Below are 70607 nucleotides of genomic sequence, written 5' to 3' on the forward strand. Positions count from 1 at the left end.
GTGGAAATGGTTCCCTGAGAATGGAAAGGAAAATATGGCAATGGTCATTCCTTTTAACAACAGCAGACTATTGGGTGCATGGGTATAGCTATATACAACACGTACCTACTAACATGCAATATGGCAATCATAAACTAGGACCTGAAGCCCTCCAGATGTGTGGACTGCCACTCCCACCATCCCTAACCATTGGCTATGCTGGCTGGGCTGAAGTCCAGCAACATCTGGAGGACCAACAAGTCCCCATTTGCAGTATGAATAAATATAAACTTTAGAACTATAAAGAAGACCCAGTAGGAACATCCCCTTCTTTTAAAGAAGAAAGGGGGGAGCGCTTTCTACCGTCATCCTTCTCTCACCCGCCCAACAAGCCTTCCAAAAATTATTAACTGCACCATACTTTGGGCTAGATCTGATCTAATTTAGTTTAAGATGGATCCCACTGAAATCAATGGGTTGTGTAAGTCATGATGTAGATCTCATTTATTTAGATGAGAGCGAAGTGCAACACAGACTGGATTACAACCCATTGACTTGCCTATTGTGGCTTTCATGGTTAGTTCAACTACACAACCTAATTTTCATGAAACTTATTAAAGGTTATTGTTAGGTAATTCTCAGGGTGATGTTGTCCTGAAGACGTCTGCTGGGCTGTCTTAATTATGACTGGCTTTTAACTGGTGAGTCAGCTGTCTTTTAAAATGGCAATTTATCCCACATTGCATTTAATATCTCAAGAGGTTTTCAGTAACGAGATGGTATTATGCAAATTACTTCAGATGTGTTGCTCAGTCTGGTGTGTGTTTGTGTGTGTATAGTTGGACAGCCTTAGCAAAAGACAATTTAGGAAGTATAGTGAAAACAAATGTCAGTGTGCCTAATGTATATATTGGCATTAAGCAGCATATAAATTACTATAAATAGATGGACGGGTGGCCTGAATATAAATAGATGAATGAATGCATAAACAACCACCTTTTTAATATCTGTGCCCCATTGTGAGGCTGACATTTCTGGTATAGCCCTTGAATCTAATCCCATAATTTTTGGTATCTGTTCAGGCACCGTATCTCCCCCCCCCCCCATCTTAAGATTTTTATTAGATTTTCATAACTTTAACCAATTATTTTCTAGTTTGTTATACATTTCTCCTATGATTTGACTTCCCATCTTTCTTTCCATGCTATTTTTATACCCATCCCTTTTACATACTGCATAACATCACTCTTCTTCTTCTTCTTCTTCTTCTTCTTCTTCTTCTTCTTCTTCTTCTTCTTCTTCTTCTTCTTCTTCAGATTCACCATAACAACTTTGGACAAAACTAAAAATGAAAAAAGAAAAGCTCAACAACTTTTGTGTCCGGTTTTTCACTTTTTGAAATATGGCAGCCCTATCTAATACATATCACATATTTCATCTTTATCTATTTCATATCCTATCCTTTTCTTCTTGCTGCTCAAATTTCAAATCCTACCTGTGATTTCATTTGATTATGATATTTTTTCAAATAATCAAAAAAAGGCTTCCACTTTTCTGTAAACTGACTATCGTATTGATCTCTTATTTCCGCTGTTAACTTCGCTCATTTCAAATACAGTCGTACCTCAACTCCCAAATGCCTTGGGAGTCGAAAACTTGGGCTCCCAAACAATCAAAAACCGGGAGTGAGATTGAAAACCTGCAGCCAATCAGAAGCCACGCTTTGGAAGTCGGACGTTTCGGAAGTCGGATGGACTCCCGGAATGGATTCTGATTGACTTCTGAGGTACGACTGTAGTCCATATATTTTTGGATGAAATGGAGAGAGAGACACAGTCATTTAAACTTGATCTCATTTTATTCCCTGCACTATGGAGATGAAAGAGTTCGCTGGAAAGAGGGGCTGGTTATGAAACCCCTCTGAAAATTGTTTCTCTGTGGTTTGAAAAGGGTTCTGTATAGTTCTCAGGATTTTTTTAAGGGGAAACAGCAACTCATAAAGTGGCAGTTATGGGTAGGTAGCCGTGTTGGTCTGCCGTAGTCGAAACAAAATTTTAAAAAATCCTTCCAGTAGCACCTTAGAGACCAACTAAGTTTGTTATTGGGATGAGCTTTCGTGTGCATGCACACTTCTTCAGACTGATACTGGAAGGAATTTTTTATTTTGATTCTTAAAGTGGTGTAAGGGTGCTTCAAATGTATGGTGTTGATGTGGTCACAGTTACAGCTGCAAGCAGAGAACAACATTTTGTTTACGTTTTTATCTTGATCTGCTGATTGATTTAGGTGAGTATGGGCGTGGAACAGAGCACCTTGAGAAAGCTGTGTGACTCTCACAGCGCAGGTAACCTTGCCTACGAAGATGCCTACTCAGCTCCCCGAGAGGGATTTTCAGGGTTCCTCCCAGGTGGGGTCATGTTCAGGCTCAAAGCAGAGGGTACTCTTGAGCAATTGAGCCAAGTGAGTCATAGCAAGCTTATATTCCAAGATGGAATTGAGGGGTATGAGAGAGACCACAGACAATTATGCCTTCCTTCAAAACAAAGTGGGTAGCTAAATTCCTTTCTCTCCATTCAGCCTTGATCAACTCTCCAGGGACTGAGGAACTCACCTGCTCCCCCAGCCGAACCAATCCATGCAGATCAGCTTTCCTCAGGCTTGTGCTAGACCAAATAAATTAAACCCTTCTGCCCACTTTGGGGCTGTGTCTTCTTTAATTTGTCTGCCTTTTGCCACTGCTCCAAAAATCAGTGGGGTGGGGCAGAAGAATGTGCATAGGGGTCTGGGAACAGGTCCCCCACCTGGGCAGGGGGTTAGCCAATTCTAAACCAAAGGCATTCTCTGCCCCACACACAAAGGGCTACCTCTGGCAGAAGTATTCAGAGCAAAATGAAATTAAGATGAACCAACCACACTTGTTTCCCTGATCAGGCTGGGCGCCTTTTTCTTCCAGGTGTCTTCTGAGACAAATGTTTCATAGTTGCGCCCAACACAATAGCTGGTGTTACTAGGCTCCACATTTTATTGAGGCATAACATCCGTACAATACAAAAATTAAAACAGTTATTATAAATACAGCTCATAATAATAAGCAACACATAGCAATAAACAGTACAGGATGGTACACAATTCATAATAAGCCTAATGAATGCGTACTAAATTGCAGTATCAAATTATGCACAATCTCATCCCAGCAATAAACGCTGCCACCTCAGGAAAATACAGAGTCTCTGAACCTCAGTCTTGTTGCGTACTTTACTTGAATTCTGCATCCATGCATGGCCTGGCCTGACCTGCAGTAATTGTCTGTAGCAGTCCAACTCTTGTAAAGTAATAGCAGTAATAACAAGTTATAAAGTTAAATTGTGTTATAAAGGATAGCAGTAAAAAAAAATAATTGTGTCCAGAAGACAAAAAATGAAGCCCTACAGGTACAACTGTTTGCATTCAGAGTATTCATTTGCAAGTATGAAGCTCTGCATCCAGTGAAATAAGGTCATTACTCTTTTGTGAAAAAAGAAAATCAAGTTTCTAATCCTTCACGTAACAGCTTGAAAAGACGTGAGCAGTCTAAGGTTGCCATGTGTCCTCTTTTTCTAGACACATCCTCTTTTTCAGGGGTAAAATTTCTGTCTGAGTGGATTTTTTAAATTCGCCAAAATGTCTGTGGCTATACTTTCTGGATGAGAGATAGACATAACTGGTGGTTGAAGACTTGCTTTTCTCTTCTCTTCTCCTGCCCCCTCAGCAATATATCACAGCTTCTATAACCTACATATAATAAGAGTATTTAAAATGAGAGTCATCATAGTGTTCTCTTTTTTGCTCTTCAGAATATGCCAACCCTAGTAGAATCTGGTGTCTCAGGTGCTGAGAAATGGCTGGTCAGAGGGTGGGAATTCAATATCCCACCTTCCCTTGGATTATTTTCTTTACTCTGCACCAAGGTCCAGTTTCCCCTCCTTTCACTCCATAGTCCAGCCTTCCAAGTATTTTAGATTACATCTCCCATCAGCCTCAACCAGCATGGCCAATAGTCAGCAATGATGGGAGCTAACATCCCAAAACATTTCGAGGGCACCAGGTTGGGGAGGTCCTGGCTGAGTTCTTGCCAATGCTTTAAAAACCTTTAATTTTGGAGAGAGGGAGTTGACATTTACGCACATCCCTTAATACGTATTTGCTTATAGGATTGTTGTTTTGCACATGTCTGTAAATCTTGCTTCCTTTGGTTACTCTGCCATGCCAAAGGACAAGGACATAAGAACAGCCCCACTGGATCAAACTGTGGATTTGTCTAGTTGGGGGGGGGGGAGTGGCCCTCAAAGACTCACTGTGTGGCCCTTGGGACTCTCTTCAGGCGGTATCTCCTCTCTAGTCACACCCACTACCCCAAGTTCATGCCCCTCACCAGCCCTGCTTCCCACCTTTCTCGAATGTGCCCATGACATCTGAAAATGCCTCCAGCTTGCCTGTATGGAGAGCAGAAAGGGGTGTGGATGTGTAGAATATAATATAAATATAAATTATCGAGGTGCGGAGGAAGGGCAAAAATTTGTGCTCAGGCACTACACCCTACGTGAAAGGATCAAAGGAGCGCTTTGCTAACTGCAATCATAGTATAATAGATATTATGGGCGGCATGTAATCCTTTGAATATTCATGACAGTGCAGGTATAAAATTGCTGTGTATGTGTGTATCAATATGTGTGTGACAAAGAGGCCACAGATGTTGCAGATTCTTGCTCCAAAATTTCACAGCATGTGGTGGAGGCTGTGTGTTCTTCCATCCTTTCAGAATATCTCCAGTGGCAGGGCGGCAAGGGTCTTTTGCAAGCAACTTTGTCATCAGCTGGAAGCTTTATGCAAAGTAGGGGTGGTTTTAGTTCCCGATGTTTTTAACAAGTGTTGAAGACCTGAAGCAGGGAGACTGAAAGGATTAGCAACGTTTCATTTCAAAAGCATCCTCCTCCTGGATGGAGCCAGGAAGTGGGTGGGGTGGGGCAGGAACATCCCAATGAATCAGGCAGAAGCTAAGATTTGGTGGGTCCTGTGCAAAGCCAGGAAGAATCTCTTGGGTTCAAGGTGGAGATGGAAAGAATCTGAAGTTTGCTGGCTTTTCATATTCTAGCACTGGTTATCTAATTAAATGTGGTTTTATCAGTAATTGGTTGGCAACCTTTATTTAGACTAGGGGAAGTCAACGTAATGCTCTCCAGATGTTGTTGAGCTGCAACTTCCATAAACCCCAGCTAGCAAGATCTAGGGTCAGGGTTAGTAGGAGTCCAACATCTGGAGAGCATCAGTATAACCTCCAACATTTATCCAGTGAAATATAGGGACGTCCTATTCCATTATTATTATTATTATTATTATTATTATTATTATTATTATTTCTGTTGTTGTTGTTGTTAATACCCCTGCCACCTGACTGGATTGCCCCAGCCACTCTGGGTGGCTTCCAACACACACACACACACACACACACACACACACACATATATATATATATATAGACGCGGGTGGCGTTGTGGGTTAAACCACAGAGCCTAGGACTTGCTGGTCGGAAGGTCGGCGGTTCGAATCCCCACGATGGGGTGAGCTCCCGTTGCTCGGTCCCAGCTCCTGCCAACCTAGCAGTTCGAAAGCACCTCAAAGTGCAAGTAGATAAATAGGGACCGCTCTCTGGCGGGAAGGTAAATGGTGTTTCCGTGCGCTGCTCTGGTTCGCCAGAAGCGGCTTAGTCATGCTGGCCACATGACCCGGAAGCTGTCTGTGGACAAGTGCCGGCTCCCGGCCTCTTGAGTGAGATGAGCGTGCAACCCCAGAGTCGGTCACAACTGGACCTGATGGTCAGGGGTACCTTTACCTACACACACACACACACACACACACACACACATTAAAAAAAAACTTATCTATACAGGGCTGCCTTCAGATGTCTTCTACAGGTTGTATAGTTACTTATCTCCTTGTCTCAGGGATTGCATAACTCTATACCCTCCAACATTTATCCAATAAAAATAGGGACATCCTATCATACCATCCAACATTTCTCTGATGAAAATAGGGGTGTGCTAAAAAAAAGCTAAGGAAAGGGACGCGGGTGGTGCTATGGTCTAAACCACACAGCCTAGGGCTTGCCAATCGGAAGGTCGGTGGTTTGAATCCCTGCGACGGGGTGAGCTCCCATTGCTCAGTCCCTGCTCCTGCCAACCTAGCAGTTCGAAAGCATGTCAAAGTGCAAGTAGAGAAATAGGTACCGCTCTGGCGGGAAGGTAAACGGCATTTCCGTGCGCTGCTCTGGTTTGCCAGAAGCGGCTTAGTCCTGCTGGCCACATGACCCGGAAGCTGTACGCCGGCTCCCTCGGCCAATAAAGCGAGATGAGCGCTGCAACCCCAGAGTCGGTCACGACTGGACCTAACTGTCAGGGGTCCCTTTGCCTTTTTAAAGAAAAGCAGGACATTTGGGATCAAATCAGACACCAGGAAGGCTTCTGTAAATCCAGATCTGCCCCCTGTAAAATAGGGACACTTGGAGGGTCTGCATCAGGTTTACAACCTTTGCTCTAGATTGAAGGAGCTGGATGTTGCCTTGAAGCAGTGGGAGGTGAGATTTGAACAAACAGAAGCAGATTTTTTTTTCCTTCCTAAGCCAATGCTTAGGAAGAAACCTGTTCAGCCTCACAGGCACACTGGCTCAGCCTAGTTAGCTCAAAATCAAGCCTGTGATGGCCATAGGCAGGAGCTCTGGAATGTTGGAACCAGTCAGTCAGTTCACGTATGTGTTGTTTGCAACATAGCTTAGCCAGCTATTGTGGAATCCACACACGCTGGCCAAGCATGTAGGTCTTCCCACTCCTTGCCCCAACTTAAGGCAGGGGCAGCTGCAGGCATGATCCTTGGTGCTGCTCAGTGACAGGAGTGTTGCAGAACGTGTTGCGTTGAAGTTAAATGAAGTTGTTGGCCATGGTTAACCTTGTCATCGCAGGAGTAGAGAGAAACCACTAGAGAAGGACATACCTGGGCAAAAAAACCACACACCATCAAACCATGAAGCAAATGGTATCCTGAGTCGGCAGAGCAAAGCAGAGGCTGATGTTGATCATGAAGGCAGATAAAGGTGGAGTCAAAGGGATGGGCAAGGGAAGGATTCAGCAGACAGGGTGTGTGTCATTAGTGTTAATAAGATAAACTTAATTGCAAAATATGCGTCCTCATTCTCACTCTTTGTTCCTTTGTTTCTGCATTCTGGAGCATCCTCCAGAGTTTCTGCTCAGCCTGACCATTCTCCAGTCATAGAGGTGTGTTTGGAGGGAAGAACTGGAGGTGTTATCTGCCTTATAAAAGATCTGTTGGCATTCGAGCCCATAACTGGAGGGAGAGAAGCAGGAAGGCAGCTGGAAAATGTGGTTTGAACACTGGGTTTAAATTAGAATTAATGTGTGGCTAGGAAAGGATAGAGTGTATGAGCTCAAGACTTCCAGTCACAACAAACCTGGACGTAGGGTTGCAAGGTCAGGAGCACCCCAGACCCTGAAATTTCAGGGCCCAAACCTGAGACCTAGGGGCAGTTCCTGAAGGTGTCATGGAGGCATAGCTGTCAAGGTTTCCCTTTTTTTAAGGGAAATTCAAATATTCCGAATAGGATTCCTTGCAAGAAAAGGGAAAAGTTGACAGCTATGCGTGGAGGTGGGCCCTGGAGATGGGGGTTAATTGGGAGAAGGGAGTGGAGGAAGGCAGCTCCCAACAGAATGTCTGTGCTACAATTTGGAGCTAGCTGTTGGTAAGCTGAATCTTGCAAGTTGTATGCACAATCTTCTTAATTATTTTTAATTATTCTTAAAGGCACTCTCACCCACCTGGAGATTCAGGCCCTCCACCTGCCACCTGGAGTGGGACAGGTAAACCTGGAGACTTCAGGTCAGAGCTGGAGGTTTGGCAACACTACCTAGAGTCTGCGGCAACTGGCCCTAAGAGGCATTTTCCTAGGGAGATTCTGGGATTTCCTTCTGATGAAACAGAGATGATTTCAGTATAAAATGTCTGTGTTAGGCTCTGGGGGAAGGCTGTGGCTCAGTAGCAGAGCACATGCTTTGCATGCAGAAGGCATCGGGTTCAAACCCAGGTGTCTCCAGATGGGGCTGCAGAAGACACTTGCCCGAATCCCTAGGGTGTTTCTGCCTGTCAGCATCAAGAGTGCCAAGCTAGATGGAGCAGTGACCTGACTTGGTATAAGACAATTCCTTATGTTCCTAGGATATAGGTGATTTTAAGGTTATGTGGCATATTTGCAAGTGACATGACAAAATTATTTAGGGGACTCAAATCTCACTGGGGCAACCTCCCTGAACCCCTTTCAAAAAATTGGATCGCATTGCTAGATGGACTAGATGATCCTCTGGGTCTCTTTCAACTCTACAGTTCTCTGATTCTGTGTTTGGACACCTCTACCACAAGGCCTCTCCAACATCCATCTTAGTTTATGGGGGGCAGCAGCAAGGAAGGTTTGTGGCAACTGCAGTCTTCAAGCATACATGGCCATGCTGACTGGTGCATGGAACGCTGGGTGGAACGCTCATCACCTGCAACTTCATATAAGGACAACCCAGCAACGTGCTCCATCTCAAGTATCTCCAGATATGCATGATACCATTTTAATTTTGGGTGGGGCTATTGGTGGGGCTGCAAAAGAGATCAGGCTGCCAGTATTCATTGCACCATCAGAGGATTAAGCTACGTGACAATCACCAGTTTCATGACTCGGCAACTCCCACACTGCTTCACTCTAAAAAAGGGGGGGGGCAATGTTTCCTTGTTGCTGGTGGACCTTACAACTGGATCCTGGACACAATCCTTGGTCAGTTAAGAAAGTATTGGAAAGGTTCAAAGGAATTATGTGCCTGCTCCTTCTTTTGCTGCTGTGATGTAGGCAACCCTCCCCCTTTCCCTTAGGGCTAGTCTGTGCTCCTCACACATGACAATTATGAGTGGGGCCAGTGCCAGACTTAGGTATAAGCTAAACAAGCTTATAGCTTAGGGTCCCACTCTCTTGGGGGCCCCAAAAAAATTTAAAGGAAAAAAACACCTGGATGTACATTTCCAAAATATAAGATAAAAAACAAATAAAATAAAACCTACATACAGCATCAGTGTTCTGTGTTGTGTAGGCTCCTATGATGTAAATAATGGACCCCACCTGCTAGCCTGCTCCCTAAAATACCACTGGTTTGCTCATTTCTATATATAGGGTGCCTACATTCTGCATGGACTGGTTGCATGGCAACATGTGCAAATAGCTTTAGATACCTATTAGGTCCATAAATTACCATATAGCATATATTCAACACACACAAAAAGCAGCAACTTGTTGTTGACAAAGGACAGCTGGACATATAAAGGGCCCCATTACCTCCATTAGCTTAGGGCCTCATCAAACCTAAATCCGGCCCTGGGTGGGGCCGAAGCTAGTGATGGGTGGGGCCAGAGCCCAAAGTAGGAGGAGTCACTTCACTCTCTGCCACTCCCCCCCCCCCACTCTCAAGCTCTCTCTTTCTGACATGCCCTGCCAGTTCTGTCACCATTCCTAAGGATATATCCACCTGATAGGTTTCTGCACCAGTGATAGTGTCAGGGCCTGAGCGATCCCAGCTTCTGGTTGCCCAGGAGCCAAAGACCTGAAACCATTATTCTACCCCTATGTGGCTAGGCTGTTTGTCACAAGGGGGGTGTGTGTGAGAGAGAGAGAGAGAGAGAGAGATCAGCTTGGTGGCAATGCCTCCATTCCCAAATGCTGCGAGACTTTGAGAAGGAGCACACTTCTGAAACTTTTTAGAATGAACATTCAGCTGCCTTTCCAACTCTGTACCTCATGGTTGCAAAACAGCCAGGCAGCCAGAAGCAACATTTGTGAAACAGAATCACTTTGGAAACCCAGATTCCCGATTGCTTTATGCAGAAGTAAACTTTTATTAGAGGTGCAAGCACAGAGAAGATTGCAGAGAATGGGAAAAGCAGGTGTACATCAGTGGCAGGAAGGGAATCCATCATGTACACACCCTTTATGTCCTTGCCACCTACACGAGAGAGGTTAGACGATGTGGGACTCCAATTTGTTTATGAAAATCCAAATGTATATTCACCTAAGTTTTCTGAGCTTTCTTGATCACATATGCTGTGATGGCAGATATAGGTTGGGGCAAGTTAATCTACTTAAGGGTTTAGTTTCTTTCTTTTTAAGTGAAATTTCAAAAGTATAATAAATTTTTGAAATGTAAGAAGATTCTAATTCAAAACCTCTGCTTAATTCCGAAGGCGTGTGCCATTTCATTTCAGGTATGTTAAAGCGCACATTTTGTTATGCATATTGGCTTCCGTTGCAGCACTATTTTGGACAATATTTGGACATAGCCTTGTATATGCCGATTTAACATGTAGAATGTCCCTTTTCTTGCTTTGCAGCTCAGTCTAAAGATGGTACCCAACAAGGCTGCAGCAACTAAGTACATCTGGAAAATGTTATAGAATCATATAGTTTTGGAAGGGACACCAAAGGCTGCGGGGGGAGAGGCATGCATTTGGGACCGGCCCCACTGACTTCATGCTATCAGCAGTATCGGTCAAATGGAAGAAGAATTGTTTCTTGCTCTTTGCTCTTGCTTCAATCCGTTCTTTTATTTGGAAGAGGGAGATGTCGTCATGCCTTAATACGTCGGTGAATAGTCTATTGAAAGAGAGAGGAACATGTTTCTGCATTTTAAAGGCTCAGTGGTCACCAATGAACCACTCAGGAACAAGACCGAGATAGAGTCGGAGAAACCACACATAGCCCGAAACCTTAGCACACTTTCTGGCCTTTCTGGCTTCTCCCATTTCTTCCATTGTTACTCCTCTTTCTAACATTCTGCCCCACTCAAGTAACTCTAGAAAACAAAGGATGGGAGATCAGGGCTCCCGAGGGTTGTGCAGAGCTTCCTGAAGCCTGGAGAGCGAGAGGGGTCGGTGCTCACCAACCCCTCTCGCTCTCCAGGCTTCAGCGAAAGCCTGTATTCTCCCCATACGACGCACCCAGATTTCCCCTTCATTTTTGGAGGGGGGAAAGTGCGTCCTATAGGGCGAAAAATATGGTATGTATACACACAGTTGTATACATCCTGTTACAGAAATGCATAGATTGAGAAAGGTTAAATCAATGTTTCCTAGACAAGAAAGACTGGTTACAGGAAGTTCAGAACCTTTAAACACCTTTAAACAAAAACTTTTCTTTCTGCAAAGATTATGCAGGCATGAGATTTTTAGTTGATGGTGTCTGATTTTTAATTTTTTAATTGTTTTTATTATATATAGTTACTATTGTAAACTGCTTTGATCATTTTTGTTTGTTTGTTTGTTTTAAAAAATAAAATAAATAAATAATAAACATGGTATGGTTCTTCTTACCTTGCTCTTCGTAAGAGCCAGACTGGGATTGGGTGGATGAATGGCTGTGACATAATGAAGGCCTGCTTTGAGATGAGGGAGAAGATTGATAATGGCCACCACTTCCTCCAGAACTTCCTCCTTGTGAAATTCCACCAGGTGATTGTCTTCCTCCACTTCCTCCTCCTCTAGAACTTCCTCCTTGTGAAATTCCACCAGGAGATTGCTGGCCTCCACTTCCTCCTCCTCTAGAACTTCCTCCATATGACATTCCACCAGGAGATTGCTGGCCTCCACTTCCTCCTCCTCTAGAACTTCCTCCTTGAGAAATTCCACCAGGAGATTGTCGACCTCCACTAGAGCTTCCTCCATATGACATTCCACCAGGAGATTGCTGGCCTCCACTTCCTCCTCCTCTAGAACTTCCTCCTTGTGAAATTCCACCAGGCGATTGTCCTCCTCCACTTCCTCCTCCTCTAGAACTTCCTCCTTGAGAAATTCCACCAGGAGATTGTCGTCCTCCACTAGAGCTTCCTCCATATGACATTCCACCAGGAGATTGCTGGCCTCCACTTCCTCCTCCTCTAGAACTTCCTCCTTGTGAAATTCCACCAGGCGATTGTCCTCCTCCACTTCCTCCTCCTCTAGAACTTCCTCCTTGAGAAATTCCACCAGGGGATTGTCCTCCTCCACTACCTCCTCCTCTAGAACTTCCTCCTTGTGAAATTCCACCAGGCGATTGTCCTCCTCCACTACCTCCTCCTCTAGAACTTCCTCCTTGTGAAATTCCACCAGACGATTGTCCTCCTCCACTTCCTCCTCCTCTAGAACTTCCTCCTTGTGAAATTCCACCAGGAGATTGCTGGCCTCCACTTCCTCCTCCTCTAGAGCTTCCTCCATATGACATTCCACCAGGAGATTGCTGGCCTCCACTTCCTCCTCCTCTAGAGCTTCCTCCATATGACATTCCACCAGGAGATTGCTGGCCTCCACTTCCTCCTCCTCTAGAACTTCCTCCATATGACATTCCACCAGGAGATTGCTGGCCTCCACTTCCTCCTCCTCTAGAACTTCCTCCATATGACATTCCACCAGATGATCGTCCTCCTCCTGAACTTCCACCAGATGATCCACCTCCTCCTTGCCCTATATCAGCCCTTTGATAAATAAAAAGAGGTGTTATTTTAGATGGGGGAAGAGGGATATCAGCTGCATGATTTGACAGAAGCTACTCTTTTGTATTTATATCATTTTTTTGCTCTATCATTGTGCCCCAGCCTGAATCAAATAACGTGGGTGATAAAGAGTACAGTGATATTTTGAGCAGATTGCCCAAGTTCATATTTGTTTGCCAAAATTTAAACACACTGGGATGGCTGCGACTAAGTACGTCAACTCCTTGATATCAATGTGAAAAGTTAGCCATGGCTTATTTTATTCAAAACATAACTATGCTTCATCAGAAGATTCCAGGGTAGTCCACAAAAGTGGGGAAACAATTCACACAATATATATACAACTATAAACAAAACAGCAACAAACTTAAGCTTCATTGATTTCGGTGGGATCTAAGCAGAACAGTCTGGATCGAAAGCAAATCTTCTAATTTAGAGTTCCCGCTACCCAACATCCCTCATTACGGATGCTGTTGAATGCCGAAGGTTTGTGGTGTGAGGGACGGGAAGTTTAAAAGTAAAATATTTGACAGGTTAATGATATTTAGTGCAGTTGCCTTCTATGACACCAAGAAAACGTACAATTTAACGTCTACCCCACAAAACATAATCCCTAGGCTACCTGTACTTTATGGCATCAATTTATCTCACCAGGCACGAAAGTGCAGGAAAGTCTCTTATTTGAGGAAGAAGTGTATATTTAGATATTCAAAAGGATTTCAGGAAGCAGCAGAGCAAAAATTGTTCAAGTTTGCGACTACAGATTCACTGGATCAAAATCTGGCATGGACCTGGGGTCAAAACTGGGATTGGGTAGAAATTATAGAACAGGAGATGTGCCCACCCTCCTCCCTGGCCCTAGAACCAGTAAAGGACATGTCTACTATGGCATGGCATTTTTAGCTGGATTTACCACTGAGTACCAACCAGTCTGGGACACGGGTGGCGCTGTGGTCTAAACCACAGAGCCTAGGGCTTGCCTATCAGAAGGTCGGCGGTTCGAATCCCCGCAACAGGGTGAGCTCCCATTGTTCGGTCCCTGCTCCTGCCAACCTAGCAGTTTGAAAGCACGTCAAAGGGCAAGTAGATAAATAGGTACCACTCCGGCGGGAAGGGAAACAGCGTTTCCGTGCAATGCTCTGGTTCGCCAGAAGTGGCTTAGTCATGCTGGCCAGATGACCCAGAAGCTGTACACCGTTTCCCTCGCCCAGTAAAGCGAGATGTGCGCCGCAACCCCAGAGTCGTTCGTGACTGGACCTGACGATCAGGGGCCCCTTTACTTTTACCAGCCAGTCTGGTCCAGTGAATAGGGTTGTAGAGTGGGGTCTGAAAATTTCAATTGTCAGTTGCAGTTCCTCAATCTATGATCCAGTTTCAAAGGTTTGTTGTGAAAGTGAATCAAGAGGTCATAAAGAGCCTTGCAGGAGAATAAGCGCTCAAGAGGTTTAATGCGTAAAAATTGCAAGTTTTCGGGAGAGATGTTCTCCAGGAGAAGCTTCTCAGGGGCCATTTCTCCCACAATCCTATAAATAGCAATGGGCGTATTATTTGACTCATTCCTGTGTGAATTCTACATACGCAAGGTGCTTCCCTTCCTCAAGCAGTTGACGGTACTGGTTGATCTCCCCCTCCAGATGGGTCTTGATGCCAAGGAGTGTCTGGTACTCCTGGCTTTGATTCTGGATCTCATACTTAATACTGGCCAGCTCGTGTTCCAGGGGCTCAACAAGGCTCACGATCTGCTGCAGCTGCATGTTGTAGCGTCCTTCTGTGTCGTTCAGGTTGTTTTGCAGAGACTGGAGCTGCAAAGCAAATACAAAGCCTTCAAGAGCAGGGGCAAAACATAGGCCTAGCTTTCTTCATTCATTCCTGCATATCAGGTGTGGGGACCATTTGACCCTTCAGATGTTGCTGAACAACTTCCATCAGCCCTAGCAAGCATGGCCAATGGCCAGGGCTGATGGAAGATTTAGAACAGCAACATGGGGGGGGGGCAAAGTGTCCCCACTCCTGTTCCACATTAGGTGTCAGGTCTAGTGTTATGTACTGAAGTTCTCACCCTGGGCCAGCAGGGGGATACTGTAGATATATTTTACTCAGGTCCACATATGCAAATAAGGGATCAAAAGTGGCGTTTAGTGATTGGATAGTTACAGAAAGTTGTTACAGTTACGTTGTACTGGAGCTCTATATAAGCAGGCTGGCTGAGCACTTCAGTTCAGTTCTGTTCTGGCCTGTGAATAAACAAGAGCTGTTTGAAGAATCGCGGTGTCGTCTGATATGTTCACCCACGACTTAACATCTAGCATAGCCTTCTTTCTGGTATGGTGTGAAGCTGCATTGCACCAAAAAATCCCAACGGCTTCAAGCAACTGAGACTAGTTCTACGGAACGATGATGCAGAATTGGAAGCTGTGACTCACTAAACTGATCTGTGACTGCAGCTCAATTTCCAGGGTTTGATATTGCTGACTGAGCTCCATCACTTCTTTGCTACCGGTCCCAATCTCCTGGTCGCTCGACTTTTCTTGCTGACGAGATTCCTCCATCTGGAAAACACAAACAGAGGGCCATGAATCGGGCCTTCTGCAAGTATACACATTCCAAAACAAAGTGGGCGCAAATGAGCAGAATGTGTTGTGCAAAACAGAGGAATGGCAACTTTGCTGGATTTTCATAGTTGTTCCTATGCAGACACTTGAAATAATGGACAATTTGTTTATTTCCCCCTGCCCAAACTTAATAAATATCGTTAATTTAAAAGATGGGAATATTTGTGTTTTTCACACTTCGGTAACGATGTATTTTTTTCAATAATATTTCTAAACATGCAATGCGTATGTTACTAACCTCGTCTCAAATCTTAATGCAGTGGTACCTTGGAAGTCAAACGTAATCCGTTTCGGAAGTCCATACAACTTCCAAAATGTTTGGAAACCAAGGTGCAGGCAATTTTTTAACATTTGATGAATTATTGTATTTTAATCTTTTGTTGGAAGCCACCCAGAGTGGCTGGGGAAACCCAGCCGGATGGGCGGGGTATAAACAATAAAGTGTTGTTGTTGTTGTTACGATTGGCTGCAGGAAGCTCCTGCAGCCAATCGGAAGCTGTGGAAGCCCCATCGGACATTTGGGTTCCAAAGAACATTCGCAAACCAGAACACTCACTTCCAGATTTGCGGTGTTCGGGAGCCAAAATGTTCAGGTTTCAAGGTATATAAGAAGGCTGCCAGGTCAGAACAGAGGCCCATCAAATTCAGGTTCCAATTTCTTACAGGGGCCAAACAGATCCCTATAGGAAGCCCACAAGTAAGCCATGAGCACAGTGGCACTCTCCCTTCCTGTGGTTTCAGAGTCATATAGTATTCAGAGTCACATGACCTCCAATAGAGGAAGTAGAACCTAGCCATCAGGGTTATTACCATTCCCCTCTTGCTGATAGCCTCGTCCTCTTTCAAAGCCACCCAAGCTGGTTTGCCATCCCTGCCTGCGGTGGGAGCCTGTTCCCTAGTTCAATTACACACTGGGTTTTCAACGGTTGAAGTGAGGGCACTTGGGGAAAGCACTGGGAAGGTATTATTTTATACGCGGAGTGCTAAAGGCATACTTACACTATAAAGCTACATCAATTTGATTCAGTTTCCTAAAGAACTTGGGAACTGTAGCTCAGCCAGGGCACTGAACATCTTCTGATAATGATCCCTAGTGTCAGATGGCTGTTGCGGTTGCTCAAGAGTAACCAGGCAGGACTCCAACTTGTGTTTTGCAGGCTTTATTTTGGTGCAAACTATTTACAGTGAAGAGCCCCACAGATCATGTCTGGCTCAATCGCTAGCAGAATCTGGGAGTGGTCTTTTATTGGACCTCCCCCAACATAACAGTTCCGTTACCCCCAACCCTCTCCTCCCCTCTTTGCCCCTTAGGCTACTGCACAGGATGGGCAATGGCAAGGGCGTGTTTCCCTCCTGTCTGGCTTACTCAGGCGCGGTGTTAAGGCTCCCACCAGCATTCTCTGGTCCTTGCACCTCTTCCCCACTGGAGGTGGGGCTTTCCTCCTGGATAGCTCAGTTGGTTAGACCATGGTGCTGATAACACCAAGGTTGCAGGTTCAATCCCTGTATGGACCAGCTGCATATTCCTGCATTACAGGGGGTTGGACTAGATGACCCTCAGGGTCCCTTCCAACTCTACAGTGCTATGATTCCTCCCTGGAAGAGGAACTGCTTTGCAAGATTTTCAGAGGCTCCCTGTAACGCAACTGCCCTTCTATTTCTCGCCTTTGAGCTGATCGCAGTTCCCTGACACCTAGCCTCCTGCATACAATTTGATTTCTCAAGACTTCCAGGGCGGCGAGCTGGGGAATGACGATTGAATCAATTTATGACTGTGCTACAGATTCCAGTGTTTGCTCCCCACACAGCTACCTACAAATAGGCAAGCAATTGGGTACCTTTTCCTTGTCTCTGACCCCTAATGATTTAAAATTCTTTCTTTCTTTTAGAGCTGGGGTAGGCTGCGAAGAAGCATCCTTTGACCCTGTTCACTGCACTCCCGGGGTTACTCACCTTCGCCTCATACCATTGTTCGACCTCTCTGCGGTTTTGCTGAATGATCTGTTCATATTCATGTCTCAGATCATCCAGTCTCTTTTTCAGATCCTCTCCAGGCTTGGAATCAACCTCAACAGTGACATCCCCACCGGACTGGTGTTGCATACTGTTCTTTACCTGCATGTCCAAAACAAATAAAACATTGAGACCCTCCCAGCACACACAGTGGGCACACTTCCTTAGGCACACTGATGTGCAAATGGTTTTCTGAGTCGGTGGATGGCGGGTGCTCATTATTGAGAGCATTTGTACCCCACGCTTCAGCCAAAAAGACTTCCAGAGTGACTCACATACAGTCAGTTAAAACAAGACAGTCCCTGTCCACAGGCTTGCAATAAATAAATAAAAGACACACGAGAAAATGGACAGGGAGGGAAGAGGGGGAAACAAAACTCAGGCACCAATTCTCAAACAGCTTTTCTTATCATGACCAGCTAGCACAGTTCTAAATATTAAAGAATATTTAGAAAACTATGGAATAAAAGGAAACAACTTGGCAGAATTAGACTGATCCCTGTATTGTATAAATATAAGTTCGTAGGGAGGTAAAAAGAAACTATATAAGAAATATGTAACTGTGATGTATAAAGTAATGGGTAGAGAAAGTACAGTGAGATTAATTGGAAGTCAGTTTTAAATTTCTTCTCTATAAGTTTTATAATTGTGTTCAGTATCAGGAGTATATATGATGATAATTATATTAATTTTCTTATATCTTATAGTGTGGTGGTTTGTTTGATTTTTCTGTTATTTGATTGATTGATTGATTGATTGATTGATTGTATGTTTGTTTACTTGTATGCACGTCTGTTTTCTCATAAATGTATTTATTTTAAATTAATAAAGATAGAAGAAACAGGTCAGGGGCAAGAGGGATGTGATGTAGCGGGGCTGTGATGGAGTAAATTCTGCTTCCCATCTCTCCCACTGACATAGTCACATTCAAAGTGATGGAGCGTATCTCATTCAAAGCAATGGAGTGTGGCCAGACTGCATCCTTCTTTGAGCTCATGTTTGACTGGGCATTGAAATGTGCAGCAATTTCACGCCCACAATTCCCAATTCTGCCAAAGCTATGCACACACTATGTGCAAAATTGATGGGTTTCTGGGGAGCCGGGGGGGGGGAATCCTTTGTGGGCAGGATCCTGAACCTTGCCTAGGAGTTAGCAGTTCGCTCCTCCGTTTTAAAGTTCCCAAGAGTTATCACCAGGCCAGAGCCGCTGTGTCCTTTATTCCCATACCTAGTGGGAAATAAGCTGCTGGTATATTCTGGGATTTCACAAAAATATTGGAAGATCCCAGCACAGGGAGGAAGAAGATGTAAACTTCCTTTCTGAAATTTAACACGTGTCTTCCAAAGGCCTTGGGTTTCGTTCCAGGCAAGAGGGGGGGTGGGCGGCTCTTACTTCACTGTGGTTTTTCTTAAGATGGCTCAGCTCTTCCTGCAGGGATTCATACTCCATCTCCAGGTCAGACTTTTCCAAAGTCAGCTTATCCAAAAGCGGACGTAAACCTTGCAGATCAGCCTCTACGCTTTGGAGAAGACCAGCCTCTGTATCATACCTAAGAAAGCCAAGGAAGTTAGTCTGAAAGGCAACAAAGGCACAATCTGCAGTGATCCATTCTGTTTGCGACAAAACTATTTGGTTGCTGTTGTTTCAAACGTCTCTCAGGGACCAATCCTAAATTCCAGGGATGCCAACAGGATTTCCAGAGGCTGGTACACTGGATGTGGATTGAGCTACCTGCATCTTCTTGCCCCCCAACCTCACTGCCATCAATTGATAGGAACTTCTGTTTCTATACATGTGTCCAGCTTAGCCTAGCCTACCTAACTGGGTTGTTGTAAAGAGAAAAGGGGGGAGGGAGCGTAATTTACACAACCTTGGGCCCCTGAGAGGAAAAGCAAGGCAGGAATGCAAGCTTCTTGTATTAATTTCCAAGGCCCTAAGTATTTAAGGTCCAGGATACCTCAAGCACTGCCTAATTCCTTACGTCTCTGCCCAATCACAGAGGTCTTTGGGAAAGTCACTTGAACGGCCGGGAGGAAAAATAAGATAGAAATATAAAACTGCACGCAGCAAATGCTCAAAGCAAAACACACACATTTTGTCATCCTGATAAAATACCATTGTTTTGAAGTATAGTCTATGGGAATTTGCTGTAGCTGCAAATATATTTAATGATTTTATGGTTTCATTTGCTGATATTGTTTATGGAACCAGAGTGGTTTAACCATCAATCCCTCTTCCCAGGGATTATTTTATACATACATACATACAGTGGTACCTCTGGTTACGTACTTAATTCATTCCGGAGGTCTGTTCTTAACCTGAAACTGTTCTTAACCTGAAGCACCACTTTAGCTAATGGGGCCTCCTGCTGCTGCTGCGCCGCCACTGCACAATTTCTGTTCTCATCCTGAAGCAAAGTTCTTAACCCAAGGTAATATTTCTGGGTTAGCAGAGTCTGTAACCTGAAGCGTATGTAACCTGAAGCGTATGTAACCCGAGGTGCCACTGTACCTACATGCATACATACAAACCCCACCCATCTGGCTGTGTTTCCCCAGCCACCCTGAGTGGCTCCCAATAGAATATCAATATCAACAATAACAACAGCGATAAAAGGTCAAACATTAAAAGCTTCCCTAAACTTGCCTTCAGATGTCTTCTAAACATTTATTTCCTTGACATATGATGGGAGGGCGTTCCACAGGGTGGGCGCCACTACCGAGAAGGCCCTCTGCCTGGTTCCCTGTAACCTCACTTCTCACAATGAGGGAACCGCCAGAAGGCCCTCGGAGCTGGACCTCAGTGTCCAGGGTGAACGATGTGGAGTTCTGGGAATAATAGCTTCATGCAGTGCTTTTTTTCTATATATATAAAAACCGCTTAGGGGTACTCTCATTTTCCTACTCATATTGAAATACTGCCCCTCAATGAGGCCAAACTTAGATTCACAAAATGTTAAGGGGTATGCGTGCCTCTGTGTACCCCCAGGAAAAGAAGCACTGGCTTTATGAGAGGAATAGGGGTCTCCTAAGAGCTCACAGCAGTGGCGTAGCGTGGGTTGTCAGCACCCGGGGCAAGGCAAGTAATTTGCGCCCCCTAACCCGTGGATTTGCGCCCCCTAACCCGTGGATTTGCGCCCCCTAACCCTAACCCCCAGATGTTGCGCCCGGTGCGGCCGGCCCCCCTGCACCCCCCACGCTACGCCACTGGCTCACAGCACCCTTAATAAACTACAGTTCCCAGGATTCTTTGAGAGAAGGCATGGCTGTTTAAAGTGGTATAAGAGCATGGGCGTGGATGTGGCCTAATAGGAAGCAACGCTGTATACATATGGGTGGGGCTTACTTCATCTTGAAGTCATTAGCAGCCATCTTTGTGTTATCGATGTCCAGGAGCATCTTGTTACTCTCGGCCACCGCATCAACCAGCTGCAAGAAGGGGAAAGGGCACATTTGGTTGCTAAGGATTTGGGACCACCATATTTCCCACAGGGATACAAAGGGAAGAAATACCTGATTCAAAACATCACTTTAAAATCATCATCATCATGATGTATGGAAAGCTGACACTCTGATTGGCATTCTGGTTGTTGCCATTAGTGCTTAACTAGATGTTATTTAAAACTTGTGGCCGCCATCGAGCCACAGCTCTTCCCCACATTCCCCACATTTCATTGAAGCAGTCGTGCTTTCCTCTAGGATACTACAAGCTGATGGGACCTCAAGCAAGCCAATTCATTCTCCTTCTCATTCTGTAGGGTGGCATTCAACAAAGTAGATCTGCAGGTGTAAGAATTTCCACTTTCGCTATGGAGCTTCCTCTCCTACGCACCCCGCACCCTTCCCAAATCTGCTCCAGAGGAAAACTCCAGAACAGATTTAGGGAGGCTCACAGGATATAAAGGGAGGGGAGAGGTAGGGGAAGTGCTTAGAAAGTAGAGGCAATTTTTATCTCTTTTAGTATTTTAGCTTTTGTATGTTTCAAAGTAGGGTTGTTATTTTTTCTTAATTTTTTACCTTTTGCAAACCCCTCCCCCCCATCAAGCGGTACATAAATTTTATGGAAAACTACATGCAATAAAGTAAAATACTAGCTGCTGGAAACGGCAAAATGGGAGAATGTCATTGCACTCGTGGTTTTTCCACTGGCATCTATGAGAACAGGATGCTGCAAGAGGTGAGCCTTTTGCCTGTTCCAGCAAGGCCTTTATTATATTCTTATGTCCCTCCCCATTGTGATCTGAACAAAACAGACATGTCACTAGGGGTGGATCTACACACGGGGGGGGGGGGGACTCTATAAAAAGTAAGAAATTAAATCGTTATAACAACAGAAAAAAACCGCTATGGGAAATCACTTAGATAATTTTTTTTGCTCACCACCACCATCTGGTGTTGCATGTTTATAATGCAGCCAAAACGCTGTTTCTTGACTAATGTAGCTGAGTCCTAGGTGCCTTAAGGGAAAAGTATTCACTGGCACCAGTGAGGGTTGGTATGTGACAATAATCTTCTTTAAAAAAACCAATGGAAACTTTTCCCCAAGGCTCTATTTTAGTCATAGATCTGTTCCCTGATTTTTTCTTTTTGTGAATTGTTTTTAAACACACACAAACACACAACTCACATCAAAATTGTGCACATTTTATATACATTCTACCCCTAAAGTAACACGTTTTTTAATTCTTATTTTTAAAAAAACCACTTTCCCTAAAATACACATTTCTCCACATGTATAAATCTGGAATAAGTTAATATGGTTTGGTTCTCTTTAAAATGTCAACCATTTGGAGTCCTCCTTCATCCTTGCTGTTGAGCAGTTCTCACAATCCATTCACCATAATCCCCATTCTACTGGATTTGAGAAGATGTTGCCTGCTTAGTTGGAGCCCAAAGAGAAGCCCCTCTCCCAGAGTCAAAACAGATGGGAAAGGGCGAATGAAACTTTATTTGCGTCAGCCACTGGCCATAGCAACCAAAGAACACTGGGATGTACGCAGAACAAAATAAAAAGTCGATTATATAAAACACTTTTAGGGTCCTGAATCAGCAATCGAATAGTGGACCTTACTCGGATTGCGCCAGCTAGAAACTCTGACGGGGAAGGACGATTACGCTACCTCGTGGGAGAGCTTGTCAATCTCGTCGTAGTAAGAGCTGTAGTCTTTCGGTGTGCCGCTCTGCCCATGCTTCCGATGCCACTCTTCGATCAGGTGCTCCAGCTGGTTGTTCTCTGCTTCCAGGTTCCGCACCTGGTCGAGGTAAGAGGCCAGGCGGTCGTTGAGGTTCTGCATGGTGCTTTTCTCATTGTTGGAGAGGAACCCAGCATCGTCGCCACCACCAAACCCAAACCCCCCAGAGCTGCCTCCAAAGCCGCCGCCACTAAAGCCACCGCCACCAAAGCCGCCGCCACCAAAACCACCGCCACCAAAGCCACTCCCACCACTGAAGCCACTCCCACCCCCATAGCTATGCCCACCACCAAACCCACCACCAAAGCCTCCAGGCATGCTATGGCATATCCCCCCTCCAGAGCCTGATCTTCCTCCGCTATAACTTCCACCAGAAAACCCTTGATTGTTTCTCATGGAGGAAGTGTTTCTCCTAGAGGAGACTGAGGAAGACCCTCCTCCTCCACTGCCACCACCACCACCACCACCACAGCTAGATGTCTGCTTGAAGCTCGAGATACAGCTCATCATGACGGCTCCGTGGGGATTCTGTCCAAAGCGATCTTTATTTATACCTTCTACTCCAGGTGTTTCTCCATCCTATGTGGGTTTGTCTGGCTTTATTTGCTGATCCCCGGCATGATTTGCCAAAGGAGACTGTCATTATTTCGAACAATCCCAGTCTGTGTGAGTTTGTTTGTTTGTTTAAAATTCCAACGGTGTAATTTTCACCTGGGTGGCTCCGTGTTTCGTTCTGATCACTTCCACGATTTTACACCCCAAGTGTCTCCTGCAAGTTTGGACTTAGCCTCCTTCAGCCCTGCAATAACATGAAAATTGCAACAAGGATTATTTGAGATCTATGGGTAGAATTGCAATTTCATACAGCCTGCTTGGCCCACATAAGTGACCTCCTAGAGAGGGACTTGAAAGTTGAAACGGAAGAGTCATAAAATTGTACAGGTCAGCCTTCGCCTACCTGTGTTCTTCAGATGCTGTTGGACTCCAACTCCCATCAGCACCAGGTAATCTGGCAACTGTCAGGCATGGTGGTAGTTTTAGTCTAATGACATCCAGAGAAAGAGAGAGAGCTTAATATATTTAATATTTTATTGTTTAATATATTTATGCCCCATCTTTCCCCAAAGCTGGAATTCGGGTTGGCTTACAATATTTAAAAACATCATTATGAAATACAAAGTAACAAAAACAAACTACAGTGGTACCTCAGGTTAAGTACTTAATTTGTTCCAGAGGTCCGTTCTTAACCTGAAACTGTTCTTAACCTGAAGCACCACTTTAGCTAATGGGGCCTCCCGCTTCTGCCATGCCACTGGCACGAGATTTCTGTTCTCATCCTGAATCAAAGTTCTTAACCTGAGGTACTATTTCTGGGTTAGCGGAATCTGTAACCTGAAGCGTATGTAACCTGAAGCATATGTTACCCGAGGTACTACTGTAGTTAAAAACAGTAAGTAAACTAGGGCTGCCATACATTCAGAATTTCCTGGGCATAGCTGGGATTCATTCATCGAAAATGGCGTCAGGGAGGAATTTTTGAAAATGGCTGCCCATATCGGAAGTGTTGCTCAACAACTTTTGAGTCCAGATTTTCACTTTTCGAAATATGGCAACCCTGAAGGAAGCTACGTCAAAGCTCATTTAAAGCGAGCAATTAAAAACAGTTTGCCCTGATAGTGGCCCAGTTGTCAGCATCATCTGCACCTTAATTTTCAAAGGCCTGTTTGAAAAGGAAAGTCTTAGCCGGCTGGTGGAAGGACAGCAAAGAGGAGCCAGTCTGACTTCTCTTGGGAGGAAATTCCACAATATGGGAGCAGCCACTGAAAAGACCCTCTCTCTCTCTCTCTCTCTCTCCCCCCCCTCTCTCTCAGAGGCGCTGAGTTCCGCCCAACATGGAACATGGGTGGAGCTTGTCGCATACACATGATGCCACACATGTGAGACACATGTACGATGTCACACACAGTGGGAGGAGGCCATGAGACCTGCTGAGGCCCGTCGCCACCATGAGGAGGTCTGACCCCACCGCCACTGTGGGGTGCCCGCCAAGGCCCGCCACCACTATAGGGAGGCCAGTAGGGCCCAGTTTCCACAGGAAGGCCTGCCAATATCTGGTCCCTCAAGATGGGGGGGGGAGCTCAACCCCGTCCCCCATACTTTGGGGGGCCAACATGTCCTCAGCCCCAGAGTTGGCACCTATGCTCTCATGCCACCACCAACCACGCCACTAATGTTGATGGGACGGAGAGAAGGTGCTCACTTGAGAATGTTAGTACCTGGGCAGGGTCATATAGGGACATATGATTTTTCAGGTAGCCTGGGCCCAAACTATTACAGTGGTACCTTGGTTCTCAAATGCCTTGGTATTCAAACGCCTTGGTCCTCAAACGCCGAAAACCCAGAAGTAAGTGTTCTGGTTTTTGAATGTTTTTCAGAAGCCGAATATCCGATGTGGCTGTCGGCTATTGTCTGCCGGGCGCCTACATCAATCAGAAGCTGCACCTTGGTTTTTGAACATTTCAGAAGTCAAACAAACTTCCAGAGTGAATTAAGTTTGGCGTTTTTGTTTTTGCTATTTATTTTGCATTTTTTGTTTTTAAGGCTTTTTCGGTTAATTTGTTTTTGCGAATGTGTGGAACTCAGTTCAGCTATTGATTGATTGATTGATTGATTGATTGTGTGACTGTGGAAATGAATACCCCCCCCCATCCAAACAATGACTATCATCAGCACAGGTAAGGGGGGGAAATAATTTTAATTTTTATCACCTACAATACTGTCTTATTTATTTCATAGTACAATACATTGATTATTGCTTTCCTTTTATGTATCAGTGGTCTGGTTAGATAGTAAAATTCATGTTAAATTGCTGTTTTAGGGGTTGTTTTTAAAAGTCTGGAACAGATTAATTTGTTTTGCATTACTTTATATGGGAAAGCGCGCCGTGGTTTTGGAAAGCTTTGGTTTCGGAACGGACTTCTGGAACGGATTAAGTTTGAGAACCAAGGTACCACTGTATACCCAGCTTTTCAGATAAGATTGGCTCCCTGAGTGAGTTACAATTAAAAGTCCCCATGAGATACAATGTAAATAAGCAAGTGTGGTTTTGCAAGTGGTGGAGAGAAGAGGAGGGGAGCTGAAGTTTAGGTGTTCTCCAAGCCTATTATGCATTGCTGATTGACAGAATGATTGCTAGCTTAGATACTCTTTGGGTGGCCTGTTCTATAAGGCTGGGGCCATGACAGCAAAACGAAAGCCCTGCTCTAAAGCAACTTCCTTGGCTAATGTGATGCTGAAACTAAGCACCCACATGGAATTCTTGAGGAGGAGGGTTCTGGATTCCTGATCATTTCTCCTGTCAGGATTCTTTCCGAGAGAGAGCCACGTGGGTGCCTAGTTTCTGCGTGCAAAGGAATCACTCCAAAAGCATTCATATGCAAATTGCATCTTTTGTGAGAAAGAACCCCCCAGTCTCAGATTCCCCATTTGGAAAATGTGCTTAAAAGTATTTATCTTCTCCTCAGAGCTACTGTGGGTGTGAATGAGCTGAAGAGTGCTCAGTATTATATATTAATATAAGAATGGTGTTGTCAAATCAAGGCATGATGGAAAGCCTGAAAAGGGCAATGGGAAAGTTTCATGTTACAGTGGTACCTCAGGTTAAGAACTTAATTTGTTCCGGAGGTCCGTTCTTAACCTGAAGCTGTTCTTAACCTGAAGCACCACTTTAGCTAATGGGGCCTCCTGCTGCCGCTGCGCCGCCGGAGCACAATTTCTGTTCTCATCCTGAAGCAAAGTTCTTAACCCGAGGTACTATTTCTGGGCTGGCGGAGTCTGTAACCTGAAGCGTATGTAACCTGAAGCGTCTGTAACCTGAGGTACTGCGCACATGTGAAGCTTTTCCAGTTAAATGGGCGACATGTGCTTCCTGGAAGTGGCCCGCTTTTTCTGCTAGATGAAGACTGGGGGAGAGTGGGAGACTCAGCCTTCCTTAACTTGCTGCCTTTCCAGTGCTGCTGGACTACGACTCCCATCATCCCTGGCCATTGGCCATGTTGACTGTGACTGATAGGAGTTGGGGTCCAATACAACTGAGTCCTCTGCAATGGAGGGATTCTTATTTTGTCTGGGGCTCTCGGGAAGACCAGTGCTCTCCCTCAGGATGTAGTGATGACTACTAACTTGGATGGCTTTGGATGGAAAATTCATGGAGAAGACTATTAATCGCTAGTTGCCATGACGGCAATCCTCTGCTTCCAAGGTCTGAGGCTGTAATGCTTCTAAAAGCTGGTTGGCGGAAGCTGCAGTAGGGCAGAGTGTTTTTGTGCTCAAGTCCTGATTGCTGATTTTCTGTGGGTATCTGGTTGGCCACTGGATGCTGGACTAGATAAGCCATTGGCCTGATCCACCAGGGGCCTTCTTGTGTTCTTCTGTGGTTCTTCTAACCTTCCCAAGAACAGAGGAATCTATGGAGCAGAGGTGAAACTGAAGGCTGGAGATGTTGTTGATGATGATGATCATCATCATCTTGCTGTTATTGTAGTTGTTACAGTGGTACCTTGGGTTACATATGCTTCAGGTTACAGACGCTTCAGGTTACAGACTCCGCTAACCCAGAAATAGTACCTCGGGTTAAGAACTTTACCTCAGGATGAGAACAGAAATCATGCGGTGGTGATGCAGCAGCAGCGGGAGGCCCCATTAGCTAAAGTGGTACCTCAGGTTAAGAACAGTTTCAGGTTAAGAACGGACCTCCAGAACGAATTAAGTACTTAACACGAGGTATCACTGTACTTGCCTTTCTTCACTGCTCATCAATTTTTGGGAAAGGGCAGTCACACGTGTCCTCAATGGCCCTCAAAATCATGGAACTGTCCAGGGATCATAAGGAGAGTTATGATCAGAAGAGTCTTTGAGCTGGTTAGTTGACATGAAATGGTCATTATGGCTTTAAATGACACACAGCAGCCACTGTTTGTCCTCACATGGCTGGAACCTGTGACACCTACCATCACTGTGGCTTTCACCTTCAGTTTGTGTATATTTTTAACCTTTGGAATGACAAAAGTAGCTTCAGCAAATCTGTATATGCTCCACTTGAGATCTTGATCACAGGCCTGCAGGACTGCCCCCCTGTTCCCCATGGGGACACTCAACAACCGGCATTTGGACAGATAATAGCCAGGTAATAACAATCTGGCTCTTTTAAAGACCTGTGTTTTGTATACTCCTGTACAGTAGTAGCTGGTTTTATATCAATAGATGACTTCAGCAGTGCCTTCACCTGCCTAGGCAGTGTGTTTAGAAAAGCTGTCATAATTATATTTTGGAAGCGTGCTGCAGATGATTTGTGGTCATGCTTCGTTGTCATTGGGTGTCTGCCTGGCACTGAGCAGCAAGAGTTACCTGTTGCTACTACAAGAAACTTCCTGGCTGCACAAGACTTGGTTTGTGTTTCCAGGCTGTGGTTAGACTAAAATAGTTTGAGAAGTCTTGGTGAGCACATACTTGAAAAGTGCACTCCAGCTAATCAGTCAAAGAAAACCCAGGCAGGTGCTGCAACCTTTCACATCCATGTTTCAAAACACAAGGGAACGCGGAAATGTTTCCTACTCAAAAGTAAGGTCGCCTCCAGACTGTCAATGCTTTGGAAGAGGGATTCGAGAGGATGCCAGGGTTTTAGGTTTGTGCAATTAAAGTGGATTAAAGAGTTCTGTCACCTTGGTGCAACAAATCCACTTTTCAGGTGTTTTGTTTGCAGTTAGGAAACTGATGAGGACATGTACTGAAATGTGTGGGATGAGCAAACAATTAACGAGAAGATGTGCAAACAGCTTGCAGGCAAATCAGGAGGGATGTGCGATGGATGCTCATTGCGGTACAACCTCCTTGCAAACAGATTGGAACAAATGCTCAGTAAAAACTGGCGAGAGAGAGAGAGATGGAATAATAGAATCCTTGAGCTGGAAAGAACCCTGAGGATGATTTTGTCCAGTCTTTCCCAAACTTGGGTCTCCAGCTGCTTTTGGACTACAATTCCCATCCCAATGACTTTAAAAAGGATTGGAAACCTTTTAAGATATATATATTGGATGCGGGTGGCACTGTGGGTAAAACCTCAGCGCCTAGGACTTGCCAATCGTCAGGTCGGCGGTTCGAATCCCCGCAGCGGGGTGCGCTCCCGTTGCTCGGTCCCAGCGCCTGCCAACCTAGCAGTTCGAAAGCACCCCCGGGTGCAAGTAGATAAATAGGGACCGCTTACTAGCGGGAAGGTAAACGGCGTTTCTGTATGCTGCACTGGCTCGCCAGATGCAGCTTGTCACGCTGGCCACATGACCCGGAAGTGTCTGCCGACAGCGCTGGCCCCCGGCCTCTTAAGTGAGATGGGCGCACAACCCTAGAGTCGGACACGACTGGCCCGTACAGACAGGGGTACCTTTACCTTTACCTTTAAGATATATATACAGAAGCAATACACTGAAATGAACTCACTTGCAGGATTTGAGTAATACACTTACAATGAACAAATACAAACAGTAAATACAAATAGGGACTAAGTGGTTAAGAACAGATTAGGAAAGGAATTTATTTTAGAATAGAAGGTACGCAAAATTATATGCAGAACGGAAATAATATACTCTAAACCAGAAAGGGAAGTTGGGGGGAGTCGGGGGAGGGGGGTTAAACTGAATATGTAAAATGTAATCTAAATTTTCTGAATATGTTAAAATTTGGTGAAAAACCTCAATAAAAAATATTTACACAAAAAAACCCCAACACAATTCCCACCATCCCTGACTGCTGGTCTTGTTAGCTAGAGATGGTGGGAGTTGTAGTCCAAAACCAGCTGGCGACCCGAGTTTGGGAAACACTGATCTACTTGATTTTCTTCTGTTTGTAAACACAAATGTTCTGTATCTGAGGGGTTGTGTGGGGCTGCTTCTGTCTGTTGTTCCAGGCCATATGGCGTGATTGGCTTTATATGTTTTGAGTACCGTATTTTTTGCTCTATAAGACGCACCAGACCATAAGACGCACCTAGTTTTTGGAGGAGGAAAACAAGGGGAAAAAATTCTGAATCTCAGAAGCCAGAACAGCAAGAGGGATCGCTGCGCAGTGAAAGCAGCAATCCTTCTTGCTGTTCTGGCTTCTGGGATAGCTGCGCAGCCTGCATTCGCTCCATAAGACGCACACACATTTCCCCTTACTTTTTAGGAGGGGAAAAGTGAGTCTTATAGAGCAAAAAATACGGTATTTCCTTCCGTTCTTCTTCTTCTTCTTCTTTTACTAGCGCCGCTTTCATAGCGCTTACTCATTTTAATTTTCACAGAAAGACAAAATTAAGCATTACTGTGATTCACAGCAACATGTAAATGAGTCCTCACTTGCTCTCAGAATGTGTGCTGTAATGATAGGCAGCGATCGGAGCCCTTGTATTGCTTCATAGCTGACTTTACCATTTGATTCTGAGGAGCTTTAAAGCTTCCACGAACTTTACTCAACAGTAAGCTAGCACTTGCGTGACTGTTACACAGTCATAGACACATACGTCACGTGCATCACATTACTGCGCAACTGGGCTCTGACAGAAAACTCTGCCTGTTTTCTTAAGAAAAGAAAATGGCAAGAAGCCAAGCCCCCCCCCCAACACATACCTCATTTATGCTCAGCGCATATGTAAATCTGCTCATATGCCTGCTCAGCCCATATGTAAATCTGCTGCTGCTGCTGCCAGCCTTAGTATAACAGGGTCTTAAAAGCAGAACTAGCCCCCCCACCCAGGAAGTAAGATGAAATGATTGCCGCCTCCATGCCCCCACAGCTGCTGTGGCCTGAGCCCCTGAAGCTTTTCCTCCAGCTGTGTTTCCCCTGCCTCGGCGTGGAGAGAGATGAGCAAGCAAAGTCTTGCATGCACTTCCCTTTTACTAAGAATTCCAGCAAAAGGCAGGCCTTCCTCTCCAGCCTTCCTTCCTGGTTTCCCCTCCCCGACTCCACTCCTTATGGCAAGGAGAAACCAGCAAGCAAAGTCTTCCATTCCTGCGTGTGCTTAAACGGTGTGGCTGACTTACAAGTAAGTCTTCTGCTTCCCTCTACTCTCCTGCTCTTGACTCCTCCCCCCCCCCCCTCGTAAATAAACCTCCTGCGTTTCAGCTGATCTGCTTTTAAGTGCAACGTGTGCTTCTCTCCCAGATGTTGAGCGTTCACAGCTCCCTGGATCTGCTGCTGGTGTTGGCTGCTTTCCCTCCCCTGCAAAAACAAAAACCCTTAGTTTTCTGGGTTTGGTTTGGTTTGGTTTTTGCTGCCACTGCTGTGCAAAATACAGAAAACTAAGCTGGAGGGCAGCCAACACTCCCTCCTTTCCTCTTCCTGAACTGTATTTTGTTTTAAACTGTATATTGAGTGAGAGAAGTCCCATATGCAACAGCAATGCAGTTTATGCAAGTCTGCTCACCCCTCTTGGTGCGGCGCCATTGCAGGATGGCAAAGGCTTCCCTGGGGCTCTGGTGTTAGAACTGGAACAGCCATGCCCTTCCTGATAGGAAGGGGGCAGCAGAAGCCCCTGCCACCTATCAGGAATCAGATCCTAGCCTGCACCCTGCTTTGGCCAATGGGGGTGCAGGCTGGGACTTGGGCTGTGACAGGGCGAAGCCAACATAGCCAACGTTGGGCTTCCCTCAGATCCGCCCCTTGCCCATTTAAGCAGCCCGCACTACCTGCTCCTTCCCTTGCCAGTTTTCCCCACCCACCTACCCTTGGTTTAAGCTGATGGTCAATGATGTTGTTGTGACTACGGTGGTCGCTGTACTTTAAGGGGCCCTGTAGGAATTTGCCCACCTGGCTAATTGGCACTGACCTGGTGGTTTTGCCTATCTCATGGCAATCGTCACAACTGGTTGGGCATTGGGGCAATCCTTTGTTTTGGATGGAGGGAAGGTTGAATGCTGGGGTATCCTGGGGGGAGTGGCCATGTCCGCATGCCCAGGTAGAGCCAGGGCTGAAAGCACTCCCGCAGATGGCGGTCCCTGCAGGGGTCACCCTATTGGATGGTCACCTTAGGAACCCCCACCTGGATTGACCACGTGTCACTTTCAGCCAGCGAGCCGGAAGTATTTACTGTATTTCCCTGTGTATAAGACAATTTTTTTTAATTTTAAAAAATGTTTAAAATTGTGGGTCGTCTTATACACAGATAGTGCAGAGGAGGGACGGGCGATTGGTGGCAGCCGCGAGCAGGAGATTGTCAGTGGTGATTGGGCAGGCGATTGGTGGCTATGGAGAAACATGCGATTGGCAGCGGCGGTCAGGTGGGTGAGCGATTGGCGGCAATCCCCCCCCCCAAAAAAAGCTTAACAACTCTGAGCAATCACTATCCATTTCCTTAATTTGGGGTCTTATACACGGGGGGGGGGGTGTTATACATGGAAAAATACGGTAGATTGCCCCATGCCCAAGCCAAACCTCTTTCATCTGTATTCGATAAAGTTGTGGCTGGTTTTGACTCCAAACCAGTCTTATTGGGCTCTTATTTATATGGGTTGGGATATGGGGAGCCTGTTGCCTGGTCCCACACTGTAACTCTTTGATGCTAACCTCCAAAGATGCACTCCTTCACTGTCTCCCAAGACAGGCGGATGCCATCAACAGTTGTTTGATATAAGAAATAAGCTTGACTCTGATGTCTGTGTGTAGGACCCTTAACAAACTACAATCCTTGGATTGTGCAATTTCCAAATTCACTTCAGGTGCCACAATGACCTAAACACACCCACACACCCTTGCTTACAAGGACTGACCAAGCTCAGCATTTGAGAATGCTTTCAGTTTGAATCAGGAAGAGTTGTATTCAAATCCTCTGTGGGTCATGAAGTTCACTGTGCTTCGAATTCACAGGATGGAGGTGAGGATAAAGTGGTTGAAAACTACCCAGTTTGGCATGGAAAGCTTAGAGGACCAACTAGTCAGGAAGTGAGGCAATAATTTTTATCTTGCGAACAGAATAACCACAGGAAACTCCTGATTCCAGCCAGATGAAATCAAGCCTAAACGTCACAACGAAACAATCTACACAGAATTTACGTTGCCCTGAGCTCTTCATGGAGAATCCTGGGAACTGTAGCTCAGTGAGGTGAGCACCTCTGACAAACTACAGTTCTCAGGATGACTGTTAAAATGGTCTAAGAGTGATTTAAAAGTGTGGTGTGGATGTAATCAGACTGGAAATTCCTGCAATGTGTTTTTGACACATTATGTTAGAGCTCACTCTGTCCTGGTGAAGCGAGGTCAAACCACATGGGGTGGTGGGGATTAGTGATCTGATCCATATCTTCTTTTAATGTTAAGCAGATGAAAGGAACACCAAACTTGATCTGGAGAGAGGGGTGTTTCACTTTTCACCATGCTGTTTTCCTGATTTATTTATTTTTAAAAAAACCATGAAATTAATCAAGATGACAGTGATAGGATGAGAGAATTGCACAAGCCTACATTTCCCTGCCATGGGGCAAGCAGGAGGCGGGCTATATTCAAATCAGGGAAGTGGCAAGGGGGAAAGAGTTAAAGCACCTATTCTCCCAGGGCTGCAGCTGTGCATACGCACAGAGCTGTTTTAAAGTAAAAAGTAAACAAATGGGGAGATCTTATCACTGTTCTCCAGCAACATGTGTGGTTTGCCTCATAAGATATGCAAAAACGTGTTGCTGAGGGTGGTATGCAAAAACACAGTGTCAACCAGCTGCTGTCTGTCACCCAATACCTGCTCAAACAGAAAGGTTTCTTGATGCTTTGTACCTCTGTCAGAGGAGAACTGTGGACCTGTTATAGGTAATACAGTGGTACCTCGGGTTACAGATGCTTTAGGTTACAGACTCCGCTAACCCAGAAATAGTACCTCGGGTTAAAAACTTTCCTTCAGGATGAGAACAGAAATCGTGCGGTGGCAGCGGGAGGCCCCATTAGCTAAAGTGGTACCTCAGGTTAAGAACAGTTCCAGGTTAAGCATGGACCTCTAGAACGAATTAAGTTCTTAACGCGAGGTACCACTGTATTCCTTGATATTTGAGCTTAGTGTCCTTTCTCCTTTTGATATTCTGCCATTATTAAGAAGATGCACTTCAATAGTCTTAAGAATTTCAAAGTGCGTACAGGGTATAATCTTTCTCTAGAGCAGAGGTGGGCAAATCAGGATCTACTCTTTGTACACACAGTTTATTTTTATTTTTATTCTAGAACCAATGGAGACTTGTCTCTCCCCCCCACACACACACACACATAGCCCACACGCTGTCTAGATCTATTGAATATTTTGTGCCCCTGAAAAGTGTGTCTTGAGAAGCTCATTGCATTCTGGAAATAAAAGCTGATTGCAGCTTGATTCTGTCCATTTAAAAACAGGTGAATGTATCCACAACTGCTCAAGGATGTGGGCATATATCAATATCACAACCTCCACATCCTTCTTCTGGGGCATTTGCAGGGAGGAAAGGGTTTTTTTCAAAAGCACACACACACCCCTTGTGGGCAGCAGGATCTAGAATCACTCTTGACTGAAAGTAGCATGCTGGATGGAGAAAAACTAATTTTTTTGTGCTACATATAGGTTGGTGTGCTTCAGTCAAAGAGATACTGGAAGATGGCTTATTGGTTTTGCAGAAAACCAGTAAGGTTTCTGTCTCTCAATTACTGAACCACTGCAATGACAAAATGACTTGTTCTTAGGCTGCCAAAATGGGGTGCTTGTAACCAGGAGTGGACTTCTGTGTTGGAAAGGACTGTGAACTTAGTTCAGTTCTGGAATTGAAAGCAAATTCCTAGGCTCAGGATATGATCAAAGGCATCCTGTTCTATAATTCCAGCTGCCTGTATTTTGCATTTGGTTAGTTGGTATAGCTGGCATTTTAGCAAAAGATGGAGTAGATCTGGCAAGCCTGAAATTTGTGCATCCATGTTACATTTTATAATGTGTGTGGGGGGATACTACAATCCTTGAGCAACTCCAGACACCCTTTTTATTGCACATTCATGCTGATTTGTGTTCATGATGCTATTGGAGCTGTCATATGCGATCCCACTTTCAATACTGTTTGCACCTGTAAAAGTGTTGGGGGTGGTCGCACAGCTTCATTTCTAATAGTGCACACCCTGTAGTTTCTTGCTAACACCCCGTAACCCTTTAAACCACAAATATTCTGGTTTATTTTTGTCCTGCTCTTGTTGCGCTATAGCTCCACCAGACCCTAATAATGTGTTAGCATTGGGGACACATTGCAGAATGAATCCCCCACTAATGGGCTATTCTTGTGTCAATAACATCTTACAGAATACACTCACAATAAAACACCAGTCTGGAGGGCCACCTTATGTGGCGGTATCAGCAGACAGGCCCAGCTATTGGACAGAAGGGATATTTGTCCAAATTGTTGAGTTTGCAAGAGGCACACCTGATATCTCAAATGTATTTGTTTATCCCAGCCTATAATATCTTGAGCGTTGCCTGCTGATTCTCTAGTGGACTACACCATATCAACAGCTCCTCGTGTTTGTCAATAAACCCAGCAGCACCCATTGGCCTCGTTTGTTCTGGCGTGTTGAACATCTCTCATGCACTACCTTCCCAATATGCCTCCTTTTGTGCTTTTGACTGATGCTCATTTAGATGGCTGTGTTATTGCAGCAAGATTTAGCAACTTTTACAGAGGTTTTGTCCCCTTCCGCCTCATTGCTCAACACAAACCATGACGTCAGTCTCTCACCCACGCAGCCAGCCAACACCCAAAGTGCCATCTCCAGTCACTGCAGTTGAAAGCTGGGATAAGTGAAGCCAAGTACATATAATGTATGGTTCGATTCTGCTGAAGTCACTTCCAAGGAAATGCCTTTGAAAGTAATGGCTTCCATCGAACTGTTATATATGACTTCCTGTCTTCCCTGTCTGTATTTCTCAGGTGAGCGAACCGCAGCTAACACGTCAATGAATGGAAGCCCCGCCTGCAGTCTTTCCTATGAAAGCCAGCCCTTGGTCGAGATCAGGAGATGAGATGGGGCAGGGAAACTTCATGGGGACACTGGTGCTGTTGCTTGTCACCCTCATTGGGGCTGTCAGAGGAGCCACGCTGACTCTTCCTCGCCCATCAAACGTGAGTTATACCCTCAATGAAACACGCTGCCAGCTGGATGTGGCGTGGACTCCTGTAAGAATGGAAGGGGCCTGCGATGTAAAGTATCACAGTGCTATAAGGACCGGTGGAGATTGGGTCGAGGAGCATATTCATACAAACCACTCCAGGAGAGTGCAGGTACCTCTGGGTAAAGAAGTTGTTTTCGGAGTCAAAGTCAGAACAAAATGTCAGCAAGAACAGAGCCAGAAAGGAGAGTGGCTTAATATCTCTCTTCCACGAAACGGTGTTCCAGGTACAGGAGCGGTTAATGTCAGCTGTGTTTGGCATATGGAGAGATCCCTGGAGTGCTCATGGCTTCGTGGAGAGAATGCAAGTCGTGACGCAAACTACAGCTTGACTTTGTGGATCCCAAAACTCAGAAGAGAACAGCCATGCACCAATTACACAAAGCAAGGTGGTGCCTTTCGATGTGCATTTGACTTGAAATATGAATGGATAGAACTTAGCATTTCATTACAAGGCAATTCCAAGGACATTCAACCTGTGTGTATCCTTAGCAATATGTCGGGAGAAGGCAGATTTCCAGTCAGACTGAAGACTCCATCGATTGTAAACATCACAAAGAACAATGGAGGTGTTTTTTTGAACTGGACTAAACCATCCCTATGGAACAACATGAACTATGAAGTAGAAATTAATAACTCTGGACGACCAGACATACAGTCAACTCCTAATACTAATATATCGATCAGTCTGAAGCCTAAGGCACACCACACTTTTCGAGTGAGAGCAAAGTTCTACAATAGTGGGGAAATCTGGACCAGTGATTGGAGCGAGGTGGTGGACTGGGATGAGAGAGACCACACATTATATATCCCATACATTCTCGCTCCATTATGTGTGGCCGTCCTGACTGTCATTTTTCTCATTTACCGGAAACGGATTAAAGAGTTGATCCTTCCTACAATTCCTGAGCCTAGAAACTTCCTGGAACAAATGTTTGACGGGGAAAGCGAAGACTATTCGAAAGTAAAATCCCAGAAGACCCCAAATTAAGCTGAGCAAATCCATTTGATGGTATCCATGCAGCCTTCTTAGGGGAGCCAACTTGAATAAAATATTGTGGGGGTTCAGGTAAGCCCCACCCTGCATAATCGATCACAAGACATGGCAAGTGCACACCATTTGAATGGCAATGCCCATCAACTTTGGGGTGGGAACCCCCTCAAATATTTATTGGGGGCACTGAAGGGACCTTGGCCTCTTAAGAGTTGGCTCCTATGCTTCACATTATGGGATCTGAGGAGAGCCGATGACTCTCCTTGCCTGAAATGTTTTCTGATCTTTAGGGACAGGGACTGATGCTCCTAGCTGATGAACCATCTCAATCAGCTGGTGGACAATTTTGCTGCCCCGAGTTCCTTCAGGAGGAAAGGTGGGATATAAGTTCAATGAACAAAATAGTCTCCTAAATTGTTAGCCTGAGGGCGAGGGCATGTCCTCTGGTAATGGAAGGGAACGACTTGAAAGAAGGAGAGAAAGAATAGAAAGGAGAGCACTCCACCAGCCATCCCTATCCGGATGCCCTTCTGATCTTGCTGGACTACAATGCCCATTATCCCTGCCCAACAGCCACATCCTAGTGGGGCTGATGGGGGTTGTAGTCCAAAATACCTGGATGGCACCAGGTTGGGGAAAGACGCACCATGGTTATGTACATCTTGTTGTGTGCATTGAAAGAAATTGAGGAGTGCTCAATGGTGGCTAGGCAGGGTGTTCATGGGATGTCTCCAGCCCTCCAGGTGTCAGGAGAACACAGCGCACCTGTCTTGTTGCGTGGGTGGCAAGCAAGTGTTGCAGGTCAGCGTGGGCGATGTGATTCATGTCCACAAATGTGTCAATTAGCTGACTTGGGCAACTAATCTTTGCCTCCTCCAAGTGGTTGGAGTAGGTAGCTGCAGTTCCTCGTCTTGTTTCTACCAGCCCCATCTTGAGGTTGTAGGAATGGGTTGGTCTTTTAAATGAAAGGACTGGTGTTCTGCTGTCCCTCAAGGCAGATGGTTTAAATACGCCTTCACCCCGGTATGGCTCCCCTTCATCACATACACAGCTCAACAAGACAATGACAAAAATCCACCAACAGCATACAGATCAATATGGCTAGCCTGACTCAAAACACCCACCCACCCCACTCACACATGAAAACAAAGATCACCACAGCCAATCACAAATTAACAACCATACCCTAGGCCAACCCCAACCTCTCTCACCACCAAAGGAACACAAGTGAACAGCAGAGAACCTGCACAAGCGACACTGACACAAAACCCCACATATATTAAGTAAAGTAGAAATATCGCCACCTGGCCCCACCCCCACTCACCTCTCCCCCCTCCACCTCTCTCCCCCTTTTCTTCCTAATGTCTCAACAAACAAAACTGATCAGTAAAAAATGTTACTTGAGAGAGAGAGAGAGAGAGAGAGATTGCACATACTTTTGTAAACCAAGAAAATCTTTAATAAAAATACTTTTTTTTAAAATGAACTCTATATGCAATAGGTTTATGTGGACACCACCTAGTGGGCAAATGGGAAACGTGATTCTTTAGAAAAGTTGGAACTGAGCATGCTCTGTGCCTGTGATTACGGGAATAATTAGAAAATGGACACCAGACCGAGAACTGTGTCAAAACAAACCAAGAAATAAAACCAGCTATTTCCCCATCTTCCTGGTGTGGTCTACGTACGTTACACTCTCAGCTATGCTCTGTAGATCAGGGCCTAGTTTATAAACTAGGTTGAGACTGTCTAGCAAAAAAAATCCCCGAACACATAAGAGTTTAAAAGAAAATTCCTGGGATGAAATTTGTACAGTATTCACTACAATTAGTATTTATGCATATGTGGAAGGTGGGTGAGATTCTCAGGCCAGTTCTCATCAGTTGGACACTCATGAGGCTGTTACCTTCAGGTATCTTTGAATCAGTTGTTTGGCATAGTTCGCTCACTTTATTGTACAGAACTCCTTTACAAGTTTTCAAAGTAGAATTTCTGATTCTGTTTCACCTCTAATCACAGCCTCTAAATTCAGCTGAGAGCACCTTCTGCAGATCATAATCTGTATAGCAAAGCCCTGATACCAGAGGCATGTTCTAGGCAGGGCCGTAGCTAGGGGGTGGCAAGGTGGGCCCCCGCCATGGGCACAGGCGGGGGGGAGCACAAAATGGGCTAAAAAATAGGTCCATAAATATGTCTATAAATAAAAATATTATTACTTCATAAGAAAGGGTTTTTAATTGACAGTGAATTGAATGGGGGGAGGGTTGGAGGAGAGGCGGAAAGAAGAGCTACCGTCTTTTTCTCTCTATAAGACGCACCAGACCATAAGACGCACCTAGTTTTTGAAGGAGGAAAACAAGAAAAAAAATATTTTGAATCTCAGAAGCCAGAACAGCAAGAGGGATCGCTGTGCAGTGAAAGCAGCAATCCCTCTTCCTGTTCTGGCTTCTGGGATAGCTGCACAGCCGCATTTGCTCCATAAGACGCACACACATTTCCCCTTACTTTTTAGGAGGAAAAAAGTGAGTCTTATAGAGCAAAAAATACGGTAATTTGCCAGTGGTTAGGGGGCACAATCTGGACAGTTCTTCCAGGGGCGCAAGATCACCTAGCTATGGCTCTGGTTCTAGGGCATTTTTTGCAGCAGGAAACTGGCTGGAACTAGACACTAAGGGAAGTTTGTGGCGATCCTTCTGTCAGCACAATAATTTCAGCTTGCCCATTGGAACAATCCTGCTTCTCCATCCTCGAAGGCTGTTCCGGGGTTCTCATGAACCCCAGCACAAGCCAATTTTGGGGGGCATGGGGGTTCACGGGGGGGAGAGATGGGGTGAAAAACCCCATTGCACTAGTGGAACTCCTTGCACTAGCTTCCACTAGCAGGACTCATTGGCTGAATTCAGCCCTATGAATCTTACCACTAACTGCTTCTTCCCTTTTACGTGTCTCATTAAGGAACAAAAATGTTCTCAGGATCTTGATCTGGCAATCTTTGGTGGATATTAACCAAAAGCCTAAATCAGGGATGTCTCACTCCCAATCTGAGGGCCTGACCTTTACCCCCAAGTAATTTTTTGTGGACCCCCAAAACGTTGGAGGAGGCAGCACAGAGGCAGGGAGAAATAAAGTGCACATGGTGCTGTGGTTGTTGGAGGCACTTGAATACCTTTTCCCAGGACAGTGCCCTGACAGGGATGTGAATTCTGCACTTCCTGCTCATCAGATCTGCACAGATCAGCTGTGGGGAGGCTCTGTCTGTGCGGGTGGGTGCACATGGGAGAGAGTTGGGTGATCAATAGAGTTGAGGGAGAAGTTCAGATTAGTTCACACTTAAAGCTGAACCTGCTTCATTTGCACTTTCTGAAACAATACATGATCCAAAACACAGCCACCTTTCAAAACTCAAACTTCCCTGAATTTTGCAATGCAGTTTTCTGAGCTTGGAAAAAAATGCTTTAAATAAGTCAGAAATTAAATCATTTTAACAAATGGAAAAAAACCACCATGGAAAATCACAAAGAACTTTTTTTGTTGTTCTCCAGCACCATCTGGTGTTGCATATTTAAAAAGCATTCAAAACAATGTTTTTTGACTAATGTAGCTGAGTCCCAAATAATGTTTACGAAATTTCATGTGCCATGCTGAACTTGCATATAAAGTAAATATGAGTGAAAATAGCATACTAAAATGCATTATACAGTGGTACCTCAGGTTAAGAACTTAATTTGTTCTGGAGGGCCGTTCTTAACCTGAAACTGTTCTTAACCTGAGGTACCACTTTAGCTAATGGGGCCTCCTGCTGCTGCCACGCCACCACCGTGCAATTTCTGTTCTCATCCTGAAGCAAAGTTCTTAACCCAAGGTACTATTTCTGGGTTAGTGGAGTCTGTAACCTGAAGCGTCTGTAACCTGAAGCATCTGTAACCCAAGGTACCACTGTATTAAAGAAAGATGCTTTGCAAATAAAAAATAAAAAAATACTGTATTTATTCGGATCTAATGCGCACCTTTTTTCAGCCAAATCACATTGTGAAAATCAAGGTGCTATTAAGATCTGATGGCACATTTACATTCACCAGCAAATCCTCTTTTTTTGTTTCAAGGTTCTGAAAATCAGAGTGTTCATTAGATTTGATGGTGCATTAGACTTGAGTAAATACAATATATTAGGCCAGATTGCATGTCCAAATGTGAAAACTGGGAGAAATTCACACTAAAATGTGTTTATATATTGTGATTTTATGTTGTAACCTCCCTGAGACCTGTGGGTATAGGGCTATATACTGAATGAATGAATGAATGAATGAATGAATGAATGAATGAATGAATACTAATGGGATTTTTCTTCTTCTTAATTGCAAACTGATTTGGAAATGTGGAAAATGGAACTGGAAAAATGAGAAAGCGATAGAAAATGTATTTGACGGGTTCACTCATCCCTTGTGGCCACACCCACTTTTGGCCACACCCACCGCTGGCATCCCAGAGGACTGGGCAAGGGTGAACCAGATGAAAGCTTAGCCACTTCTCTCCTATATATATAAATAACAACAACAACACAAGCAGCAGCAACAGCAGCAATGGAAAAGGTTGCGCATGTCTTTACAGCAACCTATGACCAAGGTTACAACCACCTCTTTATAGAAATAACCATTTAAGTGGAAAGGTTACAAGGGATGCCCTCCTGCAGTGCTGTAATACTGAACTGGATTCCCTCCCCACAAACACGAAAAGAAAAGAAAAATAAAGAATGCAAATAATATGCTAAACCCACATTCAGGCACATTTTTGCCAGGCAGCCAAAGATTACTTAATCCCCTAATTAGCAAAGCAAAACACACTAAAAAGCAAGCACATGTTTTGGAACACGGCTTGAAGCCTCCAGAAAAAATGAAATAAGAGACGCCCTTGTCGAGGCTGGCAGCAGAGCGCCCTCTAAAGGGGAAACGGAGAATGGCCAGTCAGTGCCAGCGTGTGAATCTTGTGTCGTTAAAATAACTTCCTGGAAGATTACATCTTCCACCCTTGTTGCGCATGAAGCCTTCGAGTATAAATGAAAGTGGAAGAAACATCACAAAGTCAGAGGCAGGGAAGAAATGGATCCACTTCTGTGAGGTCTGGCGTATCTGTAAAATGGGGGAACCGTACCTGCATACTTTATAATTGCAAATATTGCTGAGATAACACACGTGTGGTACCTTAAATGGTTTAGAGAGAGAGAAAAACATAATTAGGAAACCTTATTAAAAACTAGGAATTTCTGCCTGGGGTGGAAGTAGAAACTCTATTTTGTAGGGACCCATGAAAGAAGAGCTACACAGTATAATATTCGGGGAGCAGCACAATGGTGTTGCCTAGTACAACACTTGAAGTATTCTGTAGAACCTCTGCAGAACTTTGTGTAGAAAAGTACAGTGGTACCTTGGGTTAAGTACTTAATTCATTCCGGAGGTCCGTTCTTAACCTGAAGCACCACTTTAGCTAATGGGGCCTCCTGCTGCTGCCGTGCTGCCGCTGCACGATTTCTGTTCTCATCCTGAAGCAAAGTTCTTAACCCAAGGTACTATTTCTGGGTTAGTGAAGTCTGTAACCTGAAGCATATGTGTCAGGGGTTCAGGGACAGAGGCACAGGGGAGACAGGAGATGGAGAGCGAATGGGAAGAATCTGAGGACAGCGGGGAGGAGGATGACAGTGGTCCGAGGGATTCCATGAGCCTCTCCAGCGAATCAGAGGATTCCCAGAAGGGGGCGCCAGTGGTCAGGACAAGGGGGGTCCCAGGGGGGACGCATCAGGGACAAGGGGCCAGCGGGGACTCCCAAAGCGGCAGCTGGAGATCAGGACCAGCTTCCCCGCCAGAGCGTGGTGAGGGGGGGGAAGGTTCCCGTGTGTCAGAGGCAACGTCTCCGTCAGCAGGGAGAAGAAATGAGTCAGGGCTGACCACGCCTCCATGGGAGAAGGGGGGAATGGAGGGAAGGTCAGAACCAGCTATCCTCCCGGAAAAGGAGGAGAGCAGTGACGGGAGTAGTGTAACGATTAGAAGGAAGGTTGGGAGCTGGGCGCGCGCGCCAAGTTCAAATGTACAGGCGCGCGGGGAAGCAGAGAGCCCGGATTGGGAGCCAGGTCCTAAAGCCCGCCGGAGGGAGGGGGAACAATCCGGGGAATCAGCGTCAGAGGAGTCCAGGAGGGGCGAAGCTCCGGCGAGCAGGAAGACCCAGCGGAAGAGGGAAAGAAGGAGGTGGAGCAAAGCAAGGGTCTTAAACTGGTGCCGGGGAGGGAGTGACTCAGAGGGGACTTCAACAGTCTAGCGTAACAGATGTAGGGCTGCGCGCCGCGGCTGTGAAACGGAAAATGAACTGCAATAAACACTTCTGTATATAAAGAGAAACTGGCGTTGGTCCTTTTGTGAGCTGGGACCTGAGGCAGCCCTGACAATATGTAACCTGAAGCATCTGTAACCCGAGGTACCACTGTATTCAGTTATACAGAAGCAAAGGTGTGCACCCAGGGCCATTGCTGACCAGCAGTCTTGTCCAAACAATGTGGGTTCCAGATGCCTTCATCCATTGGGCTTGCCCATACATCTTTATAAGCAAGGACGCAGTGAGGCTTTAAAGAACAACAGCAGAACAATTAGAACTGAAATATTTTATGTAGCAATATTCCAATTAATGTTCACAGAAATTTAAGGGTGAAATTTGCTTGTTAAACACCCCCTAATTTGATATGGAATATGGAAAATGAGTCACTGGGCTGACTACTTCTGGTTCAGACTGAGACTCAGGGAATTTATTGCCATGGCATTTGCTGACTTTTGGGGGGATTTGAAAAGTGTTCTCTTTAATTAGAGCAGGGATGGGGAACCCGGCCCTCTAAATCCAGAATGCGGCAGCTGGACTAGTGACTGGGAGTGGCTGCTGAGGCCACATAACACTGGACTTGAAAGACCTACATTGGCTCCCAGTACATTTCCATGCACAATTCAGTGTTGGCACTGACCTTTAAAGCCCTAAACGGCCTCGGCCCAGTATACCTGAAGGAGCGTCTCCACCCTCATCATCCAGCCACTGAGGTCCAGCTCTGAAGGCCTTCTGGTGGTTCCCTCACTGCGAGAAGTGAAGCTATGGGGAACCAGGCAGAAGTCCTTCTCAGTAGCGGCGCCCTCTCTGTGGAACGCCTTCCCATCAGATGTCAAGGAAATAAAACAACTACTGTCATACCTCGGATTACAGACGCTTCAGGTTGAGTTTTTTTCAGTCATGGACCCGTCGAAACCTGGAAGTACCAGAATGGGTTACCTCTGGGTTTCGGTGGTCACTCATGCGCAGAAGCGCCAAATTGCAACCCTCACTTGCGGATCACATTCACAACCCAAGCGTCCACTGCATCTGACTTTTAGAAGACATCTGAAAACAGCCCTGATTAGGAAAGTTTTTAATGACTGATCTTTTATTGTTCTTTTAATATTCTGTTGGTAGCCGCCCAGAGTGGCTGGGGAAACCCAGCCAGATGGGCAGGGTATAAATAAATTGTTGTTGTTGCTGCTGCTGCTGCTGTTGTTGTTGGGCTCCAGCTCCCATCAGCCACAGCCAGCATGGCTAATGGTCAGTGGTGATAGGAGCTGGAATTCAACAAAATCTGAAGGGCTGCAGTTTCCCCATCTCTGAACTAGAGCTCTGAATGCTGCAGCTACACTTCCTTTCTGGAATAATGTCACGGGCAGCAACCATTTTGTGCCGGGGCTCCATTCCTGCCCCCTCGTGTGTCAGGGCAGCACAAATAAGCCCGTCCTACCCCATTCTGCCCCATTCCGCCACCGTTCCACCCCCCTTTCTGCCCTCTTCCAGGTCCTGCAGGACCTGCACGCCGGCAGTCACATGTCACTTCAATGTGCTCAGATTGGTCGCTGCCTGTATTCAGGTCAGCAAAGTTCCTCTCCTCCTACAGAATGCTGGGTCAGCCCCCATAAGTATTTCTGAAGCCATATAAATATATTAGAATTCCATGTCTCGAATTTATCGGATGGTTGGCAGTTTGAATCCCCGCAATGGGGTGAGCTCTCATTGCTCGGTCCCTGCTCCTGCCAACCTAGCAGTTCGAAAGCACGTCAGAGTGCAAGTAGATAAATAGGTACTGCTCTGGCAGGAAGGTAAACGGCGTTTCCGTGTGCTGCTCTGGTTCGCCAGAAGCGGCTTAGTCATGCTGGCCACATGACCCGGAAGCTGTAAGCCAGCTCCCTCAGCCAATAAAGCGAGATGAGCGCCACAACCCCAGAGTCGGCCACGACTGGACCTAATGGTCAGGGGTCCCTTTACCTTTACCTATTAACTTTATTAAATTCTTTTCTTCCTTCATCTCCTTTGTAACACCAAGTTCATCGCCTCTCCATCTTTCTTTGTTCTCGTTCATAAAGGCCACTACAAGAAAGAAGGGGATTGGCTAGAAATGATGCCGTGTGGTCCTTCAAAGGGTTTCGATGTTTTTGGGGTCAGAAAGGATTGGGCTTACCGTATTTTTTGCACCATAACACTCACTTTTTTCCTCCTAGAAAGTAAGGGGAAATGTCTGTGCGTGTTATGGGGGAAATGCCTACGGGTGGCATGCCTACAGATTTTCCTCCTCTAAAAACTACGTGCGTGTTATGGTTGGGTGCATGTTATAGAGCGAAAAATACGGTACTTTTTTCTGCTTCCACCCTGCCTTTGTTCCTCGAACTTGCTCCTCCTTTTCTCTTGCCTTTGCCTTATTTCGAGTGGTCTCTCTGACCAAGGAGGAGAGAACCTGTCAGTCCGTTCCAAATGCTGTATCGTGAAGCTTGAGATCAAAAGCTAGCCAATTTTGGCTGATATTTCTCGACTTTGGAAACCTGTCCTCTGAAACCAGCATTATGTTAAGCATGCTGCTTTGGCAAGCCTTATCGACATTCGCCAGCATTTCTTGCTAAGCCAGTTTGAATATCATTCTTTTAACCACAAAAATCCTAATGATTTAATTCTGTGTTTGCAGTTCTGCTTTCTCTATTAAACTAAATAATCTGCTAAAAGTGGAGAGTGTGTGCATTGCACCTTCTAAACTAGGGGTCAGCAAACTTTTTCAGCAGGGGGCCGGTCCACTGTCCCTCAGACCTTGTGGGGGGCTGGACTATATTTTGAGGGGGGGGGATGAACGAATTCCTATGCCCCACAAATAACCCAGAGATGCATTTTAAATAAAAGCACGCATTCTACTCATGTAAAAACACACTGATTCCCGGACCGTCCGCGGGCCGGATTTAGAAGGCTATTGAGCCAGATCTGGGCCCCGGGCCTTGGTTTGCCTACCCATGTTCTAATCTAAACCATATCATATAATAGATTTTTTTAAAAAAAGAAATCTATACCATTTAAGTGGCTTGGGGTGTTGTCTGATATCGGGGTTTATGCTTCCAAAGAGATTTGGCTGCAGGCTTGAGGGGCTCCTTGTCAAATTGTCCCCTGGTGAACTTGTTCCTTTGTCAGTAGACCACCTCACCTAGCAGCAGTAGTGGGTGATGGTGGGTCACCATTTTAAACACCCCCAATATAGCATCCCTCTGGAGCATTGTGGGAAATTTTGAAAAGTGGCTCATCAGCCCAGGCAAGGTGTCAGTGCCACCACAGACAGTAGGTCCTGGCACCTACTCAAAGTACCTGAGTGCTACTGGGCCAGTAACTATTTGGGATGCATGAATCTGTCAAATCCAGATTCTCTATGCTTCTCGTTTTCTTAATCTTAAATTCAGTTCACCACATTGCCACAGCAATTTGCAAAAATAGCAATCATAATAAATCTTCAAGAAAATTTGACTAACATACACATACAGATTTGACTAACATACACATTTTTGAGAAGCAATTGCCCCAGATATAATGCACATGGTCTGCCATTTTCATCAATATATGCATTTATATGCACGCTTTACACTTGTTAATGCATTCTGGAATCGAATGTTGAACCGAATTTCTCCAGCAGCCCTGCTTTAATGCCATCTCTGCTGTCCTTTCAGCAGGAATAAAACAGATAACTAGTGGCAGTTTCCCCAATGTCTAAGGAGCTCAGGTAATGCTTAATATTTACCAATTTCAGTGGGTTTTTTGGTTGCCTGTCATTACGGGGTCTGCATCTAAAGGAACAACAAAGATAACTCCAAATGATGACACAGAGACACAAAGTTTTTGTTTGCATCAGGCAGAAGCATAGCTTTATTGAAGTCCCACAATGCCCAAGACCAACCCCACAATGCTGGTTAACATTTAGCCATGGTTAATAATATCCCGGAGCTTATAGAAGTGAGTAATATAATGAGCTTGGAGGTCAGCCCACTGGTGGATGGTTGGTATTTATAGTGTTCAGTAGCTGGGGGGGAAAGATTCCTCTTGCTTGTCAGTATGAGCCCAGAAAGTTTACAGGATAGAATTGCAATAGCTGCATCTACAGAAGATGCTCTTCTCTTTCCAGCTCTTATCTGCTGTACCCTGGAGAGTGGAAAAAAGACCAAAGCTATGACCAAAGAAAGAATATTTCAAGCATGCAGACTTTTTCTCCTTAACAGTGAAGATGGTGATGATAGCCTGGCAGAAAGGAAGGAGTTCTCCCAAGGCTCCAGAGGACATTTGCTGGGGATTCATGTGGTTTTCATATGGCTTTTAAATTAGACTGGAAGTTACAGATTAATACCTGTAAAGTTTCTATATATAAATTTTATTAAATTTTCTGTTTTACAATTTAGAATACTCATTTAAACAACCTTAAAATATCAATGACTTCCCTTCTTCTCTTTCCATGGTTCGTTTTGCATAGCATAAATCCCGGCATATTTTATATAAACTAAACCCTTCAGTATTCCATTATTGCTTCCATCAAAATTTATTTGCACTGCTGAATTTGTCTTAATGCTGCCAACGTTTTCAGGTGTACACAATCCCCCCTCCCCTATATTGAATAAACATTTTCCAATCTTCTCTAAACCTGTGTTCTTCTTGTTCTCTTATTCTATATGGTAAGTCTGCAAGCTGCACATATTCCATCAGTTTAAGTTGTCATTCTTCTTTAGTTGGGACCTCACTCATTTTCCATTTTGGGGCTAACAAAACACGGGCCACAGTAGCGGCATACATAAATAACCTTTATGGACACCTGGGAATTTCCATCTGAATTATCTCCAACAAAAGGACTCTGGGATTTTTTGTGGAAAAGTGCTTTTAAACATTTTTTTCGATTCATTATAAATTATTTCCCAATACTCCTTTACCCTTTTACAGGACCACCACATATGAAAGAAAGTTTGTTCCTTCTTGAATACCTGTAAAGTTTCAATACTTGGTGAATGTAGGAGACGCCATCGTTCCCCACTTACCTTTGACATCAGGCTGGCAAGGCTGGCACGGGGAAGAGGAGGCCGTGTACATGTGGGAAGTTCTAGTCACACCTCCTCCTGACTGCCTGCAGGCTCCGCCTCCTGAACCACCACTGCTCGAACCACTGGTGTAGAGAGGGGAAGAGGGTCGTTGGATGAGATCAAAAGTAGGTGAACAGCATTAGAAGCTAACGATACTTGCAATTTTATGCCATGCACCCAGGGCTGGAGTGGGGGGGGGTGAGGGGATGTTTCAAGGAGACAACTACAGTTGTACCTTGGAAGTCAAACAGAACCTGTTCCTGAAGTCTGTTCGACTTCTGAAACGTTTGAAAACCAAAGCGCTGTTTCCAATTGGCTGCAGGAGCAGCCAATCGGAAGCCACGGAAGCCCCGTCGGACGTTCAGCTTCCCAAAAAATGTTTGAAAACCGGAACAGTCACTTCCAGTTTTTGATTGTTCAGGAGCCAGAACGTTTGACTCCCAAGGCATTTGGGAGCCGAGGTATGACTGTATATCAAATCCATGCATGCTTCACCTCCAGTATAAAATCATCTAAAGTGTTATTTGAACAGATTTTGATGTGTTCCAAGTCAGGATGCAAAGATCTGTTCATTTCAATTCTCACAGTTTTCTCATTTTTCCAATCTCACATCCCGTTCTCCGCATTTTTTTTAAACCGTCATGAAAGTTATTCAGCTGTTTAGTGTACATTTCTCCCAATAAACTCATTTTTGTCTGCTGTTTTAACTATTGTACACTTTTTTTTACCAGCAGTTTCTTCTAATATAATGCCTCTTGTGTGTGTTTTTCAGGAATATATTCATTCTTACCTAATCTATGCATTTTTTGTAAACATGGGTTGGTCAGAGAAGTACGTCATAAGATTCAGAGAAGCGCGAATTTTGAGGGGTGGCTGCGCTTCGGTTCTTGTATCGCTTCGGAAAGTACAGATTTGATAGATTTGCCTTTAAATGTGAACTGAATCATATTGGTATGGTATGTTTTGTGCTTCCCTAAGCCAAAATGTTTTTTTTTTTTTTTTGTGAGTAATGGCTTAGAGGACATAGTCATCTGAGGCTGGACTACTTCTTCTAAGCAGACTCTTTTTTTCTGTCGTCTATGCCAATATAAATAGCATATTTGGCAGTGGGGAAGGAGGGAAACAGCAATGGAGGACAAGGCTGGCAGGATACTGGTGCTGGACCTTCGATTGGATTGGATGCACACTCCAGATCAGGACTTGGGAGACCCAAGTTCAAATCCCCGCTGAGGTTCGCTAGATGACCTTGGGCCAGTCACCTTCTCTTAGCCTAACCTACCTCACAGGGTTGCTGTGAGGATAGAATGGGAAAGGGGAGACCTATGGACACCAGCTTGTGCTTCCTGTGGGAAGGCAGGATATAAATATTTTATATATATATATATATATATATGCAGGTTTTGGTGTCTTCGGGTGTCTTCCCGTGTAAGAGTTGGGGTGTCTAGGCGACGTTTCGACGAGGTCTCACTCGTCATCTTCAGGCTGGTGCTTTCGGCTTCTTGTTACTTTGGTGAGCCCTGGCTGAAATTAAGTTCTGCCCGGCAGCATGCACTAAACACAAATCACGGCAGGGTGGCTAAAGGGTGCAACGCTCATCTGTGTCTAGTGGTTCTGAAAATGCAACTTTCGCCAGGGCGGCTGCTGCGGCTGCTGCTGCGGGCTGTTCTGCTTGAGCTTCTGCCGGCGGTTAATTTCCAAAAATTTTTGGAAATTAACCGCCGGCAGAAGCTCAAGCAGAACAGCCCGCAGCAGCAGCCGCAGCAGCCGCCCTGGCGAAAGTTGCATTTTCAGAACCACTAGACACAGATGAGCGTTGCACCCTTTAGCCACCCTGCCGTGATTTGTGTTTAGTGCATGCTGCCGGGCAGAACTTAATTTCAGCCAGGGCTCACCAAAGTAACAAGAAGCCGAAAGCACCAGCCTGAAGATGACGAGTGAGACCTCGTCGAAACGTCGCCTAGACACCCCAACTCTTACACGGGAAGACACCCGAAGACACCAAAACCTGCATTCCTGTACCCGTGAAAATCTACGAAAGCAAATATATATATATATATATATATATATATATATATATATATATATATAGACTAGGGATCAAGAGGCCTCTCATGCAAAGTAGGGTCATCAATACATCAGCTCCACTGCAGGTGGTTAAGCCACACACTGCTCTGGCCACAATTTCTGGAAATCTATAGTGAGGAGAGTGCTTTTGCACTCTGGTCCTGCTTGTGAGCTTCCCAGTAAACATCTTGTTGGCCGCTGTGAGAACAGGATGCTGGGCTGAACAGGCTTTGGTCTCATCCAGCAGGGCTTTTCTTAAGAATTAAAAATTTGCCAGTATTCATTTCAGGTCTAAGCACGTCTGTTGCTCCCTAGTCACTCATGAACGATAGGGGAAGCACAGGGGAAACCCGAGAACTTGACGGTCTACCTACACAATGTCATTCTGCCCTCCCTCTAGCAGGCAGCGGTAGGTCTGGATCTCCTGTTCCAGGCGGCATTTGACGTCCAGGAGGTCCCTGTATTCTCGGTTCTGGCATTCCATCTCTGTCCTCAACTCTGCCAGCTGCTGCTCCACACAAGAGATCTGGTTCTGTATTTCGCACAAGTGGCTGTTATATCGACACTCGGTCTCGGCCAAGGATCCTTGCAGCGTGTCCCTCTGAAGGATGAAAAAATACAAAGGCAAAACTTTTAGCACTAATAAGTTTAAGGGGGGAGGAGGAGGAGGAGGAGAGAGAGAGAGAGAGAGAGAGAGAGAGAGAGAGAGAGAGAGAGCGCCCAAAATATCCTACAAGCTATTGTGGAAAGAAGAGAACTTGTTGAGTGGATGGAGACTATCATTTACCTGGGATTAAACTTTGCCACTTGCTCATAATGCATGCACATTTTGTGTGTGTGGAAACACTCTCTAAAATAGTCTGTGGTACTTATCAATAATTACAGGCAATTCCACAGATTATGTCTCCTTTTCCTTTTCCTTCCTGCTTTCGCCACAACTCCTGCCTCACTGTGGATTCTTTTTGGCTCAGCCTCTTTTCTTCCTACGTCCCCACTTTCCCTCTTAATGCTGTCAGAAGTCGCCTGCTGGTTACAGTTTGTCCCATGCAAGAGGGACCTGAATGTGGAATTGTCCAGACCCCTGAAAGTATATGGAGCCCCCTGTTTATGTGCACATCTGCCTCAAAGCTACAACCTTCCAGATTCCCACAGCTGTTGAGCAGCTACTGATACTATTACTTTAGGGCAGTAATATATACCTATTGCACAGGTGGCACTGTTAGCGGGACTAATTCAGACAGTTTTGGGAAGCAGATACAAAGGTAAGGTTTATTGGGTCCAAGGTGGAGGGCTGCCCGCATAAACACTTACCAGGCTTAGCTGAGCCTGCAGATCAATTTCCAAGGTCTGCAGCTGGCGCTTCAGGTCAACAACTTGGTTGTTGCAGTCTTCAACCTCCTTGCTGCTGTTACAGACTTCCTGATTCACTTCCTCCATCTGAAAAGGCAGAAAACACAAAATTGGGGTGGTGGGGTTTAGGCCTTATTGGGGGAATTGTTGAGTTGTTTTCATGATGAGTTTCAGCCAAGCAAAAGGCTATGATAATGACAACCACAAACAATGAAGGTAAGGATGGTGAGGATGTCAAAAGATCCACTAAAAAGATTAATCAAGGACCAATTGGTTGGATACAGAAAATTTGGGTATAGGTTAGATTTTAAGAAAAAAACTAAAGAAATTCCATGAAGATAAAAAAAACTCTTTCATGAGGATGATTCCAAAGTTTGTCTGCAAATTATTATTATTATTAGTAGTAGTAGTAGTAGTAGTAGTACCCAACCCATCTGGCTGGGTTGTTCCCGCCACTCTGGGAGGCTGAACTCTAAGGGTTAACTGCCTTCTTCTGCTTTTCAATCGCCCTTCCTTGAAGGATCACTTGTGGCCATTGGTTCATGATATTCACTAAACCAAATACTCCTCTTTAAACTGAGCTACCTCTATTTGTACAGCCCTTTCTCAGCATTCTTCTTTCCTAACCTGATGAAGCCAAGATCTTTTAATCTTGCCCCAAAGGCAAGTTTGCTATATTTGTTCTTCACTTCACCACTTCCACCTTCAATTCATCCTTCCTAAACACGGTAGATACCGTGTTGTAGATGGGCCCTCACTAGTGCTTCCTACTCAGGTACCAAAACCCAGATGAGGGACCATAGCTCAGCAGAAGAGCTGTTGGCTTGAAGCAAAGCCTTGCCAGACCCATGGCAGTTTCACAGAGAACTCTGCTCACCCTGCAAAACAACAACAACAACAACCCTACAAATAAATAAGAACTTAAGTACGCCCTGCTGAATCAGGCCAAAGACTGCCCGGACATTGAGGTCTAGTGACGAGGGCCTTCTGGCGGTTCCCTCGCTTTGAGAAGCCAAGTTACAGGGAACCAGGCAGAGGGCCTTCCCGGTAGTGGCACCTGCCCTGTGGAACGCCCTCCCACCAGATGTCAAAGAGAAAAACAACTACCAGACTTTTAGAAGACATCTGAAGGCAGTCCTGTTTAGGGAAGCTTTTAATGTTTAATAGACTATTGTATTTTAACATTCTGTTGGAAGCCACCCAGAGTAGCTGGGGAAACCCAGCCAGATGGGCAGGGTATAAATAATAAATTATTATTATTATTATTATTATTATTATTATTATTATTATTACCCATCAAATTCAGCATCCTGTTCTCACAGTGGCCAACCAGTTGCCTGTGGGAAGCCCACAAGCAAAACTTGAACGCAACAATGTCTTCCCACCTGCAATTCCACACAACTGGTATTGGCAACAGTGAAAAGAGAGCTGTCATTGTGGTTAGTAGCTATTGGTAGCTATTGGCAGCCTTAATCTCCATGAATCAAGCATGGGACTTACTATACAAGGGAACCTACTTTCTCTCGCCAATAGATTTAATTTTGCTGGATGAGCCTTTTGAGGGGGAGGGTGTTGGGACAATCCAATGTTTCCCAGGAGGAGAGAAGGCGTGTCTTTCCTTGCTTATTCTCCTACCACCAGCCCCTTAGCTTCAGGGTAACTTCACATAGCATAGAAGGGAGAGAGGTTCGAAACCAGCTCCCCCTAAAGGGTGAGATCTGGCTCAGAGCTGCCTCCTACTACCCCTACCAAATATGCATGGATGATTTCAAGCTTCTTTTCTTTCAATACCTGGCTGCGTACAGTATATAACCTACCTTACATTCATACCACTGTTCAACTTCTCTGCGGTTGTTCTCAATCATAGTTTCATACTGGCATCTCATTTCCTCCAAGACCTTCTTCAGGTCTGGGCCTGGGCAGGAGTTGACTTCCACACTCACGTCCCCAGTTGCTTGGTTCCTCAGACCCTTGATTTCCTGAAAAGGAAATTCCAGTTAATTGAAATGTGGCTTTTGTTGTTGTTGTTGTGTGTTGTTAAATGTGCTTCCCAGTGCCAGGAGCTGGCTGTGGGAGGGGGACCCCCTTCCTTTGTAGGCCCTTCTTCTATTTGTAAGGGGCTGGTGGGGTCAAGGTTCACCTCTTCGTGGTTTTTCTTGAGGCAACACAGCTCTTCTCGGAGGGCTTCCAGCTGAGCCTCCAAGTCAGACCTGCAAAGAGTCAGTTGATCCAGGACTTGACGCAAGCCATTGATGTCAGCTTCCACATTTTGGCAGAGGGCCAGCTCAGTCTCATACCTACAGAACCAAAAAAGAGAGGAAAGGATGGATTGTTGGTCCCTACAGGGGCCAATAGAGAGAGAAAGTGTGTGTGTTATATATTTCTGCCAGGGCTTTCTTTATATACAAAGGAAGATCTCACCCTTCTGTATACAGCTCATCAGTGGACTTGGGTGCTGACTCATTATGGGCCCTTTGGGGACCACATATTTAGGATTTAAGGGAAACAAAATAAAGCGTTCACCCCACCCACCCAGAGCCCCTCGTACAACCCAAGAGGGACTCACTTCAGTCTGAAGTCATCTGCAGTCATCCGGTTATTATCAATATCCAGAACAAGCTTGCTGTTGTCCACAGTGGCACAGATAATCTGTGGGTTGGGGAATCAAACAGTTTGAGCTTGTCCATCTGTTTCTTCTTGATGCCATCATGCATCAAACTGCAGTTTTTGATTTTTCATTCTACTGTCTCAAAGTCTATGAGTCATTTACAGGGTCATGCCGAAACCAGAAGGATTGTATTGGACCAATCGACCTTTGGGCTTCTTCCATCCTGTAACTCTCTGCATCCATGAACAACCCCATCTGCACTATTACATTTAAAGCATTATCACACTTTTCCCAAACAATCTTGGGAAATGTAGCTTGTTAAGGGTGCAGAGATTTGTAAGGAGACCCCTATTTCCATCACAAGCTACAATTCTCTGGGAAGGAGAATGGACTTTTAAACCACTCAAAACTATAACTCTGTGGAATAGAGGTCTCTTAACAGCTCTGAGCTCCCTTAACAAACTACAGTTCCCAGAATTCTTTGGGGGGAGCCATGGCTGTGTGAAGTGCTATGATGCTGCTTTGAATGTGTCACACAAATGGGGTCAATGTCTGGCTAAATCTGGACAACCTATTGCCCCACATCTCTGTGCCAGAACATCCCTAGGTCTCATTCCATCCTCACATCCATTTTTTTTCTATCAGTTTTACCACTACAGCAGCAGAAGCACCATTGAGGGCCACGATACCACTCTTGATTTGTTTCATTGATGTGTTTGTGATCTATACATATGTAGATATAGCCATTCTTACAGCCAATAAGCTGGTGCCGTTTCTTGTCTTTTCTTTTCTTTTAATTGTTTTAGACAATAGCATTTTCCAAAAAAAATCTAAGATGTTCTCCCCACAAAGGAATACATTAATCTAATGATACGGCCTCTAATCATTCTTGGGTGCTATCAAAAGCATGGTTTTTAAAGCCCAACCATAAACTCCGTCATTAATCCAACAGCATAAAGTTCCAAACATCAAGGGATTTGACAAGAATCCTCGGAGAATGAATTTATTTATTTTTTTACATTCTTCGTAAGTCAAATTGGAAAGATCTATTGCCATAAATAATAACGAATGAGTGCTCTGTTGTCAGAGCAAGGAGCCATCTCTCTATCTCACTTAGCTTGATGCTACATCTGGTTCTAAGCTGCAGAGGAAACATAGTCCTACCTGGTTTTTAAGGTCTTCAATTTGTTGGTAATAACAGCTGTAGTCCTTGGGGTCACAGAGGGCACCTTGGCGGTCATACCACTCCCTGATTTTGCAGTCGAGCTGAGCGTTCTCCTCCTCCAGGCACCGCACTTTGTCCAAGTAAGAGGCCAAGCGGTCGTTGAGGTTCTGCATGGTCATCTTCTCGTCGCAGGAGATCAAGGGCGCATCATGGCAAATGCCAAAGCCACCAAAGCGGGCGCCGCCGCCACCAGGAGCACACATGTACCCGCCACCAAAGCCACCATCGATGCAGCTGCCTCCACTCAGGCCCCCTCCGAAACTCACTCCGCTGCAGTAGCTCCTCCCAGACATATCACATCTAACGCTACCTATGGCAGGGGCAGCACACCTCCCAGAGACTCCCGAAGAAACCCGGATTCCACCGCAGCTCCCACTGCTGCTTCTGCCTCTCGTGTACATGGTGGATGCCTGTTTGGTACTGCAGCTCATCGCGAAAGACCTTCAGAAAGAAGCCCAAAGACTAAGCAGAAGCCCCAAAGACACAAAAGCTCGAGACGGAAGACAAGACTGCAGATTCTGGCATCCACACAGGTCTCTATTTATACCTTCCACAGCGTGGGTGTAGCTGTGAGGGTGTTGCTTTGTCTTCCTGCTCTTCTTCTTCCACGGGGCTGGCTCACCTGGCTGCCTCTGCCAAGAAAAAATTGTCCCTGGGGCAAACTTGCTTGTGGAAATCTGAGTTGCATGAGGGAGGCATTTCATGGCGTCAGCACCTTGCTTCCAAAAATATCATCCACAGCAATGTCCTGTGAATCATCAGGCTTTGCCCCATACTGAACACTTCACCAGAGAGCATCATCAAATAAAACAGCCCTAAAATATGAGTGGAGAACAAATAATTACAGCCCATTGCAACAAAGCAACCTTCTGCTGTCATTAGAGATATTTTATTTTGATTTCATTTTAATTTTATTTTTACTTAATGAGCATTGGGGTTTTCTTTAACTAGCAGCAAAGACACAAAGCTGAATGTGGAGGCTTCCCTCGTCATAGAACCATAGAACTGTAGAGTTGGAAAGGACTCTTAAGGGTTATCTAGTCTGACCCCCTGCAATGCACAAATCAAAGCTAAAGAATCCCTCACAGATTCTTTTAAACCTCTGTTTAAAAACCTCCAAAGAAGGAGAGTCCACCACCTTCTGTTCCACTGTCAAACAGCTCTTACTCCCAAGAAGTTCTTCCTAATGTTTAGTTGGAATCGCCTTCCTTGTACAGTCGTACTTTGGTTGTCTAACGGAATCTGTTCCAGAAGTCCGTTCAACTTCCGAAAACAATAAAAAACCAAGGCACTGCTTCCGATTGGCTGCAGGAGCTCCCTGTAGCCAATCAGAAGCCATATAAGCCATGTTGGATGTTTAGCTTCCAAAGAACGTTTGCAAACCAGAACACTCACTTCCGGGTTTGCGGCGTTCAGGAGCCAAAACGGACAAGTACCAAGGCGATCGACAACCAAGATACGACTGGATCTGATGGTTCAGGTCCTACCCTCTGGAGCAGCAGAAAGCAAGCTTGCATCATCTTCCATGTGACAGCCCTTGGGATATGGGAAGATGGCTGTCATAACACCTCTCAGTCAACCCAGCTTTGCTTCACCTTGGAACAAGCAGAGAAGCAAATCAAACCACTGATACAAGGCCAAAATCATTCAGGTACTTGTCCCTAGGAGGATGGCCAGATCCAAAGCATCCCATGGAAAGGAAGCAGGAAGAGGTTCCTGGCTGGGTGGGGAAGAGTTTCATAATGGAGCATATTATTGGATGTCACAAAGAAACCTTTCCCCTGACTTCTTCTTCTTCTTCTTTGGCGATCACTCATAGCTGAGTAAGATTGTCTTCCATAAACACAGTTTTAACAATGAGTCCGTAAGCGACTGTGGAGGCCAATTCTGGATCCACACATCCTTCCACAGTGGGGACACTGGTTTCTGGGTGGGAGATGATCATGGTGTGGATTTGCCAAGCGTGCCTTCCTCTTAGCATGTTTCTCCCTTGTTTCCTGAGTTTGAGTGTCTTCAAAGCCCATGACACCTTTGGTAAAGGCTGTTCTCCAACTGGAGCGCTCACAGGCCAGTGTTTCCCAGTTGTCAGTGTTTATACTGCATTTTTAAAGATTTACCTTGAGACAGTCTTTGAACCTCTTTTGTTGACCACCAGCATTGCGCTTTCCATTTTTAAGTTCGGAATAGAGTATTTGCTTTGGAAGACGATCATCAGGCATCCGCACAACCAGCCACATTTCAAATATTACTGGACTACAGTTCCCAGCATTCCTGATCAGCTGTAATGCTGGCTGCATCTGATGGGATCTGGTGCCTGACAACATCTGGAGGACTGCAGATTCTGCACTTCTACATTAGACTATTGCCCTTGCTATGTCCCAGAGTTCATTTTGCCTACCTGCTTGCCAGCTGCCTTGGTGTTTCCTGGACCTAAGCCAGACCCACTTGTTGTTATGGATCTGACCTTGCAAAGACTCCCCATAGCCAAGGCTTATTTTGACAAAAGAATGGGGTGTTCAGAGGCAGCTCATCATAACATACCTGACTTCACATTTATATCCTACTAGCTGTCGACTTGCACAATCCTAAGACTCTGTCCTCCGACAGTGTTTAAAACAGATCTCTTGTCCTCATATTTGCAGAGAAAAAGCTGGAAAACAAGTTATTGGTATTTTTGCTGAATGCTTCTGCACTAGAGACACTTTTGGTGGGGCTTTTTACAAGTCAGGGAGTGGAAGTTATTCATGCAGTGAAGATCTCTGCCATGCTAACTCTCTGAATGCCGACATTTCTTTTATAGTCTGAAGGAAAATGACAGCATGAAGAAACAGAAAATCTGCCTCTTCCTTCCCAAGACCCAAAGATCTTGTACAAAAAATATCAATCTTGTAAAATTATTCAAAATTATTATTCAAAATTAGAAGTAGAGAGAGAGAGAGAGATTCCAAGAAATTGAAACCAAAGTCTATAAGAAATTGAAACAGAAACAATGCAAAACTAACTATGTTTCCCCCCTTGTAATACAAATTACAATCTATGAGCATTATGTCTCCTACATACGTGCAGTAAGGTGAAATTATGGGTATAAAGTTGATACTCGTCAAATCTGTGTAATTGGTTTTTCCTAAATAATGTTGGATTTTTGGTCAAAGATTCCAATTTACTTAAATATTTTCAGTTTCCCTTAATACTAATATAGCCTTGAGGAAAATACTACCCCTTCCATTTTCTGTTAACATTGCTGATTTTATTTTCCTCTGTTTGTCCTGCCTTCTCACCTGACCACCTTTCTCTTTCTGTATCTCATGAGTACTTGCTAAATCACAACAACATCTCTCTAATCCATTATTCTGTTTTCTTTAGAAGCCTCTACTTAAAGGGGTGAGCAAAGTCACTGAAATAGTGCAGATGGAATCCAGCAAGGAAATTAATCCTGCTAATGCTTTACTGAGGGAACTTAACAAAAACAATGTATAATTTGATGAGGAAGGACCAGAGAGATTTTTATCTTTATTAGCTCAGGTTTTGTACATATCAGGAAAACATACAATCAAACTCACAGAGGAAAACTCCCTCAGAACTACACAACCAATCAGAGCACAGACTACCTCAGCAAACATCATGCCACTCTGCATGGTTGCTAAGCAACACCTCCACCCATCCCCTCTTGGCTAGTTGGCTTTAACACTAACAAGATTAACCCTTAAGTTGCACATGCAACGATCTCTGCTGTTGCAATTCCAGCAACAAGCACTCAAAAACATTCTTCTTTCTCCTTCTCTTTCTGTCTATCCTTCTGTCTGTGTGTGCATCCTCCACTTTTAAAAAATAAATAAATCTGACAATCCATAACATTTTTGGGATATGTCCTATTCTCTCTGATCCAGGAGGCTGTATTACATAACCAAGCAATGACAGTATGAAAACATCTGGAACTTCTTGAAAGACACATTAATGTGATGCCGTGGGGCGAAATTCTCATTCATATTCAGTTGTTCAGATGTTCAGATAAAGGAAGCTGAAGTTCAGAATCTACATTTCAATTCGCATTTGAAGCTTTCGGGTTTGGTGCCAGCCAGCGTTCAGTATGAGCGATACTCCAGTTTGTCTTGATGTTCCAGTCTGGCTTGGAAGATGTAAACTTCAGCCTTCTCGGTTCTCCCCTGTCTCCAACCCACAAAAACAAGCATCCACCATCAAGCATTATGTTTATGTTGTTGCTTCAGTGGCAAAAATGAGCCAAGAAGATCTTTCCCACCACTACCTTCTAGATCAGGGGTAAGCAACCTAAGGCCCATGGGCCGGATGCGGCCCAATCACATTCTCTATCCAGCCCGTGGACGATCCGGGAATCAGTCTGTTTTTACATGAGTAGAATGTGTCCTTTTACTGAAAATGCATCTATGGGTTATTTGTGAGGCATAGGAATTTGTTCATTATTTTTATTCAAAATATAGTCCAGCCCACCACATGGTCTGAGGGATGGAGGACTGGCCCACAGCTGACCCCTGTTCTAGATGCTTAGTTTCCTTTGCGATGATGATTATCTGTGCTCATGGTGGTATCGGGTCAGTTATAAACAATCCCACTTTCAATGCTGTTTCTGCCTGCAAAAGTTTCAGAGCAGACATACTGCTTCATTTCCATTCTGTGAACGTCCTGTAATGTCCTGCTGGAATCCTGTCACTTTTTATACCACAAATGCTACAGTTTCTTATTCTGTGGCACCACAGTGCAAGAGTCTATCTCTCCGAGCAACAATAATGCAATAACAATGGGGAAGCACTGCTGAATATCCAATAAAGTGGAATGATGTGTGGACAGTCCAGTATAAATCTACCGCTATTGCACTATGACTGCATCAAGGACGTCTTGCAGAAAACACTCAAAAGCTCTCCCATCCAATCCCCACCAAAGTCATTCTGGCTTCCCATGATTATATAAAAGAAAGTACTTCTCCACTCAGCACATAGTTAAACTATGAAAGTCACTCCCATGGCTGCCGATAGCTATGATGGCTATGCTCTACCTCCACAGTTGGAGACAGCAACTGTGCTAGAAACCACAGAAGGGGACAGTGCTCAAATTATGCTTGTGGGTTTCCCATAGTCATCTGGTTGGCCACTGTGAGAACAGGATCTTGGACAAGATGGGCCATTAGCCTGGGCCAGCAGCCTCTTGTTATGTTATTGTGTTTCTGCAACAACAAAAACTTATACAGTGGATTCTCAGGTTGCAGGAGGCACGTTCGCAACCTGCAGTGCCGCATCTGCGCATGCATGGGTTGCGATTTGATGCTTCTGCGCATGCACAAAGCGCGAATTAGTACTTCTGTGCGATTTAGTACTTTTAGTGCTGCAATCGCCGAAACCCGGAAGTAACCCGTTCCAGTACTTCTGGTTTCAGTGCGGTGCGCAACCCAAAAATGCACAATCTGAAGCGTCTGTAACCCGAGGTATGACTGTATGTAGATTGCATTCAATCAATTAGCATGACATCGACTGCTCCCCTCACATGTATTTAGGTGTGCACTTAAAACTCAATAGGTGTTGATCCGGAAAACATAATGTGTAAAGCGGGTGTAAGGTTCAGTTGAAAGAAGGAGAATCTGCCTATCCCATCTCAGCTGGACAGCAATCACCTGAAACATTCATGGAATCTCAGAGATCTGCACCTGCACTCCAAGGAGGTTCCCAGCACTGAAGGCACGCCCAAAGTGGTGTGAGCTTTGGCTCAAATGTACCCCTTAAAGCATATCTCAGAGCACTTTTTTTCTCCTCCCCAGCACGCAGAAAGGGCACTCTTCCTTTTCCAGTAAGGGCAGAAAGCAGCTATTAACAGTAATTGGCTTTTGAGTTGGGCCTAATGCAACTATCGAGCCCTTTAGGGAACCTTCTGTCGCACCTCCTTATTACAAACGTGGCATCACATGTGGCGCCAGGGAAAGGCAATGGAAAAGCTGTGTTGGCGAAAGAAAACAGGCTGCTGCGAGGCGCTTCTTTCTCATGATGAAGCACCAGCAACTGATCCAGCGGAGGACAAATCCGCAATGCCGGGAGAGAGAATTTAGCGGTTGTCAAGGTGGTGTGGGGTCTCCCTTAGGAAGAATGTCCATGGTTGGCAGGAGAAAAGCTTGCCTATCTAGCCAAACTGATAGTCGTTCTTGGTTTTGTCATGCGGTAGCCAGTTAATGCGCTCTTTAGATTCAGTGGGGTTTGTTTGAACGCTTGAGATATCTGAGAAACCACATTCTCCTGTGTCAACTTGTCCATTCATTCAAGACAGCGGTTGAGGGTCTCCTCTGAATGAGGTGCACAATGCAAGGCTCCATGGAAGATCCTTTTTGGTGGTGGCTCCACAGCTGTGGCTTAGTCTCCCCACTAAAGTGTGCTTTGCCTCTACAGCAGAGGCGAGGAACCTGATCACCAGATCCTCCCATCTCCTACTCTTGTAGGCCAAATGTGATAGGTGGGGAATCTGCATGCTGTTTTCAGGAGCGCATTATTTTTTTTAACGCACACTTTCTGCTAATCACTCTTATTGCTAATCTCTATAACCTGTTACAGATAGGTAGCCGTGTTGGTCTGCCATAGTCAAAATAAAAAAAATTCCTTCCAGTAGCACCTTAAAGACCAACTAAGTTAGTTCTTGGTATGAGCTTTCGTGTGCATACACAGTGTGTATCTGAAGAAGTGTGATGCACACGAAAGCTCATACCAAGAACTAACTTAGTTGGTCTTTAAGGTGCTACTGGAAGGAACTCTATAACCTGGAAAACCATCAAATCCAAGATTGTGTTTTGAGCCATGATTGCAATCTTGTATAAAGACCAGGCTGAGGCTATGGACAGCCTCTCTAAGACTCAACACCTTATTCAAAGCAAGACTGGGATAACCCTCAAGGCGAGAAGTGCAGGAGTAGGCAGAGGCAGTGAAGGGAAGATGAGGGAGCTCAACCCTCAGTTTGGGAAAGTGTAGTCAGGAGTCATGGCCTCCAGTTGGGTCTGTAACCCAGCACCAGCAAGGCCAGCCCGAGACATTTTGGCACCTGAGGCAAACCACAAAATGATTCCCGCCCCAGCAGGGAAGAAGAGATGAGTGAAGATCTACATGGGGGGGGGGGAGAAGAAGAAGAATTTGGATTTGATACCCCACTTTATCACTACCTGAAGGAGTCTAAAAGTGGCTAACATTCTCCTTTCCCTTCCTCCCCCACAACACTCTGTGAGGTGAGTGGGGCTGAGAGACTTCAAAGAAGTATGGCTGGCCCAAGGTCACCCAGCAGCTGCATGTGGAGGAGCGGGGAATCGAACCTGGTTCACCAGATTACGAGTCTACCGCTCTTAACCACTACACCACACTGGCTACACCACTGGAAAGGCAGAAAGGAAGATCTACACTTAGTACAAGGGGGTGGAATCAAAGCAAACTTAGCTGACGGTTGCCCTGAAAATCAAAGGTCATTGCAGGAGGGAAGAGTCTGTTCTGAAACATGCTGAGCAGGTGCAGAACCCAGGAGACCCCACCATTTCCTTCCTAGGGATGGGACGAGACCAGCAGCTCATCCTATTCACCAAGAGACCACTGTAGAGACAGCATTGTTGAGGGCTGCCAAGAAAACAGCAGATCCAGCCTCCAAGCAGTGTGTCACAGCCATTGCTGCCACTATGACAGAGGCGGTAGCAGTGAGCGATGCTTTCCTTGGAGGCCAGATCGGCTGCCCCTGTGAATTCTGCCACCCAAGGCTGTTGCCCCACCTTGCCTCATGGGTGGGCCGGCCCTACTTGACAGGGACAAGTGGTGCAACACAGACCACGTCTGAGCTTGTGGATTTGCTACCACAAATCCAGCAAAAGGATTAGGTTTCCTCGATTCCTCTTTGACATTTTAGGAGAATACTTAATCCCCATTTAAGTCTTAAGGTTCTTCAATCCCTGTTTTACAAGCTTGGTTGGCAACAGCACCGTAAATGATTTGGTGGTTTGAGAGCAGTCCGCCCCGGGGTGTACCGCTGGTCCCTATAGAAACTCAGCTCTGCAGACAGTTCCTCATCCTTCCCCTCAGGACAGCACTCAAGTCGGTCCCCAAGTACAAGCTCAGCAAATATCTCCAAAATTGAAATCATGGATGAAAAGGTCCTCTGGGCAAGGAGGGGAGACTCAGGGAATCCTAATTGGTTTAGGGGAGTGGCTGTGCAAGAGGACAGGTGTTAGCATAATGTTTTGTTTTGTTTTGATTGCACTGTGTTGCAGCCGTGATGGAATTGCGTAACAAACTGTCTGCAACAAACCACTTCACCTACACAACGCAACCTCTGGGTCCATTTCTGCTCAAGCATCTTCAGTGGTATGAAGTGCCTTCCGTCAGCTTCAGCGGGTGGCCCAGTTATGCCCCAATCAGGACAGGGATTGCCCATCTTCTGCGTCTGTGCTCTGGTGACCTCTAGGCAAGATTACCTCAATTCGTTATACAGTGGTACCTCTGGTTACGTACTTAATTCGTTCCGGAGGTCTGTTCTTAACCTGAAGCCCCACTTTAGCTAATGGGGCCTCCTGCTGCTGCCGCACTGCCGCCACATGATTTGTGTTCTCATCCTGAAGCAAAGTTCTTAACCCGAGGTATTATTTCTGAGTTAGTGGAGTCTGTAACCTAAAGCATATGTAACCTGAAGCGTATGTAACCCGAGGTACCACTGTATAAGGGGCTGCCTTTGAAGACAGTTTTGAAGCTGTAACTGGTGCAGAATTCAGTGGCTAGGCTGCTCACCAGGGCAAAACAGCCAGGGCAAATAGCACAAATTCTGGCCCAACTGCACTTACTATGGTGACCAGGCAATCGTTTAATAACACAAGGCTGCTGTAAGAGGTTAGTTTTCTGCATCCATGAACATTTTTGGCTAATGTGGTACCTCGGGTTAAGAACTTAATTCATTCTGGAGGTCCGTTCTTAACCTGAAACTGTTCTTAACTTGAGGTACCACTTTAGCTAATGGGGCCTCCCGCTGCCACCGAGCGATTTCTGTTCTCATCCTGAAGCAAAGTTCTTAACCCGAGGTACTATTTCTGGGTTAGCAGAGTCTGTAACCTAAAGCGTCTTTAACCTGAAGCATCTGTAACCCAAGGCACCACTGTACTTAAGTTGCCAATCCTCTTTAGTTGGGACCTTGCTCACTTTCCATTTTTGGGCTAACAAAATGTGGGCCGCAGTTGTTACATACATAAATGACCTTTTCTGACACCTGGGAATACATGCCCTTGCATTCTCTGCCATAGACTCACTAACTGTTTTCAGGACTAATTTCATTCTCAGTGTTCTCTATCTGCAAAATGGGTTAATGTGTTCTAGAATCTACTAAAGGCTTAATTCCTTAATAATACTCTACATATATACTTATGCCTTGACATGTAGTTGCAGCTAGGCTCGTCTTGCCTGACTTGTGTGCTGTGTGCACTTTTGATTACTGCTTTGTGCTTTGACTCTGCTGGTAATTTGTATAGGGTATGGATTCTGCACAACCAAAAAACAACAACCCCACAATCCATGTACAAGAGGGAGATAGCAGCAGGTTTGGATGAATCCCAAGGTTTGTGGAAGTCAGAAAAAAAGTAAAAAAAGAAACAAGAAGAGGACAAAAGCAGCCTCTGAGAACTAAGCAGAACCATGGCCACAGAAGGCTGGCTAATTGTTGGAGAAAACCAAGGGGTGTCAAATGGAGTGCAGTAGTACCTTGGAAGTCAAATGGAATCCGTTCCAGAAGTCTGTTCGACTACCAAAACGTTTGAAAACCAAAGTGTGGCTTCTGATTGGCTGCAGGAAGTCCTGCAGCCAATCAGAAGCCACAGAAGCCCCATCGGACATTTGGCTTCCAAAAGAACGTCTGAAAACCGGAACACTCACTTCTGGGTTTCGATCGTTCGGGAGCCAAAACATTCAAGATTTAGGCTGTTCAAAAGCCAAGGTGCAACTGTATCCTAGAAATGGGCATGCCTGGCTAAACCCCCAGTCCCACTAGGAGAACAGAATATCTAAGAAGTTCTCCCATTCCCTGAGAAATGCTTTGCTTCCACCAGCAACCATGCAAAGCTTTTTTAAAAAAATCTTGTTGCCTGTCATAATGAGCTTGCTCGATTTACATAATGCCTAGCAGGCACCATCTGATGAAGACTTTTTCCGTGTCTTTGATGTGCTAGGGAAGTAATGTTGAGGAAGAAATTAACATAGGAAAAATAATGAATGTGGGCTTTTAATTTGTGTTTGCGTGTTAGACACACACACAGAGGCATTAAATTTTAATTCTATATTGCATGTTTACTTAATTCATGTATTCATTACATTTCAGGAGGCGCAGCTACAACCTGGAAAATGTTAGTGCTGCAATTTTTTTTTCCTTTTTAATGATAGGGTTGCCTTTAATATATATTTGACTGTATTATGTTGGCTGACAGGGCGTCCCTTATTCCAATTCATCCCCTTTTCTTGGTGTCACAGGAGATTCATTTAAAAATAAATAAATCCCGTATCCAAATGAGACTATCACATGGTTAAATTAGTGCTGGATAGACCCAGAACATCTCCATCATCTGAATTATATCCTGACCTTCCTCCTCAAGTAGCAAATGGATACCCAATTTCAAAACAAAAAAATCACCGTGAAAACACTCCAAAAGTTTTAAAGCTTTCTAAAAACAGTTACAATGAAAAAATCTAAAAGCAGTTTCAGTTTATATATATATATTAGCAATTACACCTAAAAGCATTCTTTCATCGGGTTTGTCAGGAATGGTATTCTTCAGCCACTGAATGTCTGGGTAAATAGGAATGTTTTCACATTCTTCCTGAATGTTAAAGGGGGAAAGTTCCAGAAGAATTTCAGAGGTCTCCTCTCCAACTGAGAGGCACATTCTGTTATCTCAAAGCATTTGTCTTGGCATTCAAAGCCTCACTCTGCCTGTTCCACAGAGTCCCAGCCCTTCCCCACCCCCTTGGACATTCCACATTCTTCAGTGGACTTTTAAAGGTTAGGATTTTGCAAGTGAAAGAAAGGTAGATGTGGAGGGCCCCTTAGGAGTGGTCCGCGGGACCCAATTTGACCCATTTGCTCCAGTTGCCTTAAGGTCAGCCCTGATAAGACTGTGCAGGGGTTGGACTGACAAGCCCTGCACCTCCTAGGTCCCTGGTGTCACCATTCAGAGTACAGACTCAAGGAATTGTTATGGAAATAAAGGGGGGGCATTTATTGGAAATCAGTTTTGTCACCTCTCCCCCCCCCAAACCCCAAGACAATGAGCCCAGCCACCTTTTATTCACAGTCGCATAAGCACTACACTGCAACATGGCCACAAACTTGTACGGTCAAGCGCTGAAATATATACCCAATATGTAGCAATGGAGATTTATGTTACTGCTTTATGAATGAACACTGTGTTTTATGAATGGACTCTGTATTTTGTGAATTGCCTAAGTGCCACCAATAGGGAGCTCTAGAATCTGACACCAATTGGGTACTACCAAACAGTGACCCCCTATTGCTGAAAGCAGGTAACCAGCAGGGAATGCTTCAGCTCAGCCTTTGCACTGTTGGCTGAACACCCCCTGCTATGCAGATAATGGATGCCCTTCTGGCATCCTGGCCAACTCTATTGTTGTTGTTGTTTAGTCGCTTAGTCGTGTCCGACTCTTTGTGACCCCGTGGACCAGAGCACTCCTGTCTTCCACTGCCTCCCGCAGTTTGGTCAGACTCATGTTTGTAGCTTCGAGCCAACTCTATTATGCTGGTGTAAACCCTGGTGCAAAGTCTTCCAAAGTCTACCTAATTTATAAAGTTCCAAAATACAGGCCAAAAGAGAGCAGGTCTGGGAAGTGCGAGGCCCTGCTCCGTATAACTCCTGACCTGTCAATTGATAGAGTGCCCACTTGCCCTCCTTCTTGACATGGAATGCTCTCTATTGGAGTCTCCAGGTCCAGTACAAAGACCATAAGGAGGGAGAGCAGGGACCTTGAAGTTCCCAACAGCTGTTAATCAAGCAAGCAAGCAAGCACACAGGTCACTTTTGTCACAGTCAGGACGCCTATGTCCTGGCCAGGCCTGCACCCAATCTTGTTTTTGTACAATCTTCAGCTGGTTGCCGCAAGGGGCCTGGTAGGAGTTTTTCCATTTGGCTAATTGGCTGGTTTTCAGAGCCACTTGGTTTTTTCGCCTACCTCGTAGCAAATCGTCACAACTCCCTCGGTTTTGGCAGTAGGCATTGGCCGGGGTATTCTCATGCAAATGAGGTTGGGGGGGAGGAACGCCATCACCTCCCCAATGCTTGAAGGGTAGTTCGTTAAAGGACTCCGAGGGGCGACGCCTCGTCCGAAACCTACGGAGGCTAGGGCCTAAAGCGCGCCCCCGAGCGGTAACCCCTCGGGGAGCGCCTAGGGATATGCATCTCGGGTGGCTCCCCCTGTTGGTGTTTAACCCTTCCTGGTTAGACCGGATAGTCGGTTAGGGGCCAATGCCTAAAGCCAATACCCTTCTTACCTGTAATCAATAAAGTTGTGGCCATTTTCGCCCATTAACCTAAATCTTTGTGTCCAGTGTCTTTATTTATTCCACCTGTGGGGGGGGGGGAGGGAATAGCCACGCAATCTTGTTTGTCCCCAGTAACCAAAATTATATTATCAACATATACAAGTAGAAAAGTTGTTTTCTTTCATTTGCAAGGAATCGTACAAAACAAAGTGGCACTAATAAAGAAAAGTTCCAGGGTGGCAACAGAAAGCAAACTAAAAATGCTTTTGCAGTTCATCAAAATTATCCAGCAATATCAAGTTATAGGAAAACTGGTGCTATTCACAGTAATCATTCTAGTTGGTTAATTGGTTCAGCAATTTCCATGCACATGACGTGTGATGCTAATTATTTTCCCCCAGAGTTAAATGATAACTAATCAGAGGCAGCTGCAGGAGAGCTATGAGATTCAGGTGAGGGTCAGATGCCTTGTCGATCCCAGCAGGTGTATAAGAGGACGCCCTGGCCTGCGGCCTGCCCAACACCAAATTCTGAAGTTTGCAAAATCCAAATAATGCAGCTGCTGGATACAGCCATGTGCCCTTCAAGTCATTCCAGAGATCAATCTGCATTCCTCCAATATCACGTGATTTCTGTGTATAGTTAAAGGAAAGGAAAAAGGCCCCCATCCCCCACCCAGGCGGTTTTCTATTCTTGTGGCCTTTTCAAACTTAAATTTTGCAAACTTGCATCCCCCCCAAATTGCACCCCTAAAATGTGTCCCAGACCATCGCCATGGCTGCCCCACCCCACACTAAGCCACTGAATTCATGACCTCCAGAATTGTAACAGTTCTACACTGCTGTGTAGACTTAGCTCAGAGGTGGGGTTGAATGTGGTTGCTGGGGTCTCAAGGCCATCAGCTGCCTGTTAGGTAGCGAAGGGGACTTGGAAGTCATGCCTGCAGGTGGGTCTACCTGGTGCACAGCAGGTCTGTTTGGAAGAACCGTGGCATACAAAGAAGCTGGGGTGGTGATGGGTTTAGTGTTAACTTGGTAGTTGATGGAAACTCACCAAGAACCTGCCTGGCAGATGACAGCAGAGAAGTGAGGCCTCAGTCATCTGCACCTGTTGTCCTTCTCAAAGACCATCTGTATTATTATCATTAACCGTAATGGTTTGTTATTCATGAGAATGACACGTTGGAACTAGTCTTGTCTAAGGCAGTTTTATGGGGACATCCAAAGTGTAGGGTGAACGCAACCTGTCATTTTGTGATGCCTCTTAAATGTGGTTTCTCATATGACTGTCACCATCACACAGTCAGAATTGACGAAGCTGCTGTTCAGGTTCAGTTGCAACCGGCAAGGCCTTTATTAGCAATAAGTGGGTTGATTAAACAACAAAATGAGCAAGTTGTGTGGATTAGCAGAATAGGTGCCAGAAGCAAAAAAAAAATGCAGAAAGACGATCACTTCAACAGAAGGCTAACACAGAACAATGCTTCCTGAACACTTTCTCCCCCTTTCACTGCAGTCCCCTGCAGGTTACCAAAAGGAGTTTGTCCATGTTTGCAGAAATCTCCCCCCCTTTCAGCTCAGCCTTATTCAGAAGTAGAAATGACCAGAAGCCATTAAAAACTAAAACCAAGAATTAAGATGCGGGTATTTCAACATAGTTGGCCTTTGCTGGAAATTAACCTTAGTCCCAACCTAGCCATGCAACAGAAATGGTAGGGGATAAGAAATTAGGCTGTTCTTTCATGGTGTGGCATGTACTTCGCCTGGCACATTTTCTAGCAGGCTGCGGTATGTCTGGATCTCTTGCTCCAACCGGTTCTTAACATCCAGGAGCTCTTTGTATTCCCGGTCCTGGCCCTCCATTTCCAAGCACTGCTCTGCCAGCTGCTGCTCCATGCAGGAGATGCGATCCTGTATTTCGGCTAGTTGAGCATTGTAGCGATGTTCTCCTTCAGCCAAGGACACTTGCAGTGTGTCTCTCTAAAGGGGTGAGGAGGGAACAAGAGGCACCATCCTAAGTGCCTTAAATGTGTGGGCATGAACAAAAAGCTTTTGGAACCAGAAGCTACACAGAAACCAGAGAGAAAGTACATAGGTGAACATAAATCAAACAAGACTATCAATGGCTACTAACCATGATGTCTGTATACTACCCCCAGGATCAGGGTGCTATTCCTCTGAATGCCAGTTGCTGAGGAACAGACTGCCAATGATGCTCAACGTGGCCTGCAACATGGGGGGGGGCGCTGTGGTCTAAACCACCAAGCCTCTTCGGCTTGCCAATCAGAAGGTCGGCGGTTCGAACCCCTGCGACGGGGTGAGCTCCTGTTGCTCTGTCCCAGATCCTGCCAACCTAGCAGTTCAAAAGCACACCAGTGCAACTAGATAAATAGGTACCGCTGTGGTGGGAAGGTAAGCGGTGTTTCCATGCGCTCTGGTTTCCATCACGGTGCTCCATTGCACCAGAAGTGGTTTGGTCATGCTGGCCACATGACCCAGAAAGTTGTCTGTGGACAAATGCCGGTTCCCTCAGCCTGAAAAGTGAGATAAGCGGCGCAACCCCATAGTCACCTTTGACTGGACTTAACTGTCCAGGGGTCCTTTACCTTTACCCCTTTTTTACCTCATGTGACACCTTTGCTGAAGCCTCATCTACTATCAAGCCAGGTTCAAAGTCTCTTCCATTAATCTACAAAGCCCTGAACAACCTATAGTAGCTTAGGGACTGTCTGAAACCTTAAATCCCAGCTCGATCACTGAGATACAGTGGTACTTCGGATTAAGAACTTAATTAGTTCTGGAGGTCCGTTATTAACCTGAAATTGTTCTTAACCCGAAGTACCACTTTAATTAATGGGGTCTCCCCCTGCTGTC

General features: G+C 45.2%; 3 protein-coding genes and 1 pseudogene across 9 annotated transcripts in view; 1 reads left to right on the forward strand and 3 right to left on the reverse strand.

Moving 5' to 3' along the window:
- Nucleotides 1-9917: 9917 nt before the first annotated feature.
- LOC310690527 (uncharacterized protein) lies at nt 9918-22950 on the reverse strand. 6 transcript variants are annotated; one of them, XM_083469628.1, is made up of 9 exons: nt 22318-22950; nt 20544-20626; nt 18591-18747; nt 17138-17299; nt 14996-15121; nt 14151-14374; nt 12409-12554; nt 11419-12336; nt 9918-10702 (listed from the first exon to the last, which is right to left on the reverse strand). In XM_083469628.1, the coding sequence occupies exons 1-9, from the start codon at nt 22897-22899 to the stop codon at nt 10683-10685; spliced, it is 2418 nt and encodes an 805-aa protein (XP_083325754.1). In that variant the 5' UTR covers nt 22900-22950; the 3' UTR covers nt 9918-10682. The 6 variants fall into 6 exon arrangements, with proteins under 6 accessions (XP_083325754.1, XP_083325755.1, XP_083325753.1 ...); XM_083469629.1 differs by having other exon boundaries at nt 11419-11811; nt 11923-12554; nt 22318-22949; XM_083469627.1 differs by having other exon boundaries at nt 11419-12156; nt 12229-12554; nt 22318-22947.
- A 7144-nt stretch (nt 22951-30094) lies between these two features.
- LOC310690618 (interleukin-13 receptor subunit alpha-1-like) lies at nt 30095-38230 on the forward strand (annotated as a pseudogene). Its single transcript, XR_014530122.1, has 2 exons — nt 30095-30460; nt 35331-38230. The product of XR_014530122.1 is annotated as an interleukin-13 receptor subunit alpha-1-like (transcript).
- An 8521-nt stretch (nt 38231-46751) lies between these two features.
- On the reverse strand, nt 46752-56686 carry LOC310690636 (keratin, type I cytoskeletal 19-like). Its single transcript, XM_083470012.1, has 8 exons — nt 55164-56686; nt 53958-54040; nt 53532-53688; nt 53209-53370; nt 51353-51478; nt 50416-50642; nt 47936-48060; nt 46752-47054 (listed from the first exon to the last, which is right to left on the reverse strand). Exons 1-8 carry the CDS (start codon nt 55653-55655, stop codon nt 47041-47043), a joined length of 1386 nt encoding a protein of 461 aa, XP_083326138.1. The 5' UTR covers nt 55656-56686; the 3' UTR covers nt 46752-47040.
- A 12422-nt stretch (nt 56687-69108) lies between these two features.
- LOC310690796 (keratin, type I cuticular Ha2-like) overlaps nt 69109-70607 on the reverse strand; it is a 3221-nt gene continuing 1722 nt past the window's right edge. The window contains exon 3 of the mRNA XM_083470357.1: nt 69109-69713. Coding sequence (XP_083326483.1) covers nt 69474-69713 — 240 coding nt within the window. The 3' untranslated portion in view covers nt 69109-69473. The remainder of the gene's footprint in view (nt 69714-70607) is intronic.

The sequence above is a fragment of the Podarcis liolepis genome, assembly GCF_965112155.1.
Source record: "Podarcis liolepis genome assembly, chromosome: 13".
NCBI classification, from domain to species: domain Eukaryota; kingdom Metazoa; phylum Chordata; class Lepidosauria; order Squamata; family Lacertidae; genus Podarcis; species Podarcis liolepis.

Excerpts from the sequence above, each read along its gene's own strand:
- LOC310690527 (XM_083469626.1), bottom strand. The coding sequence starts at position 22,899 with ATGATGAGCTGTATCTCGAGCTTCAAGCAGACATCTAGCTGTGGTGGT. Across the intron at positions 20,627-22,317 it reads TTGACAAGCTCTCCCACGAG|CTGGTTGATGCGGTGGCCGA; the intron begins GTAGCGTAATCG and ends CCCTTCTTGCAG. Across the intron at positions 10,703-11,418 it reads TGGCTCTTACGAAGAGCAAG|ACTATTCACCGACGTATTAA; the intron begins GTAAGAAGAACC and ends CTCTTTCAATAG.
- LOC310690636 (XM_083470012.1), bottom strand. The coding sequence starts at position 55,655 with ATGAGCTGCAGTACCAAACAGGCATCCACCATGTACACGAGAGGCAGA. Across the intron at positions 54,041-55,163 it reads TTGAAGACCTTAAAAACCAG|ATTATCTGTGCCACTGTGGA; the intron begins GTAGGACTATGT and ends CCCAACCCACAG. Across the intron at positions 48,061-50,415 it reads GGAGGGCAGAATGACATTGT|TGGTTCGAGCAGTGGTGGTT; the intron begins GTAGGTAGACCG and ends TCTCTACACCAG.